Source organism: Pomacea canaliculata, linkage group LG4 (genome assembly GCF_003073045.1).
Source record: "Pomacea canaliculata isolate SZHN2017 linkage group LG4, ASM307304v1, whole genome shotgun sequence".
Classification (NCBI taxonomy): domain Eukaryota; kingdom Metazoa; phylum Mollusca; class Gastropoda; order Architaenioglossa; family Ampullariidae; genus Pomacea; species Pomacea canaliculata.
The window spans coordinates 8,003,238-8,075,326 of NC_037593.1; the positions used below are offsets into that span (position 1 = coordinate 8,003,238).

Sequence of the window (72,089 nt, forward strand, 5' to 3'; positions counted from 1 at the left end):
ACACAAGCGGCATAATCGCTGGTCGTTTGTTGTTCCTCCTATAGTTGCTCCCCTATCCAGCCCCTCTTTCATCTCACCCTTGACCTATCACCTATTTTCCCGGCCATGTTTAAAAGGACATGAAACTGTAACGAGGGTAGCGAAGGACATGAAAGCCTGCGTGTTCGTGACGGAACAACGATTTATGTCGGTTATCGTAATTACCAGACATAATGACCAGGTAAAAACCGTTTCCACTTAATTACCCTTGTCAGCAGGAATAAAACTTTTTTTCCCACATGGGCTTAGGCTATCTTGTGAAATGTTTGGAACAGAAGAGCGTCGTTAAGCAACGAACAACAAAAATGCGAACAACAATAAAAAGAAATAAACAACCGTCGTTTGTCTACAATGGGGTTACAATTTCTATAGTTTTTGTTTACCGAGACCAAGTAGTATGCGGTAGCCGAGACATCATGTTGGTATTTGCTGTCCAGTTAATCAGCTAAACTTCTGTGATAAAAATCGTTTTCTCCCAGAACTCCTCACTTTTTTTCTAATTCAGGGAGAAGGAATTACGCACACTACCTGTTACATCCCTCAAATATCTCCAATCAGTTTGTTTGTTCATCACATGAGAGCTGGGCTACCAAGATGGCGTCTGAGATCATTTAGTGATCGTGACCTTTAAAAATGCCGAGACCACTTTATATCTCAATTATATAGTCCTGATATACAGTCCCGGAGGATGGGTGAGTTGTGAGCTGGGGGGAAGGAGGTGGCGGGCTATGAGCCAGACATGTCTTTTCTGCTGACTGAGCCAAAACTCACCTCCCTTGTCTCCGTGCAGACATTACTATCAAGTGAATCTACGAATAGGTCAGACGGCACTACATCCCACCCCAGCACTCATTTTGTATATAACCGGCGTTGCTACAATAGCAGAAGACAGAACAAGAGACAGAATAAACGTTTTGTCTGCTTCGTTAACATGTGTTTGGTGTCCCAGAAGACTTTGGCCGCGTCCTGTTTGTCATTTCAGCTCGCACACCACAGCACTTGTCGCCAGGTCGGCATGGAGATCACGTGGAACTAATCCAGTAATGCTCCTTCGCTGCATCGCTCACTGTCGAGGTGCAAGCGGCTCGGCGTTTAATAAAGTTAAAAGGTTTCCCCTCCAAGCCCCCTCGCTTGTATTATTTGCACGGGGAGCAAGGCGACGACAGCCTGAGACGGACCCTGCTAGTTCTGCCTGAAGCCCCGGGGTCAGAGGTCACAGAGTTAATGTAGCGCCGAGAGCGTGGTCTGTAATTCGAATACATCATAAATGCGACTGAAAAGGGCGGGAGGACGGAAAGGGAGATAGTGGGGGGACCATGGCTTTGACCCTCGTTAACTGGAAACGTTGAGAAACAATTGACAGCCGTTTAATGGATGTTAAAGGCAAACCGGAGCTCAGAATTGTTTAAAGGTTGTAACACTATGTGAATGATACTGACTCCCAAAGTATGAGCGAAAAAACTCTCGTCCATTCGAAAGTCTTTGGAAATGGCAGTTGTCTGGTAGGTTTTAGAACACATTACACGTGACATAGATAATACGCTCGCGATTGGTCAAAGGCTTATTTGCTTATGCTCCAAATTCTCGCACTGGCCGAGGCCATCAGCAGTTGGAATTAAGGTGAATCCAAGCGTGCTTTTTTAATGATCCACAATTCAACCTTTCAACAGTCAATGTAACTGATTTCTTTTTACATTTTCAAATAAAGTGACCTTAACCTCTTGTTTGAAGCTTTAGAAAGAAGTACAGCAAAATTGGAACACTCAATATTTGTTTTAAAGGACACTTGCGGACTTCGATGGTAGTCGCCTTGTTGGATGATGCCTTGTATCACGTGGTTAAAGAGACAGACAGACAGAGAGAGAAAGTAATACAACATGAAATGCTAACAACCTCACAATAAATGAAAAAACAAAACGAGAGCACCAAAGTTATCACAACAAATATTTTATTACAAAGCACGATGTACATAGGCCTACAGCTTCAAACTGCTGGTCAATCAAAACTGTTGATGAGTAAAGAATTGTGTTAGCAAGATGAAACTGGGGGAAGTAGGGAGAGGTGGAGACGAGGGGACAGAAATGAGTCTCTATCCAAATCGTGAACCACATGAGCTCAGAAGATTAGAGGCGGGAAAAAATCTGAAAATACTTTACTGCTACTGAGCCGCTTTGTCGGGGGAATGGACAGCTGCTGAGTTGAGCCTGGGAGGAAAAGGGAAGTGTGCCTGATTGACTGGTTCCTGTCATGCGCAGTACAGTAGAAACAGAAGCACCAGTAGAATCAGTGAGTGTATTCTCGACAGTACACTGTATTGCTTCATGAATGCCGAACATATGAAGACACAAATTTGAATGTTATTCATGAGACACAAAGTCAGCTTAATCACAGCGACCACAATTCCTTCCCCCAACCACCACCTTTATTTTTTCGACTGATTTAAAAATAAAGAAAATTTCAACAACTTTCAGTATATTACCACAAAAATACCTGAACAGTACATGCTGATTAGTTATCGTATTGTTTACTGCTAGTAAAATAAAACCGTTTTCTTTGGTTTGAAAATAAATAAAGTAATTAACCTAAAACAAAAAGATGAAAGCTGAAAAAAAAACCACAGATATGAAGTGATCCGGTTGTTCGTGTGTTGCCTTGTTGATTATTTTCTGTGATGAAAGTCCACTAAATGCATGCTAGAAGAAATAGTTGATGTGAGTGAATAACGGACATTTCATCAAAGCGGCAATAACATAAAACGACAAGAAACAACCACACAAGCTGCGAGATAAAAGAAAAAAAAAAGAAAAAAAAGAAGAGGAAGACGAGTACATCTCCCACCCATTCAAAATGGAAGAAAAAATGTCACTGACCCATATGATGCAAGAACACTGACCTATTTAAAAATAAAAATGAGTTTAGACAGAAACCAGCCATGTTCACATCTTCTAACATTTCCGAGCACTGGTATGTGTGAAGAAGACAAAAATATAGTGCAGTCCAATGAAAATACATACGGAGGGATGCTGTTCTGCTTAAAACTCACTTCAGCGACCAATCTTTTTCTCAAATAAAAACTTTCATGAAACTCATCTGAGTAAATCCATGAGGACAGCAGGAATCAAACGGGAATCAAACCTCTGGCTGGTAGAAGAAATTGTCAACGAAAGCTTCATAGTCAAGTCTTTCATCAATACATGACAAAAAATGACATTTGACTAAAAATGTTTCGAAAATACAAGTCATTATGGCTAACAGGCATTGATTCAGAACAAATACACTAATTAGCTACAGGCAGCTACAAGCACCAACTGTGACCAAGAGAAAAAAAAATTTGCACTATTTTACGATAAGCGATGTAAGCTAATAGTGCCGGCCTCTACTAGCAATACACAGGAGGCAGCAGACGCTTCTTGGACAAGAAAAATTAAACTTTTCTTGCGAAGATACGAACTTCTAATTACAAGCTATAAAGAATACACGGTTAAAAGCAAGGATAAAGTAAGCACATGAACTATAACAAGCGGAGAAAGAAATCTTCCTCCCCTCCCCCTCCCTCGCCACGGAGACACCACAAAAAATTCACTCATTCCATCTTTGTAGCTTTTAAAGTCCCGAGAGACTAAAACATACTCCAAAACAAAGTGCATCTGCCACTCACTCATATTTTCCTTTTTTTTGTTCCATTGAGTTTGTTTTTCCCGTTCTTTGAGGGGTAAAAACACATTTTTTCATCTACTGTTTCTCTTCTACCAAAAAAAAAGAATGCCTTGAAAATTCTTTGTATATTTCCATCAGAGGCAAGTTACATCAGCCCATTCTTAAAGGTCTAGTAAGGAGCAAACACTTTTTCTAATGACTGGATAAAGTTTAATGCAAGATACGATTTCTTAAACTCTGGATGAATAACTTGTTTTCGAGATGCACGCTAACATACACCACTTGGAACAGAAAGAGATAAAACTTTATCTTTGCACACAGATGCTTTTATTAGCATATGGTTCCACCTCTACCATCTTCTGAAGCCTGGACAATGATTATGAACCTATGTACATTCCTGACATAAGTGTTGTTGACTTCTTTACAGCGCTTGTACTTTTGAGAACGTAGAGGGTATTCAGCTAGACTGGGGGAAAGGGTATGCTGCACTAAAGCTTTACAGTCGTGACACGTTTACACCTACTAGACCTTTAAAATTCCACTTCCAGTAAAAAGACGATCGTATGGTGCAACTGAGGACCTGTATACCAAGCAACATTGTAGTGAAGCGTTTATGTTTCCATAACCAAGATTTTAATTATGAATTACTTATCTCCCTTTTTTTAAATCCTGCTTATTTCCCCAAACTCCCACCCCGCACAGTACTCGTTTTGCTTGGTTTGCTCAACTACTTGAGGCTTGTCAGTGGGAGACAAACTGTTGAGCGTTGAGCTGCTACACCACTTCAACATTGACAGGAAAAAAAAAATGTTACCTATACAAAAAAAAAAATCATTTCTTTGTCACAGAACTAAGAGTTTTATCTTAATATTAAGTTTTAGTTAAACTACTACAATTAATAAAGCTTGTAGTTAGTCCACTTCAAAAAGACAACCGCAGGCTTGCCAAGTCCAAGCATACCACAAACTGTTTCTTCTCTTTTTATTATTATTATTATTTTTTAATGTACACGAACGCATGAAGAACCGGTTGAGGAGGCTGCCACCAGGCTGGTGAGTGTGGCCTTTAGATGAAGATGAAGCTGGGCTCCACCTCCGCGTTGCACGTGCACGGCTCGTGCTGCTGCACCATCTCCCAGGTGCCGTGGCAATGCTTGACATCCACGGCCTTCCATGATGTGGTCTTGGCGAAGACTCCGTGGCCCATGCAGCGCATGCCGATGTCCGGTTCATGGCCACGGGCTGGCACTCCACGCACACCTTGGTGTCGGCCTTGAGAGCAGCCGCCCACTCCGTCTCCTCGCAGTGCTTGCTGGTGTGCTTGATGACGTACTTGCCGCAGTACCTGCAACCAGTGCACGGACACGCGCGCGCACACACACACAGACCATGATAATAGTCGCTATATCTTACTAAATACAACATTTTTGGGGAGTGAGGGGAGTAGCATTTATTTTGAAATCTTGTAAGGGTGCTAGTAATTGCTCGATCTGTTGGATCCGTTTTGCAGGTAATAGTGGATAAAAAAAAATAATAATAATACGGTCATATTGTTTTATCTGTTCAAATAAATTTCTAGACCTTCCCAACCAGTCTGACAATGTCTGACAATCAGAGTTATCTGCGCTCATGCTTCAAATGTCAGAAGTCACCTGTACCATAACTCACGTGTCTCAAAGTAATCTTATTGAAGCTGGACCTGTAGATGTTTGATTGGATAAATATCTGCCTCTCTCACTTTTTCTTATTTTCTTTCCCTCACTCACTCACTCCCCTAAAAAGAATATTTTGTAGTCCAAAAGGATTCTGCGGTTTTGGCAAATAACATTATTCAATTGATTCTACCAGTCTTCTCCATCGCCCTGCACTTGTATCCTCTCGTCGCCTGTTCCCGATCAAATACTGTATCTATCTTTTCGAAAGGTCATCTCCTAGAAAACCCCAGGGTACAATCAGTAACAGTGACATCAACAGCCGTGTCAAATTTTCTATTTTTCTCTTATTTCTCTCTCTTCCCTTTCTCTCTCTCTCTCACACACACATGCGCACAAGAATTCCTCCAAAGCTGGTTCATTGATGTACGTTTCGTGTTTCTATTTCTACCCTCATGGAAAGGAAAGTTTTAAAAATAATTGATTTTAAAAGTTTTGATAAGATCTGTGACTTCCCATAGCGGCGATCTCACAATTATTTATGAACAGGACTGTGAAGAGGGCGGATATTAGATAGACAGAACGCCTACTGACCATCCCCAGTATGACCCAGACAAGATCCGAACCAGGGACCACACAATCATCACTGTGTCAAGCTTTGTGGCTCTGGGTTCGGGAACCGCGCCTTTCTTCATTGCTTCTCTTTTCCTTTTTTCTCAACCACTTTTTGTTGTTTTCTTTTAACCACTTTAATTTACTGCTTTCTTCTTCTCAAATCTTTTTTTTCATGGCTTCCCTCTTCTCGACCAGTTTATTTGCTTCTTGCTTCATCTCAGATTGTTCTCTTTATCCCGATAAAGTAGTGTTGCAAAAAGCAGCTGTCCGATTACTCCCAGTGGCTCGAAATGCGAGCTTTATCCGCTTAACCCCTTCAATTTTGTTGAGGGCAAAGAGATTCAGTTTTAAAAACTAAAAGGACCAGGAGAAAATACAGTATAGAGTCTGAAGCTAGAAAATTTGGGAGTGAGAACTTGTCTCCCTTTTTCTCAGAACAAACCGATAAAAGCTGATATTAGACTTGTTCCCTTGGCAACAAAAAATCCTCTTGCCCTGCGCTAAACGCCTCTATAGACAACCTCTCACCAACATGTCGATCTACCTCTCTTTTATCGGGTACAGATTAACAAGGGCAAGGGGAGAGAACGTGCGTTGGACACCTGGATAGTGCTAATGTATAACGGGTGGAATGGCTCGCCTGTTATGTTCCACTCTACCATATGGTATGGTCCTTGTCTTTTGTCCAAATATGTCCTGCGTCTTTCCGGGACATCATTCCCTCACTCCCCACCCACCCACAAAAAAAGGTAAGGAATCAACTATTGATTTCAAATAAAATAAACTTTAAAGGAAGAAATGATAATGTATTAATTTTTACTCATACAAAAGGGTCTCTCGTCAATCGTCGGTTGTTTCTCTACTTACGTGGCTCTCGTGAAGATTTGGTTAAAGTATCGGTCGTAAAGATTCTTCAGGATCCCCTTCCAAGGATCGAACTTTTTCATGGAGCGGTAGAGACCAAATTCCATTGGCAAAATGCGTCCAACCTCTGAAACAAGCAAAAATACAATTGTTTCATAAATGTAAATGCCTCTTGGCGCTTCCTCCATCTACTTTTTCAAGTAATCTAATTTGCATTTCAGTCGCCATGTCTTTTAAAACCAATAACTGATTCTTTCCAGCTTGGCGGGTTTAGAACCGGTAATTTCTTTATACTTTCCGATGGAGATTAATTTTTTTCTGCTTTCTCAGCCACTTTCTTCCTTTCGCTCATCAAACTCGCTGTCGTCATCCCCGGATCTCGCGAAGTCTCGGGGAATGTCAGTGTTATCAGAATGGCGATCTCCTCGTAACACACGGTAATCCCCGGCCAGATGACTACTTTTATTTATTGCCCAACACGGGGCCGACAATGCCCAAAGGTCATCCATCCTTTCGCGGCAGCGTCACCTGTTTTTCACCGAGCGTAAATCACGCGAGGTTACCTTCATTTCCAGGGAGCTGGAGAGAGAGAAGAAGTGAGCGGCGCTAAAATGGATGGTTGGAGAGCGGGTGAGGGAAGTGAAGGTGAAGGATGATCGCCTCCCCTTATCTGGTGGCGGCAGGAAGCAGGGAGGAAAAATCAGCTGTCACGAGCTGTGATGGACGGAATCGATTTTGCCTGGCGAATAAAGCCACCACATTACCGTCAATGACGATCACTTTTATGTAAGACTGGCTCCGGCTTTCAGCCCCAGTCTTCCACGGAAGTCAGCGAAAAGTCAGCAAAAAAAAAGAAGCCAGATTATGTGCTAATCTCACAGGTTTAGAATTCCAAAATGCAAATGGGAAGAAGAGGTCGTCTATTTTCTTTTTTCAGCTTTGTTTTTTTGTTCTCCTCTTTTTATTCTTAGCTTTGTTTTATTTTTTGAAGAGCGAAATGTTGGGCGAGGGGAGTGTGAGAGTTGTCCTTGTTCATTGGGTTTTTTTTTTTCAATTTGCAGGACTCATAGTTGTTATTATATAATAGTCTGTGATACTGCAATATACCGCACTCTGATTGTGGGATTTATCAATTGACTTGACACCTGATAGTGTGCTCACGGTAGTGTCAGGGAGTCAGAGCACCAGCTTCTTAAGTCCATCAATTTGCCGCCATCTTCTCCTTGAAAATCTCCCTTGACCATGTCGGCAGTTGACCTACTGTTGTTATCAATTCCATTTACTGTTGTTGTACTCTTCTCATTGCTTTACAAAGCAGAATGCTTGTTAACGAGTGTCCCACTATGAAACTAATAAGCTTCTTCTTCGTTCCCATCATCCCTTTCTTCTTACATCTCCAATTCTACTTTCATTTCTCTCATCCCTCGGTTACATTCCCTCTGACGTCACACGAGCATCCATTTTAGCAACGAGGCTACAAAAAAATTAATTAAAAAAAAAAGCTACTTTAAACTTCTAACTTGTCCAGAACCAGCTTGAAGGAAGATCACTGCCTGCCACAGGGAGCAGATTCAAAGGACACGTGCCGTTCGTCAAGGGTCAGCAAAACTACAAAAAGGGTTGGACGGGAAAGGGGAGAGAAGTCTTAAAAAGTCGGATTTTGTAGACCGGACTCTCGGCGCCAATGGCGTGTTTGCCGAACTGAATTGAAATGCGTGCTGATGCTTTCAGAGTCAACAACCAATCAAACTGTTTAAATTTAATGTACGGCTTGGCACGCCTGACTAGAATCGCGAAACCCTTCTTGCTCGCCTGGGTGACTGCTGTCTTGCACGCGCTGCAGCATCCAAAACAATCAGTCCGTCTGACTGACGACAACGAGGCTCTTGCTGTTTGCTCGCCAGTCCTTCTCTTTGTTCGTCAGTCAGTCCCAGTCGACACGGGCGTTCCTCGCCTCGAAGCTCCAGTTTGTTCCAGGCCATTCTCACCTATTTTTGCTCACCTAGAATATTGTCATCGTTGCGAAGAATCACCGTGTAAATATTTTCAAGCTTCGTTTCCCCTTTTGGAGACTTTGAATAGCTGTAGTTATGAAGGGAGGGTGAGCTGTCGTCCTAGAGCAACATGGGGAAAGAGCAAGCCTCTCGTCTCCGTGGTGTTAAACGGTGTCCAGACCCCACGATTAGTTTAATTTAATTGGCTTACCTTGCAGTTCTTCCTCCTGATGCTCCACATTCAGCTGCTTGCAGAATTCCTCGTCGAAGCCCACGCAGGCCCGACGCTGCTTCAGGGTGGGACAGTGCTTGCCGCCGTTCTCCGGGTACGTGTCCACCTTGCGGGTTCGCCTGCGGGTACCGTACCCACACGGGTTGTCGCATTCCGTCCAGTCTGACCATTCGAACACAGTGCAGTCTTGAGCTGCAAAACAGGAAGAGAGAAAAGACCGAAAAATGATTTTGATGTCAATGTAATTATGGACTGAGCTAGCTGTTCATGACCCTCAAACATGAAGGGTCAACACCAGCGTGTGGACAGCACGCGCACCCGTTCTTTGATGTCTAACATGTCAGCTATCCCAGCTGAACGAAGCGTCTGTGGAAGATGACTTGTGGCTGCCCTATAGAGAACACGGAGACTGGAGACAGGATAAGGTTACTGACAGGATATATTTATTACGGAGACAGGATACGGTTGCTGTGGAAACACTGACAGGATACATACAGTTATTCTGCGGAGACAGGACGCAGGATGTGATTACTATGGACAGGCAGATGACAAGATTAGACTACTATGGAAAATGGTGATAGGATAAAGCTACTGTGAAGGCTGATAATAAACTACGGTTACCTGTAAAGGACTCACATGTTAGTTAACATCAGGACAGAAGGAAAGAGTTGATATGTTGATGTTGTCAATGTTTTGTCAAAACGGATTTTTACACGCACAGAAATCAAACGCACCACCCTATGCTGCCTGTTCCTTCAACCACCAATACCTTCCTAGTCACCTCAATTCTTCCAAAAAAATTTTCAAATATCAACCCTATCTGGCTGTCGCATTTGTTTGGACACACTCCTCATCCTATACAACGACACTACATTACGGATTTCCACCGCCACTACCCGAGATGTTTTCAGAAGCACGTTCCTTTCACACTCGTTTACAGAACAAAAAGGAATGAAAAGAAACTGCATGTATGCACTTCACAACTTCCAGTAAAATGAGCTCCAAAAGTTGGGGTACTTCGAAACTCGAGACGGGTTGTACTCCATTCAACTGTTCTTTCAATCGGTAGAGGGTAGGGAGGCGATGAGGGTCTGGTGTAGGAGGCGGGGAAAACATGAGAGATGAATGTGCGTTTTAGAGCGAGACGGGTGAGTCCTTGGCGGGTACGAGAAATTGGGAGGAGTACAATCCCACCTTTAAAAAGTCCAGACAACACATGTCTGTACCCGTATCTGGCGGATACAACTTATGAAACGGTCTGCTGCTTGTTATATGCCTTGAGAATGTTGTGCTCAGGGCCGGGGAGTTGAGGTGAGAGTTGAAAGGTGGAAGGTCGTGGGCTCGAGGGTGAAGTACGTATCAGAAAGCACATACGGTGGGTGTTCTTCGTGCTGCGGTCTCACCTAAAGAACTTATGGCCCAAACAGGTTTTTATGTTGCTTTTTTTCTACTCTGAGAGGGGATCGGGAGGAAGGGGGCCATGCCTCGTGAAGAAAAATACATCCCGGGACAGCAGGTACCTGGTTCGGACATCATCATATCGACTATAAATTAACAGTCATACATTGCGGCTTTTGGCAGACAATTTCTCCTTTATCGTCAATCAGTCCTGACGCTTTATATAGACACCTATATTGCTGATTCCCTTGTCCAAACTCCAAAAATCTTTCCTCGCTCCACCGTTGTGCTCAAGTTCATTTCTTTTTGTAACGAGACGTGAACCGAAAAAAGAACCAGACTCGGAGGTCAACTGGAGAAAAGCTTGGTTACTTTTTCTGCTCGGGCGCGCGTTTGTTGTTGCAGCTGGTGCAGCTGTTGTAGCTATGGTTTTTCCATCAGTTTGAGGCAACATGAGTGTCTTCTTTATTCTAGACGGGTAACAACAGCATGATCACCAATCTTACATTTAATTAAGGGTTCTTTGGCGGTTTGAAACTGGTATCCAAGACACACACACATACAGTAACGCACGTGCGCCCACACTCACACACTTTTGTATTTGCATTTACATAAATGTGTCAGCTGCGTATGATATTACCCCAGTCAAAGAAAAACACCCTTCTTTGGCTCTCGTTCACCAGGTACGCCACCACACCTGGCAAAGGTATGAAGTTGCAGCCGCCGGACCTGGCGTGAGGCGGTTCACTGGCTGTTGCTGCATGCATGCGCTGTCAGACACACAGCGGCTGGGTCTGCGCAGTTAAGCCCCCTAGGGTCTGGAATTTCAGCTTTGCTTACAGATTCTTCCCTTTTTTCCTCTCTTTCCCTCTCTTATAATAAACATTCCCTGGTCTGAGACCCTGTGTTTTCATAATTCCAACAAGCCTGCCGCTAGAACGATCTCAATTTCTTTCTAACCCATTTCCTCCATTCTTCGCCGACGCTGACGGAGATAATTAGGTCAGCAAAGGAAGTACCCGCTTCTACCCGCCATGTGGTGTCAACGAAACAACAAACGCATGCACACGTGACGAAGGCGTGTGAATGAAACTGTGACAGTTATAGCAACAGCCACACTCGTCCGCCCACTAATTTACATCTACATGTATGTGTTGACCGTCTCACTGTTGTCCCTTGCATGGTAGGTGCAGAATACTGAATGGTTTCCTTGCACGAGCTCCCATTGATTGCATGTTTGCCACACGCACTGTTGTCCTCACTAGTGCACCCTGTGTGAGTTGCTGATCCCTTACCACCCGAGTCGGTACCCCTGGTCTGCATGCGTTGCCCTGGTCTCACTGATACACATCAGACAAGCAGATGCTCCTTTTCAGACTCAGGCCCCAATGTTCGGAGTTCTCTTCCCCCTTCTCTTCAAACCGTCCATTACATTCGAAGCATTTAGGATGCACTTAGGCTCAGCCCCCCCTAGATTACCCAAAGCCTGTTCAAAACATGTTAGTCTCATAGTTTGGCAAACCACGGTTTCGATTTTGTTGGTCCTTTGCAAACCCTTTCAGCCCAGTAAAGGGGTTGTTGGCATCCATTTGATCTTTACCTGTGGACCTGAACGCGGACCAGGTGTTTTGAAGTCAAATTTCATACATACTTTAAAGAGTCAATGTTAAAACACCCATAAATAATTTAAACCTTTAATAAAACAGAAGTCAACCTTTAATTGCTTAAGTGCGCTGAGAAACTGTTAACACAGTTAAGACAGAGTAAAACTGCCAATTACTAATTATATTTACTTGGTGTAAAATCTACACGAAAAGTTCAAAAGCTTTTGTGTGCTGAGGGTAGGTGCTTTCTTTATTTTATTACAAATGTTCATGAGCAAACAGCTAAAATTTCAAGCTAGAAAACCAGAAACAATTGTGAAAATCAAAAGCAGCTCAAAAATATCCTGAAAGGGAATGTTATATTTGCAGAAACACACCTATCTGGGGAAAAATCTTCCGCGGTCTTGTGTAAAACTCTTCTTGTCTTTCTTTTTTCGTATTCTTTAATCTTTCTTTCTTCTTGCATTTCTGTGTTCACTCTATTGTTTCTTCCTTTCAACGCTTTACTCAGAGGTTTTTTTGGATTTCAATGAAGACTCTGCTCTCATAAAGCAGTTCAGTCCAGACGGGAACGGTTAATGGGTTTAGCTGGGTTCTTAGGTTACTGGTGCGTGGCACGATATTCCTTGGAGAAATCATGTGGAAACCTTGTCACGCACCAAAGGACCGCGAGCCAGTGGTGATTGCGAGAGTCTGTACTATTTCTGTCTTTCAGGAGGCAGGTGCCAGGGTGTTACTAGGAGCATTGTGTGAATACCTGTCCAGTCACTAGCACCGTACTTTCTCATTAATCTCATTTACACCTGATGTTTAGACAGGGTCGGTTTTTATATGCAGGTGCCCCATGGTGCCTCCACAAATGTACTCCAGGTGATAAAGAAGAATGATTCTGGTTAAAGCTCATCCATCAGCTGGGATAAACAAAACTATTATATCATCTTCAGGGGGTGAGTATAACACAGCTCTGTAGGTACACGTGCACTGTTCTTTCCCAATACACTAAGACTAACGGACAGCAACATTAGTGTACTCGAGTGTCTAAATATCATCCATAGACGAGACTCGTGTAGTGAAAGCCGACGACAACACTGCACCACTGTGCACCCCTTTAAAACTGTTTAATTATTCTTTTTCTATGCCTGCATGCTTCTTGTACAAGTGCACGTGCAGCCTCGTTCTCACACAGCACCGCAGCATTTCCATTCAGGGTCAAGGCTGCGAATGTGAGAACACAAGAGACATTTGTTGAGAACTGTTGTTTATTTAACGGAGGGATGGCGATAATCGTCCACACTCATAATGAGTTTCAGCGATCGTTAAAGGCGAACACGCGAGACAGAGACCTTGAACAGGCGCCGCAGTGTTACCTGAAAAACGCTTTTTTAACCGTGACCGATTAAGTTGTCAGAGTACAAAGTACGCTCTACAAAGAGCTTGCCGATCCTTTTTAGCATCCCGGAATGATATATTTCCATTTTCTAAGGCACAGATTTATCCATGGATAATGCACCTGTAATCTAGGCCCCTCCGGGAATCACAGGAACAGAGAGCAGTCGACATAAATTGTGCCCATGGGCTCCACGAAGACGATCCGTTATGAAAAGTTTAGCTCTGTTCCACTCTTCGTCGTCTTCCAGTTCAAGCAAAAATATTTACAATAATAATAATAAACAACTTGCGATGTGCCTCGGCACACATCTCTGTTTAACAAAGATATTTCTGTCGAGCATCGTTTACGCTTCAGTGCACTGCCATCATTCTTCCTCTGTGAAAAAGAATTTAAAGGTCTCTAATCGTCGTATCTCGGTGGTTTGTCTGTTGGCAGGAGAACTGTAGGTGTGCACACGAGCACACGGACGAGCACAGACACACGCACAAATACACGTCAACTCTCGTCGACTGTCCAGAATATTTCTCACAATCACTCGAATGCTTATATTCTTGGTCTCGTGTCGCTAGCTGACATGACATCTATATTATTATTACCTACTGCCCTTATAGCTCATTTCAGAAAATGATATATTGCTATAGGCACTTTTTTCTCTTTGGGCTGTTTCTTACGAAGGTTACAGGCTCACTATACTAACAGGGAGCAGGTGAGTGCAAGGAAAATGAACGGAGAAAGATATATAAAAATAACAACATGCGTCGAACTGTTGTGAAAGAGATTGAACATTTGAATACAATCTGGGCTGGCTTAAATAAGATGGCCACATACAGAATTAGGAAACCTTTGTTGAACACTTACACGACAACGGGTAAATGAAACACATGCAGCACCGGTCACGAGAAATCTTTAAAGACTCTGTGTGTGTGTGTGAGCGCGCGCTCACGCGAGTATTTTGTGGAAAGAAAAGGAAACCGGGATTCGTAAGATAAAAGATTATGGAAAAGAAAGAGGGAAACTGTCTCAACGCTCTGCTGGCCAGTAAATGGGCCAGTCGCCCAAATGAGAGGACTTCTAACGGAACACTATAAAGATTCTTAAAATAAAAAAAAACAGGTTTACAAACAGCCAGCTCGTGTGTTCCCTCAGTTCACCTCGTCTTATGTTTGTATACATTATGTACAATCGCTTATGTCATATTTTTATTTATAGGGGAAGAAATCGGAATGGTTCAAACAATTGTTACTTAACATCGTTACTTACCTAATAATAGTCTAGACACCTTATCTATATGATATCTTGCTAAGAAGTATGGCATGCGAGTGGGTGTTACACTGTGACACTGCTACCTGGTGTGTACCTGCTGCTGTTGTGTCTCTCTTACCCAGCAGTTCGTGTAGATGTGCAAATGTCCTAGGATATGTGCGGTTATGAACTGAATCGGTTCATTTTGCTGTTGGCCTTTTCCACTGATGTGTGGTAATTAGCCGCCACTGCAACTTCTGCTAATGCCACATCCGTGATAAGCATTTGCTGTAATTATCAGTGTACTTATTTATAGCAATTATTATTAGTGGTGCAAAGAGTAACTTCACCGGCCTTGCGTGTTCCGAACTGTACTTGAGATGCTAACTGCAGATATGGATGTGTGTAGACAGTTTGTTTTATAATATATTTACATTAAGTCATCCCCAGCTCCGTTTTTCGAGGTTTACCAGAAGGTCCAACCCACAACTCTCAAAACAAACAAAGCGGAGAGTTAGAAGGAAGCGGCACGAACACGATAGCAGGGTCTGAGGTGGCTCCTGATTTTGTCTCCATCTGCAAGCTTAGTTATCTCAATGTCTATCGCTGACATCACTTTGCCTCGTATCACCCTACTTATGTCCCTTTGCTTGCCAAGAAATCTTACAGGGTAGCTCTGTCTGTGAGCGAGACAGAGACAGGGAAAGAAAATATGTTTCCAAATGACAAGTGAAACGTGAATGAGATAGTGTTGAGAAAATAAAAGTCAAAGTTCAAACGAATAGTATTAGATTCTTCAAGCGAACCGATCAGAAAGATTATATCTATAACCAGAACTCCTTCGGGGGACGCTAATACACAACAGTCTTAAAGGACAACTCGAGTGAAACTCTTTTTTCTTTATGATCGGATTAAGCTATTTTAAAATAAAATTCACGGGCGTTCGCAGCTATTATCTTTAGAATTTTCTAAATAAGTACATCTAGTGTCGAAGAGAACGTTCAGCAACAGTACAGTGTGTCCTGGCTTGTTCGATTTTACCGAGGATTGCATCTTTTTTCTTCAATCTCAGCTCATGCAGATGATGCTATTTTTGTAAATACTACCCTTTCGTCACTTCCTGTTTTCTCGACAAGTCCAATGAGATTAAGGGAAAAACATTAATGTAATATTTCTCGTGCTTCTTCATAATAAAATACCATTGAAATATGTTTTTGTGATACTTTCCAGCGATGTTGTTGAGCGTTCGTGTTTTCCTTTAAAAGCACTTCGTTCCAATGCAGCAACTTCAAAGGGTTCACTATTTAGAAACAGCACCATCATATGACTAGCAATTTCTAAGCTCTGTGAAAGAAAAACAAAACCAGATAGATTAGAAATAAACAGTATAGCTCTGAGAAGTCTTCCAACAAGATTTCCGGATCCCAAAACAATAGTTTCAAACTCTCGAATCTTTCAATCACATTTTGCATGGTGCTAACGCGGAAATCTGTGAAACTAAAGTGCAAAGAACAAAATTTCCTTAATCGATCCAACTACAGTTTCACAGTCTTTGATTCTTATACATGCTCTTCAAAGCATGTGAATAGTGATAACCTTTAAACACGCGCTTCGAGTTGTCTCCCATGGCTAGTTGGTAGTCACGACGTTTAACAGTCATTCGGTATGATTGAATATAAACTAAAACAACAGCCATACATGAAAATGCAATGGACAGCTTTTTAAAAATAGTTTTTGAGAGTTTCGCTTGTTTTTCAAGTACATTTCAACATGTTAACAACACGTCTAGTCGAAATCGGACGCAAAAGTATAGGTCACGCTCTAGGCATTTAAAGGTCAGGAGAGTTCAATAGGATTTTATTCCGAGTAACATGACCTTTAAATTTCCATCAGGCGTACTTTTCCCTGTCAACGTAGGTTGTACTATGAGCACCCGCAAGGAGGATTCAACTTTAAAAAACCTTGATATTATATTATGTAATGGAGGCATTATTATGTAATCTCTGCCTCTCTCTAGTTCTCCTTCTCTTCTCTCTCACAAAGACGCACAACTTGTGGTTCGCTCCAGCCCTGAGTATTCGGATCCCCGGCTCCACATTCCAGACAACTGACACGGCCCATCGCCATCAGCAGCTTGCGAGAAGATTTGCCTTCTGCACGTCCTGAGGAAAAGCAGATATACTTCGTAGGAATCCTCCCAGCCAGCCTCGAGCAGACCTGCTGCCATCCTGAATGCACACATATGTACCCCGATACCCTTTGCAAGCCATCGCCATCCCGAGATCAGACTTTGCCGGCCTGCCTGTCGCGCCTGAAACTACCGTTATTAGGAAGATTGCAGGCGACATAGGAGAAGAAGGAAGATGGCACGTGCACACGCGTGCGTGAATGCAGGTACAGACACGCACCTACACTCGCACGTGCACGCACGAAAATAATAGTTTCTTGTAGCGTTATTGACAGGATCAACGCTCTGGTCTAGAATGTTCTGCAGGCTACATGATATGGTAATTTACACAACAACTACAATCGCACTCTTTTTGCCAGCTCAGAGCAAAAGGGATGAAACTCCATCTCTCTCTCAACTCTACCCCCATCCCCTTCTTCTGAGTTATCGTACCTGCGTGATTAAGTCCTTTTCTCGCGAGATGACGTCATGGCTCGCGCTAGATGGTTGACGTTGCAGCACTGCACCGTACTTGCCGGTCATTAACGTCTTGCTGTGAGTGCCACACAATCAGCCTGCAGTGCAGCGACTACTGGCCCCTACAGAGGTCATATGTCGAAGGTTTCCATTTTAGCAGTGCTCCTGCTTCTTCGGTGACCTTTTGATCGAGTGCGAACTCTCGGTAACTACGTTAAAGCGGTAGCAGTCAGGGACAACGGTCAAAACCTTGTAAAATAAAGCAGTGACAGAGAAAAGAGAGAGAGGTGGGAGAGCGAGAAACACTACCGCAATTATCTTCCCTCTCATTCGACACGTCATGCACAGTTGCCGAACCCTGTTGCCCAGCTACACGGTACATCAAACGAACACGCGTTTGATCATTTCGCAACATTGACCCAACCGCATCGATACGCTTGGCTCGAGCAAGCGACCGTTCGAATGTTGACAAAATTTCAAATAGAGGCAGAAATTAACTCGGCGACGACGGGTACCCTGACTAATCACACAATAAAAACCTAGGAGCCATCAACTTTTTTATTTAAAAAAACTTACTTTAACCCCTTGTAGAAAATGATTTTTGTATTAAGAACACGTTTTTTTCATTCGTTTTCGTGATATCCATCTTGCTTCGACGACCCTCTATTTTTGTCTCTCTATCTTTCACAATCCCAAGATACCCAGTTATCTTATAAACAATTACCTTCAAAGACACACTAAAAAAGTCTTCTATTTATAATTTCCAGCGCTGAATCACTGATCCTTACACAGCTATGTTTCTCAGTACTGAAGCTCTGAAAGCTGGAAGCTTGTATCAGCCATGAAGTTATTTTAAACACTGACCGCCTCTAGGACAATCAAGACATTGACAGACGACATGGTTGTTTTTATTTGCGTGTCTAGACGGCATGCAAGTGACTTGTTTAATGCCCGGAAACTAAATCTTTCAGCAACATCACGTAAACTCCTTCGCAACATCACGTTAACAAAGTCTTCTTGCAACATCACGTAAAGTGAGTCATTCTGCAAAAGTCACGTAAGCTCTTTTAGCAACTAGCCTAAACGGTATCTTTTTTTTTCTTCATTCTCTTTTTCCTTTTTTCTTTCTTTTCTTTCCTTCCCAGTCACACGCTCCACCGTTGCTTACAAATTTGCAGTCAGCTACCACATACTGTGTGCTGGAATGAAGGGCCAAACTGTATCATCTACAAAAGAAAAAAAAAATTACGAACCGGAGAGGATTTAGCATTTGCTCATGAGAGCTGTTGGCTACAACCTGTACTTATGAAATAGAAGTATTCCCAGGTCTGCTTCAACTCCACTCAATAATTTCAGCTGTGGCAAGACCTTTGTAGCTGGAGTTCTGCTCTATAGGCGAGACGGAGGCTTCTAGAATATCAGCTGACCTCTGGGACTTCACCAGTTACAGCAACACTTCTCGGTTGATGGCTAAGCCTGAAGTAACCCTTACTCCGGCATCCTGCCTCCGGCCCCAGACCTGCGGCAGTAACCTGAAGGCCGGGAATACACTCGGGTCCGCTCGTAGCCTTCGGGTAGAGGCCTGCACCGTGCTACATACCTGTATCGTATCTTTACCAAATATAAAAGATGCAAAGGAGCACTTTCACCCTCCGAAAGTCAAGGACACTTTTATGTAGGAAATATCGACAGATGAACAGACTCATGGACGTCGCATGCAGTCACGTCGGTATGAAACTTTCCACGTTAGCTGAGCTGTTGACAGCTGTTGTTCAGAAGCAGCAATATTGTCAAATAATATTACAATAAAAGTGACAGAAGCTACTCATGGCTTGTTTTTTACCTGCCAAGCAGCCACGTACCCTTGACGTGCGTGCGTCGTGTGTGCGTGCGTGACAAAACGGAAACGCACATGATAGTCCACACAGCAAAAACTATCCACTGTCGACAGCTAAAACTCTAGAGACTGTTCCACTGAGTGTCTTTTAACAGACACGTACAGCCGTTAATATTCGTGCTCACTGACCTCTCAACCAGCGCAGGCTTTAACTGTCACGCGCGACAGAAGCCAGCTTCCAACGTTTCGCAAGTTGTGAAAGAGGAAGAAAAACGGAGTGGGCATAAACCGAACGAACTTTGACCGTTTAGACAATGGAAAGGCGCCGACATTTGTTTTGGTTTCCCATAGTTTCCAGTAGCCGCTGTTGAAGCTGTCACAGCCATCATGGAACTTATAAAAAAATGTATTAAAGGCCAACATGAGCTCACAGTTGCTGACGGCTTTATAAGACACAGCACTGCCGTTCTTTGCATATATATATATTTTTGTTTTTGGTAGTTGTGTACATTATTTTTAATTTTGAGATCCAAACTGACTGATCCAAACTGATTTTACTGAAGACAGAAGCCCATGCAAAAGCATACAACAGAAACCTACTTTCATTAAGTTACTAAAAATGAGGTCCTGCCTCTTTGCTATACTCAGACAATAACTGCGTGTCCAACGACTTAAATCTTGTGTAGGTGTGAGGGATATTTTTGTATTTCGTGATGAATTAAACTCAAACATATAAACAATGTTTTCAGTTTTATTCAAGTAGGCCTTTAAGGAAGACAAGATGGAGCAACTGCATATGTTCGACATATGTCCATGCCTTATCAGCTGTGCAGCTTTTGGTCGTTGAATTACTTTTGTACTGGGAAAAAAACTGTCTTCCCTACCCAGCCCACCACCCCAGCCCACTACATCCGACCTGCAGACAAGAAACTGTACTGACGTGACTGTTACAGTTTGAATGCTAACGCCAACTTCGACCGTAGATGTCGATCTCCACGGTTCCACGGTCAAGAGCCCATTGACTTGACCTTTAATAACAGACTTAAAGATAAGAGAACGGGCATTGCCATGGAAAAAAAACAGTAAGGCAAACCACACTTCGTGGCAGAGACAATGGCTGCTAGATGTGTATGGCTCTTCCTGCTTGGCCACTCATGTTACATTCTATATTTGTGGAAGACAGGGTGGGGGAAGGAAGAAGCGGGGAATGGGAGCGACAGAACACTCGTCATCCGACAAGCACCTCAAAGCCAAAAATAATTTTTAAAAATTTAGCTTACAAAAATTGAATCTCTTGGTCCTTTAAGTTTTGTTTGAAATATAAGACTTTTCTAAGTTTCAGACAAGCGAGAAAAGCAATCCATTTTGTCTTTTTTATTTTTTTTCTTTATTCCTCTTTCTCTTATATACATACATGTACATATGCTCATTCACGCATTTACAGTGTGCTGTGGGAAGGCAGAATCCGTCTGTGTGCGTTTTTTTTCCTTCTTTTTCCTTTGACAAAAACTTGTTTCCAGCATACATCGTGTGTCCATGTGATCTCCCCGGTTGTCACGTGCATCCTAGAACCTGCCTATTGACACAGCACCGTGTACAACACTAGGAAGTCTGCACGTCGACAACTTCAGACAGAAAATCAACCGTTGCCAATGAGGCTGACAGCGGAGGAGGGGGAGGGAGAGGAAACAAGGCCGCTGCGCGCGCAGGTGTCGGGCAAACACCGTGGGTGGGTGGAATCGGGCGGGAGTCCTCCAGGACTGGAGATGAAGAATTAGTGCAATCTTTTCACCGGAATACACACGCACGCACAGATTGATGAAGGCGTAGCGAGCTAATCATGATTTGCTGCCATTTACAGAAATGTTTAGTTGACGGTCGCCTACGTGGCACTGCATTTTCCGATTTGGGTAGTTATCTCAGGGTACTTAAAGAAGATAACATCGCTGCCATCTCTCTTGTAATATCTCTGGCACCCAGGGGCGTGGGACTTTTTTTACTTCCATTCTGCGCATTTATATTCCTTCCGTCTCGCAAAGGTCACAGGTCCTCGTTGTCCAATCGAATCAACAAAATGTATGTGATTAATGTGATCCAAATATTTCAACAATATTGTTTTATGATATTACATCTCAAATTGGTTTGTTACTTATAAATCGTTGTCTTTAAAACGTATAACGATAGATATAAACTATATAGACTACACAGCTTGTCATACGAATACTTTCGTCAACAATTACTTTACACTTCTCACTCATAATGCTCGTTAAAACCTGTTTCCTCCACTTTTAGCTCCCGTTCCCTATCCCCCCTCTCTCTCCGCCTTCTATAAACTGCTATTTGTTAATGTTATATTCATGTAAGTCACATTTCCACTTGGCGAGGTTTTGACACTGAAGTCTCTCTAAGTGACCCGAGACACAAAAGGCTCGGTCCCACGGTTGCTTCAAAAAGCCATTGTGAGCAGACGACATTAGTTCGAGACAATCAGCGGGGTTTTCTGTAGGAGGTAGGGGGAATTTTTTTTTTTTTTTTTTTTTGCTTCCTTTAAAGATACCGCTGACCCTGCAACGACACTTTATCGAAGACCAAACTATAAGAATTCTGAAGACGGGGTGGTGGGGATGGGTGGAAGCTAGCAGGTTCCAGATCAAAGACTGAGTATTTGCTGTCGGCCTCGTTGGACGTGTCCATAGAGAGGAGCCAGCAGTAATTGCTACAGTTGTATGAATACTAAGCCATCTAGTGAAGATCGGTAAAGACCCTTCACGGCATTTCGCGTTTCTTACAGAAATTGATAGATTTTGGCAAAATAAATATAATCTGTGTCACCATCTTACCGATGGTTATTTATGAACTTCCCGGCTGTAAAGTTTACCATTTGCGCCAGTACCTACGCGAGGACAGAATCCCGTCCTCAAAATTTCGACTGCTTTTGTTGGTAAAGTTTTTTAAATATTTATTTTCCTTACACCATGCAGCTGATATTCGATAAGCATTATTTAATTCCAGAAACTGACATCACTGTCAATAACGGTTGAATGATAATGTGTTGTACTGGAAGAATCTGGAACTGCATTGTGGTTTTTTTCCCCCTCAGAGACTGCCGTATCCCTACTTCACTACAATGCAGAGTGCGATCGAGTTTTGGATATGTTAACACAGGTGCGTTACAACTGCTGTATTCCATTAAACAAATGCATTAACTAAGAGACAATTAAAGTCTACATTTAGTAACAGCATAGCAGTGTTCTTACACCCTTTTACGGGTTGTTATTTTTTTTTCCAGTTGACATTTTCTGTATCTCGTTTGTCAGACACGTCTTGCGTGGTGTTAAAATACAGGCGGTTAATAACTGAAACCCCAAAATAGCGTCAGCGGCAGCTGCATCTGAACAGATGAGTAACTGCGGGGTTTTATTCCAAAACTTCTTTTTCCCTTTTGGCAATGTTTAGTTCAAGGCGTTAATTAGTGCTATGAAGGAAGGGTGGGAAGGGGTACAGTCAGCACTAAGTGGCACTTTAACCGGGGACGGGAAAAATCGGTCACCGATTTTTTAAACATTTCCTAAAGTATGTTTGTGGGATTAAATATGCTAATGTTGCAGGTACTATTCCAAGGCCCGAACTGGTGGTAGAAGAGAGCTGCGGGGGAAATGAGTGTGTCAGACATATATATATAGGAACCTAAAATCGGTGTCAGTGACCGCGTTGCTGACCCAGTTCCCAAGTGCGAAGATTGCGTGGGGAAGCTGGGAGGTGGTAGGGAGGGAATTGATGCTTTACGTCGAGCCAAGCCAGCCAGCCTTCTAAACAGATGCCGCCTGCAGAGAAAGAACAGCGGGCCCAAGACGAGAGCTGAACCCAGCCAATCAACCTTCGTTGTATTGGTGACAGACACTAACCGTTGCGCCACCGGGCCGCCTAAGTGGAGGTCGTTACGCAGAACACGTGACGTAAAATGAAAATGACGTGCAATCGAGTACGTAATAAATTAGAAGTGATGTCTGCTGTACGTGGGAGAGAAGGCGTGGCCTCTAAAAATAGTACAATGAATGTCGTCTGCGTCTGGTGTGTGGATTTTTTGTGGAATTAATCTTCAGGGAGCAGTTTTTGTGCCTGTAAAACCAGTTCAAGACTGGTATTTCTAATGGAGACATATTTCTAAAAGTAGGTTTTTGCGACATTTGCAGATGCACGCTTGATGACAGTCACGAAAACATAAAGAATGTCAGACAAGGTATGTTAGCTGGACGACTACAAGACTGTTTTATTTCACTGTCAAGATTTGGCTAATTGCATAAAAGCCAGCCTCTTTTCAATAGTCGAAGATTTCTAACTTATCTTTTCGGATAACTTTGTTGATAAGTTATCTTCTGACATTTAAAGTTTATTACCTTTTGATACTTCTCCAGAATTGACCAAACCTGTTGCGTCTTACGTGAAGATGGCTGTCACGAGTAGCCTGTTGGCAGAGGAAGATGGGGTTTGGATGTGACATAAGGTGAGTCTCGTGTTCTATTCAAAAACCATTTTCTGATCCTCGTGCACCCTTTGCTCCGCTATTCTATAGTGTAACAACCAGGCAGTTGTCTACACCTGACCACTGTACACAAGCCAGTTCCGGTGTTTTTATTACAGCTCTCGAAACCCGTCCTACGAAGGGAGTGTTTACATCGTGATATGTTTCTGCTCTCTGCTTTGTGTGTGTGTTCCCTTACCTGCATTTTGTTTACTCTATACGCCTTGCTCCACCAGCCACCAAAATTCTCACGAACTATTTTGAGACAAAAATAAGGAAATCTTCAGGTCAAAGGGCGTACGCACAAAATTGCTCCATCACTGTCCTAATTTCCATAGCTCTCCTCCAAGCTTCAGTTTTGTATTTTCTATGAGCCTTGAAGAAAAAGGTCACTTACTGTGCGAGATGTGAGATGCGCAAAGTAGACTTGGATGAGATGGTTAACAACTGGAAAATAACCCACTCTTACAACAGTCAACCTCTACGCTATTCCTAAAACACTCCTGTCATAATTCTAAAAAAAAAAAAAAAAGAAAACAACAACAACAACAAACAAAAAAAAAACAGTAGGCTCATAATTTCTTTAAACAATCAATTTCTATTTTCACAGCTATCGAGTTCTAACCTTGTTCGAACAGCAGTAAAACCACGAACTTGTATTAGTGGACTACTAGCAGACGATTTATTATTAATAATAATTACTAGAACGAGTATTTAAAGGCTTATTTCTTGAAAATTAATCATATGTACTCATATTTGGGGAATTATTTATTTTAAAAAAGAACTTAAACCGATCATAAAGAAAGAAAATGTTGTACTCGTATTGCCCTTTAAAGTGACCAGTTCTTAAAAGAATCGAGCTCAATCCTATTTTTTAATAACAGTCTTCTGAAGCCAGTTCTTACAGCAGCAAAACCTGTCATCGTTACTGCAAGTTCTACAAGTTACAGCCAGGAGGCATGTGTGTGTGCGTGCTTGCGGGGGTCGTGCATCCTATTACACAGGCGTCTAGCTCTTTCAAGTTTTCCCTCTGTTGCCGGTTTAATCAACCTGTCACACAATCTGTCGACACAAATCCAATCAGAATGCCAGGAAACCACATGACCCCGCAACGGCTTGGGTTAACAACAATCACCTTTATCGCAAAAAAAAAAAAATCTTACGACGAAACCCGATAGAGAAAGGGATAGGGGAAACCACATCCTTTTCCGACTTCCTTATCACCAATCCAATGAGTAGAGATGTTAAAGATGGTTAATTGTCTGGTGACATACATTTCTCTCTGTGCGCGTGCATATATCTTCATTAGATTTATGTATCATCATCGCTTATATCATTATTGTCGTCATCAGCACCATTCACATATATCAATTTGCTATAATACAATTACATTATTTTAAACTGTACTTTATATCTCCTTGGTGACACAGCGGCGCTGTGGAGCTAAAAATATATTTGTGGTCTGCACTAACATTTCGACAATTATGCGCGAATCTCGTTCGTCAACTGAAAACTCCGCTAGCAAACGATGTTAAATGTCAAATGATGCAGACCATTCAACGCTTGTCGTTTCTTCAATGTAAGTAGCAACGTTCATAGGGTACGTAGAGTAATAGAAGTTCTTACAGATTTGCTCCCCTCCCGTCTCCACACAAACAGAAGAAAGAAAAATCTCACAGCAATAAAAACAAAAAACACACACAAAAAACAATTCTAAGATAGCGTTGCAAAAGTAGCCACATTGCAACAATATTAGTCTCAGAGTGAGGAGAGCATGAAGTGGCACTTCAACGAACGACAGTTAGCTTGTCGGAAACTGAACTTTGTGACCTTGATAACTGCCACTGCGGCGGGAAGTGTTGCCAGAGAGGGTAGATATCTACCCTCTGGTGTTGCGACCTAATGTTGCGTCCCATTGTGCGACCCAGCAGTTCTAAAGCTGAATTATGTAGCGACCGAAACAAATGATTACTATAGCTTGTTTTGTTTTTTTTATATATTTACAATTTGAGAGAGAACCGTGATTGTACGTTTAAAACAGCTACGCGCAATTCCCAAACCTAAAGAAAAAGAACTGTCGAGAATTCACAACATAATGCAAGTTTAAAATATATAAATATCTTGGGGTTTTTTCTTCCCATGACATTAGCATCGTGTATCTTGGCTACCTTATGACTGAGTATTAATTAGCCTTTGGTAATCCAAATTGAATAGCGCAGCCAATGTAATAGCATAAAAACACACGAGGTAACATAATAGGCTACATAGGTGACGTCATAGTAAATAATAGTTTGACCTTTGATCCAAAATGCAGGTGAGCATTACGATGCCCAAATGATCGTAACTTGCACAGACAGCGGATCTGTGTGCTCATATTTGGAGGAAACCAGCATCATGAAACGAGCTAAAGCCCTGCTTTTCAAAAGAAGCTGGTTGTCGGGTTATCCCTTAAGGACATCCGTGAATTATTGATCTCCAAGTAACGGGTGGCTGTTACCTAATAATGCTTTTAGCAATTACTGTGTGCAGCTTTAAGCTGTTTAGACAGTGATGTTAGATTGCGAGTGACACCGAACGAATTCCCTCCCAATTACTGTCAAAACGAATTCATTTTGAAAAGGCTCTAGATCCCGTTAAGGCAGCACTTCCTATCTGTTTTCACAATATTAATATAAATGACTGCGTCTATTTTTTTTTTCTCTCTCTCTGTCTTGTAATGGACAAGTCTATAGCTATATCGATTTTCATGCGGTTTGAAGGTTGACAGAAACCAGAAAAATGAATGAGCTTTTATTTGTAAAAAAGCGCGTGAACTTTGGTGACTGTCTACAGGTGAGAGGCCATGCGCATATATGCGCTCATTAAATATGCATGTCTTTGTGGAAGTTCGATAGTGTGCTACTGAATGCCCTCCCTGTCAAACAAGGGATTAAGCGGAAGAAGAGAGAGCAACAAAGAAGTGTAGTTGAAATAAACATAGAATTGTTATCGTTACACTGTGCAACCAAACAAAGCCACGTCATCTTAAAATTATTAGCATTGTTGGAATGAGTGTTGTACCGGCTGGCATCTTGGAGCAGCACTTCGCTTTTCATTAAATATTGCAGAGCGCCATCTGCAGTTGTACCACGTGTGGCGTTCACTGTCGCTAAGCCTTCGCACAATAGGCAATACCACAGTTGCCATAAAAAATCTTTACACAGCTGCCTTCATAACATCAGCACAGCATTCCCACAAAAGCCAAAGCAAACGACAAACTGTCCCCTTCACGAAGTTATGTCCAGGTACTTGAGGCGACAGTGAAAGCTCTGCTGTGACAAGAGGTCATCAACTCCTTGACCTTCCGCCCCTCTCTGACCTTCTGGCAACTTGATGCCATTCGGGGGTTTGAGGCAGGAATGTAAACGCAGGCCAATGACCACAAGCGACCTGAGCCATCACACCATCATCTAAATGTCGTTACAGACCTCGGATCTGAAGCCATGAAACAATCTCTGTTAATATAATACCAAGGGCCGTAAACTCAGTTAGAAAAGGATGGATTACTCTTGGCTTTCAAAAGAGCTAAACCCTTTACAGGAAATTGCCAACGCCAGGGGTATCGTTTTCTCTGCGACATAAAGACAGAAAACGATGCCGTGCAAAGTGAGAAACAAAAGAGGAAAAAATAAGCCAAATAAAGGAGCGAAAAACTATTAGAAACATTATCATTTTTTCTTTATAAATAGTTGGATAAGAAATTATTTTATCTACCAAAAGGAAGCTAATAAAACTGCATTCAGCATCCTCACTAAAGAATAGAACCCATCTTACACCTTCGCTTGCTGTGGCCTCAAAGACAGTGTTGACCAAAAGTTAATATTACAAAATAAATGAGGGGAGACGTCTAGAAGGAAACCCTTTACAAAGCTCGGCCAACAGTCATTTCTCATCAGCCATCGGCGTGTACTTGGCGCGTGCGAAGGAACAGACCGTGCACAGCGTGAGCGTCTACTGTACGAGGTGCTGGAGCACACGAGTGTAGAGCCCTCGAGAGAAACAACAGCTGGGGACACATTCAGGGCAGTAACAGCAAATTACCAACCAGCTGCGGCAGTCACTTTCCAAACTCGGAATTCACAACCATCATGGCCGCTGCTGGCTCAAGCAGCTGTAATTAGCACTAACTAGTTTTCTACTCTATTGACTGGAATCTCTGCGAACTCGGACAGGAAGTAAATACATTATCACAAACTTCACGCATGCGTAGTTCTGTCACGACTTTGGAGTGACCTTTCTTATATCCTTTTTACTATTTTTTTTATATTATAAAAATAAAACATTAACAAAATAATGTGATGCAATAATGGTAAATAAAAAATCAATCTTGATTAACTATCCTGGAACCTATTTGTGTGCGGAGCGCGTTTTTCGGTCTTCTATCGCCAACGAAGCCAGAGTTCCCGAAGGTAAAAGGTTGAAAATAAAGTAATAAAAAGAGCGGCTTCTTTTGATCTCCCAGCAGAACATAAGAAAAAAGAAAAAGAAACAAAGTCTTACTCTAGGGGAAAGTCATCGCAATCTTTGATGCGTTCATTTGAAAAATTAGGGTTATAGTGGTAATAAACATTATGTGAAGCCTGTGAAGAAGCCATTTGTGCAGACGCATTCTTCTTGCATTTAGGTTTATAAGGTTTGAGTGGTTTTGTTGTAAAGAGTTCTAAATTATCAGCTACGGTGAAGTCGATAGCCTTATCAGATCCAAACTATTTTGGTTTTCTTTGCACGTGAACCCTTGCGTGCAAGCATTCCGTTTTTCCCCTCCTCCACTCTCTCTCTCACAATCATTCTCATCTCGCCATCATCAACACACCCTAAACTCTTCCGATTCTTCCTGTTTAAATTAACTTGCTGGAGTAGCCTCCTTAATGAGTATGGACCAGCAAATGACGCCGAGCTTCGAAGAACTATGGACGATCTATAAAATATAAAATTTCAGAACGGCGTGAACTCAAGTGGAAAATTAAGCCCTCCCCTCGACTCCAGGAAATGACCATAAAGCGAAAACATGTTAAGTGCAAATATCTTCCGCCACTAAATTCTCCACTTCTAAACATCCAGTCACATCAGTTTTCAGTCCAACAGACTCATCGCCATCCATAGATGCACTTATCTCTACTTAATAAAATATTGTACGCAACAGCTTTTTCAAGTGTTACAAGCCTTGTAATACAGTTGTTTTACATTATTCGACATAATATATGTCACTATGGACAGCTGCTGATTTAAAGTGTCACGTGCGGTACAGACTAAATGAGCGACAGCTTTTATACATTGTGCCCTTGACACGGACAACTATTTGCAGCACCGACACCGCCTTGTAAAAACCTTACAGTACATTTTTTATATATACATAGTGTGTGTCTTACTCCTATTTGAGGTTAAATGATAAAATATTACTTGGCATACAGACTTCAGTAACGAACAACCAAAAGTGTTACGAAGCAAAGATCTCAAATGGCATCCTCTCTCTTTTCTACCCCTCCCTCCTAAAAGAACCAACAGACGAACACTGTTTGTCAGGTGAAATGCTTGCACGCGGATCTCCAAACGGTTTATATGCATACCTGGCTCCCTGTACACACTAGCCTACCATCTTAATCCATGGTCTCGCCACATGACACTTCCAATGGCTATATCTCAGTCTGAGCTTTATCCCAGTTTAAATGTCGCCATGACAATGACCCCTTACGCTACCCAACCTCTAACCTCCCTCTCCCTCCTCCCTTTCTAGTCAGCAACCATCGAGCACCAGTTTCCAAGCGTTTTATCTTTAAATCTCCGGCACATTTCTACTAAATAATAACACTCTAATGGAACTGTCTCGTTTTAAAACAACATAAAACTCGATTTTATAGTTTTCCTCTCTTTATTAAAACAGAACAATTCCACAAAGATAGCATTGGCGCGCTTTAACTTATTTATTGTACAGAATGATAGTGGTTTGGCTGCGTGGTGGTGGCGGTGGTGGTGGTGGTGGTGGTGGTGGTGGTGGTGGTACTCAAGTAACTCCTTTATCTGTTTCTCATTACAATCCCTTTCGTCTCCTTAGTCCTTTGTAGTTTTGGAGAAATGAGTACTTCATTGTTTTGTTGCGAGTGTGCTGTACACCGACTCCTACCTTCGGCAAGATTAATGTCAACGTTAAAGGCACAAGAAGCGAGAAAATCAATGGTCCAGCCCGGGCGGCAAGCTGCCCTGAGTAGGTCTCGACTTGACACTGCTCTCGACAAGTCGGTCGCCATCGCTCGGTCTTATCCCTCTAGTTCACAGTCTGACACCAGCTCTGTCAAAAGCCATTGTAGGACCAACAACAACGACGACGACGAAAACAGACTTGAGATCTGGTTTTCGTCCACCACTTTATCTGTCCCCGGCTCTGCACTTCAGGAGGCTGGAGACAATATTTTTAGTCGACCCGGTGACTTTGGCAAGGGCAATAAAGAGCAGACAAGAGGCAGAGCGAGCTCTAATGTCAGGGTGCTATCATCTAAGACGATAAAAATAATATAAAAAAAAAAGGAAAATTCTAAACGACCCTACTTTTGTTGTGCACGGAGAACACTCAGGACCCCCTCCCCGTTTTTACTATTACTGGTTAGTGTACCAGAGTGAAAAAGAAAGTCTGTGACAGAAGACGAAAAGGACGGCAAGAACATTTTTTTATTCTCAAGAACAGATAACTCTTGTTTGCCTGCTTGCAACATTACCAAAGGTCAGTATGGATGTTAACAAGGAAGATATAATCATATTTTTTTCAGCACTGTGTTACTTCTTTGAAAATCTGTCAAGCGGTACATGCCCAGACGATAGACAGCGGGGTACCTCTTTACCTCCCGAACATAAGAAAGAGCTGCACTTAAGATCCGCCATCCCTTTGAGTAAGCCAGAAAAAGACTTTTTTCAGTGGACCCTCTTGGCAACATGGCTATAATTTTCCCTTCAAATATTAGACAAACGGCTGTGTATACTGCTACTAGGCCATGTTGGTGACAGGTGGAGGAACAAAAGAATTTTCTTGGCCTTTTCTCGTCTTGTTATCGTTCAGAAATCAGCAGCTGTCTCTTTTTTCTCCTACACAGCCAGCATGTCTGCCTGAATTTCCTACAGCGCAGACGAAGTGGAAGCCTGCATGGATGGCGGCAGCTGAATAGAATAGCACGTGACATGGATCCTGTAGGCACTAGTCTGTTTCGATAGAATCTCTAAGGGAAGACATTACTTTTCACACTGAGACGGGTGAAGCCTCCACATACCGCACTTTATGTCTTCATTACTTGCTTCAAACCAAAACCCTAACTACAATCACTGACCCAACCTCTAACCCTTTTCTTAATAGCTAATTAGCTAATCTTAGCTAAACCGTAACCCAAATCCGAATCCTATTAAATTATGAAGTATCATACTCTCCTCTCAGTGCTACAGAGAAAGGGGAGAGGGAGGCGCAGGTTAAAAAACCTGCCAAACCAGGCCTAATTGGTATTTTAGAATTGCAAGTGTTGTTGACAACACAAAGTCCGGTCGTTGAGATTGTTTCGCGTACATATAGTTCACGAACAGACACTCATGGCTGCTAAATATCTTTCACAGACTAGACTGTCCCCTACAAAGACACCATGCCTGATGAACGACCTTCCTGCACGGAGTCGCGACCATCAGTGGAGCTGGCTAGAGCTGGTGACCTCCCCTTCCATGTTGTTACAGGCGCTGGCCACGTGCTGTCAACTGTAGGGTGTGCTGTAGCTGCGGCTTATTTTCGAGCAGTCTTACCTACTAGTACAGTTCACGATGTTGGCCGAGAGGTCAGGGTGCAAAGCTGCACAATTTTTAATATTTTTTATATTATTAACATAACACGTACAAACAAATGCACACACACACACGCAACCTTTCGTCATCGGATAACACCGTTTTATGAGCGAGAGTGATTGATAGAAAAGGGTGAAAAATAAAATTACAGCATCTCTTATGTCTCACGGTTAAATATCCTCCAAACCGTTTCACGTGATCTGTAGGTTACTGTTTGAGGTGACAACACATTATGCTGTGACGACTGTGAATACAGAGTGTTTCCTCTCTCCTTGTCTAGTGTAGCGAGCTGTAAACTATCTACCAGATTCCACAGACATCGGGAAAAGTAAATAACTTAGTCCACGCAGTGTGAAAGCGGTTCACGACACGCCTCAGAGCTCGAGCTGTGGTTCAAATCTGACCCGCCGAACATGAACGCTTATTAACGACTGATTATCATGCTAGTCGCATCAGGGTTCTCCATGACTCATGCATTTTTTTTTTTAACTTTGGAGGAAGAGGAAATATGAAGGCTGTACGGGATACAACAGATGCGCTGTGTGCAGCCTGGAAAAGAGGAAAAGGGCAGGCGCCATTTATTGCTAGGGGAGATAACTATTCTGGGACTTTTCCTCCTAAATGCCTTCGCGTGCACTTGACTGTCGGTTCTTTCAGTACATCCGCCTCCATCGAAATGTCTTTTGGTACAATCTTAGATAGGTGCGCTCCTCGTGCACTTACATATAAACATACAAACATATAAATAACATATAAATAACATACTCTCATTCACGAGTGTGTGTGTGCGCGCGCACACACACAAAGAGCAAACTTGATGTCTCGTATCCATGGCAAAGAATCCATAAATAACAGAGATCAAGGTCACCTTTGTGTAAGAACATCCGACGTCACTTCCACCCCCAGAATCTCTCTCACCCCGACCCCCGTCACGTGATGAATGCCACGCGCACGCTGAGAGCGGAAGAAGTCTAGGACAAGACAGACAGGCCGCCTGGCGAGTTCCTCCGCCTGCACTCGAACCAAATCCCTGTACCTGGTGACAGCAACCGTCACAAAGTCTCCGCTCGCACCTGCATGTCGCCTGGTTACCATGGCGCGGGCGCGGATCCAAACCACAATAGTTCTTCCCGAGGAAGGATGTGAGATTGCTTGGGTTAATGCTGTCATCATGAGGGGTATGGGAGGAATTGGGCGGGTGGAAGATATATTTCTGTTAATCGTCAGTTGTCGAACTTGTGAACCACAAGTATGTATTAGGCCGTGCGTTATCGGAGTGGAGTGAACAGTTATCGGAGTGGAGTGAACAGGAAGTTCACTGGGGGACCTCATACGGGTGGAAGACCGGCCCTGCTGGCGTGTTCGCCTGCCATGTACTCCATCAGATCTCCCCTTGAAATAGCGACGAGGATTGAATGAAAGAAAACGCAAGAGATAGGAAGAGCTCTCGATAAATAGAGCCAATGTACTCACCCACTCACTCATGAATACACACACGCACACCCAGCGCACACATGCAAACAGACACAAAGGAAGAGCACTAGATTATTTAAAGGACACAGATGCAGCCTTCTAAGTCTTCTTTAAATTAATGCAACGGAAAACGTAAACGATACACTTGAATGCACTCAAAGTCAAACTAGAGAAAGAGTTTTGAAAAAGTCAACGCACACCGAGGAGTTGTTACACGCGCCTGTGTCAAGCTCTCGACAAGAGCAGGTCACACCAACACTCCTACCCCTCATAACAGATTTTATCAACTTCTGACAATCCGGCCTGCTCGTGTTGCCACCCCAGGTATCTGCCTACCCATGAAAAGCCCCACTCACGACAACTTTGTATCAATGGAATAGAAGGCCTTGGCCTCAATGCTCACCATCCCGGGGCCCAGCAATAACCATGCCTCGCCTCAAGAAACCCAAACATGATGTGTAAGATAGGAAGTGACAGTCACTCTTTTGATAAACACTAGTGGGTGGGATGGAATGTCACACAACACCGTTTCTTGTGCTTCGCAAGCTTCAGACTATTAATTATTGCATCTGTGCAGATCCTCAAAAGTTTATTTCGTGTATCGCATGGACCATCTTGAGTCCCATCCTGAGGCAGTGTTTAACAAGATGATAGGGTACTTACGCATGAGTGCTCACCGCCGTCTGTCGCAACAGACCATGACCAGGTTTAACAATAAATATCGATACGTTTAAGGTATTAAACAACTGAAACAAAATTTAACATTAAAAGTACAACCAATTTCGATTCTTATAATGCATTACTACTGCGTCATGTAATGATGTTCCTGAAGTAACACCATTGATGACTCCAGTTGTACCTACATCAACATTTCATCTCTTATTTTAACTCCTATGCTACTATGCAGTATTAGATATATTGTAAACTGTATCTGTAGTCAAACAGCTCTCTTTGTCAGAATATGTCAACCACGATCACACCAGGTTGTCTCCCGTGAAGTCTGAGACATCAGACAACCGAGATAAACAGTTTAACAACCCTGACAGTCTCAATCTCCGACTCGAATCTTCCTCGAGGTGTCTAAACATCTGTCACACACAACAAGACAGGCTACTTCTGAAAGATAAGTATTCGAAAACAAATCAAACTGATTTAGCATTTCTCCTTGGTAAGTATCAGACTGCTCAGTGAGTCTACGACATGGTCACGGTTGAATGCACATCGCGCAACATCAACTAAAGGGTTAGCTCAACAACTGAGTGCGGAAAGACCAAAAGTGATGCGACAGCATAATCATTTAATCATACCATTTTCTTAAGTGTACATAGTACATCACAAAAGTAGCTAAGTTTCTTTTAAAGTGGTCATGTGATCTTTCGGTCACTAGGAAATGAGATGTTCAGAGTCCGCGCTGTTGTCTGTGGGTTAAGAAATTACCAAAGGTATACAGAACAAAGAAATCGCTTTACATTTATTGGAGCTACGAGCTTTTTTCTGGGGATAAAAATTGCGTCTGTGGTAAAAACCAGATACATGTATGTTTTATTTGAAAAATGCGACAACAAACTAGTAGTGAATACAGCAATCTGCAGCAGCCAGTTTTTCTATTAAAACACTGCTCTGGTATTGGGAGATTACCGTTAGGTTTTGACACCCAGGAACAGTGATGTCGGTGTCACATGACCTGGACGTCTAGGGACTGTGGTGTGGCTAAACAGGGGGCAAAAGGACAGCCCTAGGGTCCACTGGTCAGATCAATCACTGTCAACTGTTCGCCCTCGGTCACCGCACAAGCTCCTGTGATGGCGTAATCAGTGGAGGGTGGGTGAAACGAGTCATTCTTTGTAGCCTCCAGCCCCCCTGTTGTCATGACCACCTCACCACCTGACCGTCAATGATAGAGGACGTGGCGGTTTATAGAAAGGCTGGGGATTTCTGAGATAAAAGGAGCTGGTCTCTCCGTGGATAGACACCTGTGACAGGTGTCGCCTAAAGTAACCACGACAGCGGGCGTCTGTTGGTGAGTGGGGGTGGAACCCCCTTCAGACCAACGCGTGTGGTAGTATAAACCCCATCGTTAACTGGCTAAAACACTCACTTGTCACCACTGCAGTGAGAAACTCAGGGTTCCGATCTCGTCTCGGGATATTCTCTGTGTGTGACACCTGTCAGCAGGTCTGGGTATCGGGGATTTTCTACTCCGGTTTCCTCCCCACCTCCCTCTTCCCCATAGTACGAAATCAGTTGGTGGACGTTGGATGCACTTTCCTACTAAACAGACCAAGCAACCAGTCAGAACGGATTGGGAATCCATACCCCGTGTATCTGCCCTGTTCCCCAACAAACTTCGCTTTTCCCACATCTCTGCGTGTGTCCATCACTATAAACACGAAAAAGTAAACAAAATAATAACAACAAAAGGTAGTTGTTCCAGACAGCTTATTTCGTAATTGCTTGAGCTCTCAAGAAAAGCATAACTTCCTCTGCAAAATGTTGGCCAGTGATCCGGGTCTGGAGCTGCACACGATAAATGTCTGGAAGTTAGGCGCACAAAGACCCCCTGCTGACAGGTGCCACTCTTTCTAGAAATATCACATGCAAGTAGCTATATGCCAGTCGATCGTATGATCAATGTCTAGCATGTGCAGGCTGCATGCAACCTTCTCATTAGTATCGTGAACACTACCTCCTCCCCTCCCTTTCTTTCCGCCACCCACCCCCCTACCTTTTACATGGCCAATTGCCTGCGCGTGCGTGTGTGTGTAAGCGCGTGAGGGAACAAAGTGAGGGAGTTTGTGAATTAATCTCTGTGTGTACACGCACATATCTTTTTTCAACTAACATCCTTTTTAACTACCATCCCTCCACACACACAAGCACACAGATGACTCATCGTATAACTATTTCATTGATCAGCTCATTAGGCGCTGCCTCTGGAATATCAGATCCAAGAGTTGTCTCCGCTGGAAACGCCCCGGCAAGTTCGACAACTCGCAAACAATGGATGCACATTATCCAATCGGCTGGCTTTCCGCGGCCCATGGGACGACGGAGAACCACTTTTACTCAAGCGAAATCAATGTTTTCCTGACTATTGATCTTGCAAACTATCGCATCGAACTGCAGGTGTGACTCAAACTGCGCGTGAGGGATTGGCAGTGTGGGGGTGAAGATGAACGCCATTACCACGAAGCTGACCGTTTATTCCTGACACTTTCATCATGGTGCACTTACAAACATTATCCACTTTCATATGAAATGTTGCCTTTCTAGATTCCATTTACCAAACTGGAACAACATGAAGTGAGTCAAGCAGGTCGAATCTCTCTCTCGGTCTCTCTCTCTTATCCCAGTACCTGCCCTACCCTCAGGCGAGCTTCATGTCCCAATCCCATGCCGAGTGCTTCTCTGCTTCATTAAACATTTCTGATGGCGAGGGACCCTAGCGATGGAACTGCTGATGAAAGGAAGTTGGAGTACAGCCTCTGAGAGCAGATTGGTAAAGTGACCCGGTGCTTATCCCCCATCCCTCCTACTTCTGAATACACAGACGACACTCGTGCTGCCTCAGGAAAAAAAAATGGACGACCAGGAATCAACAGAGTTTTTATTTAAATATTATGAGTGTTCAGGTTTGCCAAAAGAATTCTGGGGGGTGGAGGTGGGGGAGGTTTACACCGAGCCAGCAACCAAGGGTACATCACAGCAAGGCAGCCAGCCCTGTACATGAATGGCAACATGCAGAGAAAAGAACAGCGTGCCTGAGACGAGAACTGAACCCACAACAAAAGAATTCTGGGCTCAGCTGCACAACACATTTCTTTTAATCTTCGAATCACCAAGCTGTGATAATTTTATTTGCTAGCACACTGGCTGCCCATCACTTAGTTCAAGTCTAAGTTTCGAGGCAACCACGCATAGAGACACATTCAGACACCATGGACAATAATAATGCAAAGCAAAATAATTACTTTGTTAAACAGAAGTAAGAGTAGAGTGTCCTGGACACAGTGGACCACTTATGCCTCTAAAGCCATGGAATTCTTCTACCTTCAACTTTTGTGGCCGCTTTGTACCAAAGTTCGTAGACAGCCCATAAAGAGAAAATGGACGCCTTGCTGCCGCATCTTATCAAGAAGGAGTGGACAATGAGTTCATTTCCGGACTCCCTCTCCCTTTCTCATTCCCCCTTCCCCTTCTCACTTGCCCGCGCGAGAGCTCATACACTTAACTTATTCGCTGCATTCTCTCCTTCCCCTTGACTTCCAGTCTGACACGTGTCTAAGCTTCCAGACGAAGGTTTGCCACTCTCATTCCCCCCCCACCCAACGCCCATTGCCTTTACTTATCAAACATCATCCTCCACTCCGACAACAGCTGGTCCATCTATCTTACAGCCACTCCACCCCACCCCGACCCCCTGCTTTATTTCCCTTCCATGGACGGCACCAGCAGGCAAGCCTTTTCCCTTAGACCCAGGGTGCCTGCACGTGCTGTTTGGGAGCAAACCGTGACCTAGGAGCGTAGTTAGGCGTTGACCTAATTTCTGGGCCTATAACTTGAGGCGCCCTGAAAAAGCTATCAGAGAGAAAGAGATAGGAGCCAGCGGTTGGGGGGAATGAAAGAAAGAAACCCAGAATGTGATATGAAGCAAAACAGCTGGCGAGAGAAGTTCGGCTGTCGGGTCAGGAAGCATCTGCGGTGCATGTGAAACAACTGCACTCCTCTTTCAAGACTCAACATCTACATCGCTGCAAAATCGATTTAAAAAAAATTGCACGTGTGGAAAGGAGAGATTGAAAAAAAATGCAGATGAATGGGGGTGGGTGGGGTTGAGAAAAAATAAAGGAGTGCCAAGTGAGTCGGGTCTTATCCTGACGCTATGTAAGAAATTAATTTTAAGTTAGGTAACTCTCAATAAAATATATTCAGCTTCTGAATGCACCAAATTTTTTTTAAATAGAAGAGTAGATACATGTACTCCTAGCAGAAAATATCCTAAATAAATGCAGCTACACCTGTCGGTCTGCGGCAAAGGCTGTGTCCCTGCAATAACCGAGGTTTCAACGTGTCAGACTTGAATTCTGTAAACGTTTGATTGCGGTTACCTTAAAGATACTCTGATGTTGATAATGCGGCAGGTAAGTTATCTGCCACTCCCTCACACAAGAAGTCAGGCATTCTGGCCCAACACACCTGTGCAGGTGCAAGCCCACCTCAAGTGGCTGTCCACCGCGTCGCTACCTGGACAGTTTCCATGTTTACTCAGGAGATGGGGAGGTCCTAGTCGGCGGCCAGTGTCCAGCTGCGAATTGCTGATAGCAGCACACTATGAAGCGAGTCCAGAACAAACACAAAGAGTCAGCCCTACAATGGCAAATCCGCCTCGGGCTGAGGTTTGATCGCGCCCGCCGTGTTGACTACCGAGGTCTGGCTGGACCACCCCAAGAGGAGTCTAAAAGTAAGACAGGAGGGAGGACTTGGGCAAAACGGGAAGGGTAGCTTTTACACTCGTAGTGCCCACCGACAAACTACATATTGTGCTAACCTTCACTTTTTTGTTAAATAGATGGTTCAAACCCTCGTCTCTCCCCATCGTTACAAAGATGACAATGGAGAGAGGTGGAGAGGAACGCCCTGTGAAAACTGTCCCATGAAGCACGCGCTCTCTTCTCCTAAGATGAACCATTTTGCTTCATTTATTTTCCTCTCTTTCTATCTGATAAAAGAGCATCCTTTCGTGTTTACGCAGTACTTGAGCAGTGCTTTTATCTCAGCGAGATGTTTTCATACAGCTAGCCTTATCATTCTTTCCTGTTGGCCGCATTGATAGTCTTCTTTATCCTCGGCACAGCTGGCCTTAACTCTTCCCGAAGTTAGATCGACCTTTTTTTTTTTTTGTTATTAGTGTTGTGTTCCTCCTTTAAACCCCCGTGTGTTCCTGCTACTCCCACCTCCAAGTGTTTCAGTTACTATTTCTCTTACCTACTAGTGGAGTACGGTGGTGTGGGGGAGGCGTCTGTCAATGGGACGATATGTTGAAGCTGTTAACATTCCACTTTCTCGAGCCTCTTATCTTCTGCTTTTAAACTCTGAAGGGAATGGGTTTCTGGAGTTGTCAGGCCTGACTACCTGTCCCTCTGCAGCTCTCCCAGCCTACCCCACCCACTCCTGCAGGAGAAGTGTTAGTATGGTAAACACACTTAACCTAGATAATAATCGTGAACTGACGTGACTGACACCTGGTCATCACACGTGACACATCGTTGGCCTGCATTAAAAAGGCTGATCAAACAAAAGATAGACGAGAAGGCAGAAAAACGAGGGCAGAGAAAACACGTACACAACATCCAATCACGCGCGTGCACACACACACAACCATAGTCCCACACGCGCACGCACATATCCCTAACATGTACACACACATGAAAAGACAAATAGTCTCTCTAACACACACAGCTACTCGTTTATCGTCTCGATCATCATCACGATTATCGTCGTCGAGGGAGTCAGAGGTTGGCGGTAATTGCATGATCTCATCATTCACGCGCGGTCTGTTCTACACGCGCTGCCGCCGGCCAGTCACAGACCGTCATGGCCACACGAGCGACTCCTGACAACAATCGACAGTCGCTCGTTCTGTAAGCTGCTTATGTGCAGCAAATACTGCCTTTCTAGAATGTTACTGTCCGAGTCAGCACACTCACAATCCTTCGATCCAAATCCAGTAGCAATGCTTTGAAACTTTTGTATTTAACTTCTGAAGAAACCTCCAGTTAGGGGAATAATGTTATGACATGTTATTTTGAGACAATTGTGAGAAACTTCTTTAAAATTCTGTTTAACAAACTCGAAGGAAAATGGCCAGAATCTTTAACATCAAGTCAAAGACTGTGGTAACAATTTCAAACTAAAAATTAAAGAAACTATTAATAATGCTTGCAACAACTTACAATGTTACTTCCACACTAAATAATTTTTCTTCTTCTCTATTCTCTTTAGAGATTATACAAATACGCACTCAGAAATCAACATAAACAACTGTACCCTTACATATTGCAATCACACTGCACACATAGGTAGACACAAGCATGCCAACACACGCACATACACACCCCTTACAGGTCTTAAAAGTCTAACATAATCAGTCGGATGGAGAAATGGAAAGGGTGCGCTGGGGTTAGGCTAGGTTGTGGGTCTGCCTCATGGCACTTGGTTTTCGGGTCATTGAGACCTGCACCAGACTCCTCCAGTCCACAGAAGAGCCGTTCTCCTTTCCGTTAGCAGCACGCCAGCCGCACAGCCCAATATAACCAAATATCCAACAACTAACTTTCCAGGAGAAAGAAAACCTAGTTTGACAGGAAGTAGGGGAAAAGGGGGCAAAGGAACTAGAACAGCTCTCATGCCCTGAAATGCTTCAAAATCAGGAAAACCTAGCATAACGGGAAGTGGGTGGAGGGGTGGAAAATAGAACAGCTCTCGTGCCCTGAAATGCTTCAAGCAAGAGCACATGAGCAGGTAAAGAAAGAAATTGAAGGAGATTATCACAATTGTTAATACTTCGACAAAGTGGAATTTCAATTTTTTTAATATTTATTTTCGCTATCCGTTCAACAAAAATCATCAGGTAATAACAAAGAAAACAGAAACTAATGTTTTAACTAGCATATTTTAATGTAGCTTCCCACAAATGTCATAACGTAGCCATTTCTTGTTTTCTCATCTCCCATTATTCACATTTATGTGTGCCAAGTAAATGTCTGTGAAATTTTATAGGACCATTGCTTTCACAGCTCTGTTGCCCATTTCAAGACAAGGGCAACGGATAAACCCTTTATTTTTGGACAGGAAATGACGTCACTGTTATCATGAAATGATCTTTATCTGGTTGGACACGTTAAATTCCAACTGGCAGAACTTTTTCCACAAACATTTTTACCCGATGTAGGGGACTGCCTGTAATTACTAGTTTATTTTTTTTAATGGCGAGAGTGGAAAGAAATTGATGATCTATTGCTTGGGACAATATTTCCATCGCTCAAGCACTGTAAGGGAGGATAGCGTGGTGATGGTGGAAAAGCTACATCATGTCATTTTGACCTCCCACACACAGAGATAAATAAATGAAATGAATGAAATAATGTTACCTTTGCATACATGAGCATAATCCATACAGCAATCACCCCGATGTATGATTCGTGCAGCTTCGCATCGCTTTAGAAATGTACATACTCCTGAATTCCGCTGCTTGCCTGTGGTAGCGATCCCACAGCCGATGTCCGAAGACGGACAAAGCTATCTGTGTTGGTTTTGTCCACTTACTAACACATCTCCGCCTCGCCACAGCTTCTTGGATTCCTAAAATCCCTCGGCGTGTATTCTTTTCCTCCTCGGACCCGAACTCCTCCAGACATGTTCACATCTACTCAACACTAGACAGCAGACCTCATATGGCCGAGCATACGGCGTCACAGTATTTCGCTAGCAACCACCACCGATGGTACGCTCCCCTTTTCTTCTCAACCCCTCCACGCCCTTTCACAGAACAAGCTTCAAGCGCCACTAACGCCGCTGCAACGTTTTTTTCTTTCTCCTCCTCTTCTCCACAAAAAAGCATCACTTTCTCAACTGATTTGTACATCACACCTTCGTTGGGGCCGCCGTATTTCTTTCCTACGTGGGTTTAGAACAAGGGTTTAACCCCAAGCTGCACACAGAAACCTGGCGTCTGATGCCAATCCAAAGTTCATGAAACTCGGGAGTTCTCGCACAATGCAGGCAGCGCACCGAACGGGTCATGGAGTGTCAAATAGTCAACTGTGATAAGCGTTAATCTTTTCCCGACTCTGCTTGGTGTAAACTTCTATATTCCGTTTTTTTTTTTTTTTTTTTAAACTTCCCTGGTTTTCAGACCGACTCACCTTCTTCCCGCCAGCCCTCCTTCTGCGACGCAGGAAGTAAAAGGAAGCGAGAGGGAGAGACAGACAGGGAGAGAAGGTGTGATGACCGTGCCTGCTGCCCGCTGCGCTCGTAAGCAGCTCTGCTTGTATCCGAACGTCTTGTTTTTGTCCGTCTGTTCTGCCCGTACCAATACACCGCCTTTCCACTCAGCCTTCCCGTGAGCAGCTCGCCGAGCTGCGCTTCCCTTCGACGCGCCGGTCTTCTGGGCTGGGTTCTAGTGAGCACTGAGCTGCTCGGAAAGCTGCTGACTGACTGCCACTTTCACCTCGCTATGTCCGCCGTGCTTCGGGCTAAATCTGCGCGATTGCGCTTACATGGGATCTTGTCTTACGGTTGGCTGCACACATGCCGAAGGCTTAGAACAAAAGAGCATAGGCGTCCCTGCTTTCTAATTCAGGCCACTTTGCGGCGTGCTCCGTGTAAGTTTGAGTGGGTCGCTTTGTCACTTATGCAAAGTTTGAAAAAGATCTGATGGGGGCTGCGCTAGTTCTCTTCTTGAGTGGATTCACAAAATCTCTTGTCAGGGATTCGGATCTTCGTCTTCGGACTGTCTCTGTTATTGACACTCACGCTGGCGTTTTATGGGGCCCCCAGTGTGGGTTGCTTGGGGTTCACGGGTTCAGGGGGAATGATGTTTTTCTCCTTGAATTACACTTGGATTTCCCTCCTCCCACTCCCTTCTCCACCCCCATTATGCAAAATCACCAACAAGAATGGAAAGCACTTTCTACTCAAGACAAACTTGGCTGACTTTCTATACTCCCTTTTAGTCTTTAGCATTATCTATCAGATAGCAATCCAGTCACCATCCTCCAGCATTAATATAATAATAAATAACCAAACACTATGTCTTTGTGTTTTTTTTATTTGTTTCGCGTGTCTGCTTGAGACGACTTTTGTGTACAAAAGAAGTGACGCTAACTGTCTGTGTGTCGGCGACCGCTACCTTTGTCCCAGTTGGTCCGCCCCGTGTTAATGTCATGAATGGCCGAGACACACAGCGTGTTGGCTCAGTTTGACAGTCGGCGGAATCTTTGACCCCTTGCTGGTAAGTGTCCCATGATTTCGGATAGTTGAAAAAATCTAAACCCAATATTGGAGAAAGATAGTAGGGATGGGTCATGCTAAACCAAATAAAAAACCAAAAAAAAAATTGAGAAAGGAAAAGAGCACGAGACAAGGTAACAAAAATATATAAGATCATCCCTAGTACGAACAAAAAAGCACTCCTCGATGTGGATCGTAATGGTGCCTGATGTTGTAGGAAGAAGTTATCACACAAAGCAAACAGCTGTAAACCAGTCACAGAATGTCCGTCCAGAAAAAACTAGAGATCTGCCTCTGGAACAGAAGAGAAGCTGCCATTCTTGATGAATGTTAAGTGGCAAGCACCCTCTCCCGCAGGCTTCCAGTCTTTTATTAAATATTTCCGATGGAAACTGAATTAGGGGCTAGTGGCTTCAGTAAATAAATCTTAACGCGCGCTCGATGCGCGCTATCCCTCGAGTAGACTTACTAGGTGTGTCACTCGTTCTGTCCATGATCGTTGAGGTGTCCTGTAGGATCGTTGTCTCGAACTCATGTGCGGAAGTGTTTTAGTGCGACAATCTTTCTTCTAAGTGGCTAGCACTCCATATGTTAGTGGTGCTGTCCAAAACCAGGAGATATGTGCATTATCAATACCAATCCTAAATCTTCTTTCTTACGCAACTTTACAGCACTTTTGTCTAGCACGTTATCATCAACAGACAGCAGCTAGACATCAAACCTGCATCTTGCTGTGGTGTGAAAAGATTTTTTTTCGATGGCAATTTTCTTTTGTACCCAAAAAAAAGTGCCATTCTACGCTTGGTCGTTGGCTTATCTCCTAACCATCTTCACTGTTGAATGCCTAGGATATAAAGTATACCTTATCTTTCTCACGATAGTTTAACATATGCACATTCTTTAATCCGATTCTCTGCAGAACTAACCCTGTCATCTCTATCCTCCTCTCCTGACTCATAAAGTCAGTTATTCATGAATGTCTAATATAGTCTATCCGATCTCTATGAGGTTGCTGCAGTCATCTGTGGTATTGTACTCGTATACGCTCGACTATTCTCCCGTCCTCAATTCATCATAGCATGGTCCCAGTTCCCTGTTTGCATCGTATTCAACCAGCGCTCACACTGGAGTGGGTCTGCCTCGGATGCTGTCGCCTGTATCAGCTCTACTTCACTTCAGTCTGCTCTTCGGAAGAGTGGCGCAGCTGCGTCTACTGGGCGTTCGGTCTACCGCTTCTTTCCTACCGTCCCGACCATTCGCCTACTATGTCATTTCTCTCTAATCTGCCTGATGCAATTGCGCCCCTCGGTGAGTCTCCTCGACGCATCGGTGCCTCGTCATCTCTCGTCTGACTTATTTTGACATGTATCACTGTAGCTCAATATGTTCATGTCTTAAGTACACCGGTATCGATGTCTCTTATATCCCTCTTATCTCTCTCTAGCTCACATATTTATCCTGTACTTGCGTTTGGGTGCTTGGACTTGCCGCCTCCTCTACTATCTCTGTAGTGTTTCCTGTTCCGTCTTATTCATTGTTATGTCTCATTTACTTTCGGGTCTCCTCTGTGGCGTCTGTCCGCGTGGTGGTGGGCAACATTATCGGTGGCTGTGCCTCCTATCGTTCCTGTTACATATTGAATAACCGGAGATGTGACAGCTAGGATTTCCTACGCTATTTCTCATTCATCTTTCCATTCTTCCTCCTTTAGTGTTCCTCCTGCTCCATATTCTTCTCTGTCTCCTCCACATCTCCATCAAACCATTGTATCTCACACCACTTTCTCTACCTTCCTTTGTCCTTCTCCACACCTTTCCCGGTTCTTTCACTCCAGGATGCACACACCAGCCCCGGTTTCCCTGTTTCTAAATGGCGGAAGCTGTGTAACTCTACATATCCCCCCCCCACCTCTCTCTCCTATCTCGTTTATTGTGCTTTTCCTCCCTGAAAAACATCTCCACCTCTGTTCCCATCATCATTCAGTTCAGTGGGCACGTTACTACTCTTCTTTTCTACTTTCTCTCGCCTGCCATTTTCCCGGCCCTAAACGACACTCGATCGGTCAGGTGCCGTCCCCTGGGGGCAGTCTGAGGTTCCGCCTTTAATTAGATCGTCTGTAATGTCGAACTTGTTACAGAACACTCCTTTCTGATGGCATTTCTTTGTTGCAAGAGCAAGCATGCGTGTTCTCTCTCCTTCTCTCTCCTTCTCTCTCTCTCACATCACATATTCACACACACACGCACGGTGTTGTCAAGGCGATGACCGTTGAAGTCTGTTGACAATGCTATTACTTTACCGACTCCCCTCCCCCCAACCTACTCCTTCAGCTAATAACGAAGTTCCTGTCCGGATATTCTGCTGCCACTCTGAAATTTCTAAATTTTATTTTCTCCGCGGATTTGGCCTTCAAAACCGATCTGTCAGTCACTGGAAATAAAGCAACCGCCATTGTTGTTTTGTCTGCTGTGAAATCGCACTTTTCCTCTGTCTATCCATGGCTAGAATTCTGTTTTGTTTCCTTCTCTTCCTTTACATGGAATAAGCTTTTTCTGGATTTAGAATGAATGATTTATTAAAGGACTAGTAGGGAGCAAATGTTTTTGTAATAATCGGGTAAAATTCAGTCAAAGATATACTATTTTCCCAAATATAGATGAATAAACTCTAACAGCAGTTATTTACAAAAGTGAAGAGTGTAAACAAGCTACAGATAGTGTAGGTAATTTGCTCAAAGATAAAAGAAAAATATCAACACCTCAGAGAAAATGTTTTCATGGCAGAGACAAGATATCTGCAGCCAGTGACAGAAGGACTTGTTGTTGGCAGGACCGACTGAAGTGAAGGTGGAGTGCGGAATCACTGTAATGAAAGATGCGATAATGAAGTTGAGGAAAGAGGTTTCTTAGCTCGCTACATTCTCTATTGCATTCGCTGGCTTTTAAACAAGATGCTCCTTGTGTTGCATCGATTCCTGTGAACAGCAAACCTAACCCTCCATCCTCACCCCTCCCTGCTCCCCTCCCACATGTTCTCTCTTTTCCTTTTCACTCCGTTATTTCACTTTGCCTTCTTCTTATCCATGCCTGTCTTTTCTTTATCTTTCCTCTTCTTCTACTCTTTATTTCTCTTTGTATCTTTCTCCATTTACCGACTTCTTGTCTTTGTCACTGTCTCGGGTTATCTCTCTCTCACACCCACAAGATGAAGAGAGAGAGCTAGAACATATATTTGTCCAACATTCGTCACCGTTCTTTTGTATCAGTTATGTCACATGACAGGGAGAAGAAAATCCTCATTTTCTTTGTTTGTTAATTTTTTGTTCTTTTAATTATCATGTCTCGTTTATATATTACAAACAAAATCAATACCAAAGCACTCAATTAAGCATACTAATTTTTTTAAATTTTTAGAAATTCGAATTTCCGGCTCAAACAATATTTACTAGATTTTTATGTGATCGTTTATTTGTAGGTCTTTTATGGTTATTGTCCAACCTCCACAATGATTGCAACAGTCTATAGCCACAAGCAGTTTCTCACTCTCTTGCTCTAACAGACACACTCACCCTCACCTCATCTCAAGAATTTCTTCGAATTGGCAAGCGTCCCAGAAAGGAAACTCTTTATACAATCGTATTATCTCCCCATTCTCCTCCTGTCCTTCTTCAGTCTGATAAATTCGTCCATTGCGCATTGTCGCCACGTCTCTTAGCGCCAGACTTTTTTCTCACAAACACCGCCCAGCAGTCAGGTTCATTTCTCCCCATCCCCATCCCCATCCTTCTCTCCCTCCCTCGCAGAAATGCTCCACTAGGAGGTGGAAGTGGATGTTTTAGCAAACGTTAAGGTAACCGAGGGAGAAGGAGAGGATACTTTCTAGGAGAGCTCTGGTCGAGATTGAGCTGCAGCCGAGCGAGGCAGTTGCCACTGGACATTAATTCGCGAAGGTATTTTGAGCACTTGTTTATTTTGAAACCGCACATGCGTAGCACGTGTGTTCTGTCTAAACTACCAAAGCTGATATTCTTTAGCGAGGGTAAGTTCCAGGGTGGAAACTGGAACTTGTATGACTGGACTCCTGGTAGACGATTTTTTCCAGTTAACTACTAAAACGAGACATGAGACTACAAAGTTTCCGGTTTATTCACATTCTTTGTTTAGGCTCGCCGAGACTAACAGCGGAGAACTTCGGAAAAGGCTAAACGTTGGTCTCGGCAGACAGCAATCCACCTATATGCATCCATGATAGTACTCTTTCACTCACGCGCGCACGCACATATATCTCTCTCTCTCACACACACACACACCGTTCAACACAATGCTCATATTATCTCAGCTACATAGATTTTAATTAACATTCAGACTGTGGTGGCAGCGGACGGGAGAGCATTCAGGAATAAAGTTTAAAATAAAAACTTTTATCAGACATCGTGTATGTTGGGAGCCTCGTGCAGCATGCACATGCGAGCAGCAGACGTGTGCAGGACCCGTCAGGTGTGTGTGTGCACACGTCACCGCACACAGCTCCCCCGCGGGTTGCCTGCACACAACAGTCTCAAGTGTTTACAGCTCAGCACTACACGCTGATTCACCCTGTTTCTTCTCTTCTTTCCTTTTTTAAAGGAGACGCCGTGCACAGAGTCACTCGATCACTCCCGAACAAGTTCTTGTAAGTGGCTGCAGAGAGCTCGACACCATCTTTTGTGACGTCATCAGGGTCTTGGGCCTGCCATTGTCTACCCGCATGATGCCCCTTCCTTCTCCAACCCCCCGCCCAGCCCCTTTTTTCGCCCCTTTGATCGAATACGTGTCACGTCATCCTTCACGCCTTCGTCGCCATCTTTCAGTCCCGGAACTTCCTCCCCCCACCCCCTACTCCCAGCCCCTCCACCCGCCCTCCATCATCCGTTTTGTTTCGGCCGCAAGTTCCATAACCGTGTTTGTCCGTCCCACCTCTCCTTCTCCCTCTCCGCTTGTCACCTCACGTGCTTCCTTTATTTTTCAGACCTTGTCCGCGCCTCGCGCGCACGTGTTAGGTATGATGCTTATTGATGAATATTGATGATTATCGAAGGAATGGTTCTCGTCGGAGTCTCGTAACACGATCTTCTTTCTCGTCTAGCACTTGTGGCTGGAAGTTCTTCCACGCCTTGGTGCGGAGATCCAGCTCTCAGTGATGTTTTCTGCTCCGGCTGCCTCTTGTTCCTCCCCAGACCAAGATATTTGATCTACTTGCTGAATTGTCAACTTTTTTGTGGCTGCTGCTCCGTTACACTTCTACCGGCTTTTACACAGCCAGTGTCACATCTGAGGGAATGTGAAATGTGTGATCTGCGTGTTCACCAGTTCGTGAGAGGAAGAGAGAAACTGTGTGTCAAAGAGAAAATAAAATTTTTATAATAATATTATGATTTGTTTAGGTTTGTTTGGGGCTGGGAGGAGGCCAGTATCCACAGTTATAGAAGTTACCTTCTCTTCTCGCTGTATGTTCCATCAAAGCTTTCCGCTTCCTCCATTCTGTCTTTCCTACACACAACAACTTCCATCATTGGGAGAAGCTTGTCGTTTGAAAAAAAAAAAGCAGCAACAAAAAATGGGAATAATGGGAGGAGATGATTCATTAGGAAGTCGGCAAACACTCGGTTCTTGACAAAGCTGACGTGTGTCGCGGGACCGAGATCGAGGCTTGACTGTCAAGGCGGGTATGGCTGACTCCACATCCCGGTTAGAAAATGATGGGAGACAGCAGACTATTGTCACTGTATGAATGGGTAGAAGTGGACAACAAAGCAAAACAACAACAACCACTTTAAAACTGGTAAAACTGGTAAAAATCGCACACAGGCGCGAGGGACGAACATAATCTAGCTTAGTACGAAAGAGAGATGGAAAGAAAGAGAGAGAAAGAGAGGGAGGGTGTCGGTGTGTAAAGACAGTTGCAATGACTATCCTCTTGGATCCGAGTAATCATGAAGAAATTTTGAGAGAATAGACAAAGAGAAGCGGGGCAGAGATCGTTGATGATGTCATGCGGCGAACTAGTTCATCAAAAAGTTCTTGCTGTTGAGTTCCTTTTTTTTTTTTTAAGTCTTAGTCTTAGATACTCGGATGATTCACGAGGATGGTGGTAGTGTTCCTACAGAACAGCAAGCCACCATTACTTGATGCTGGCTTTTCCTCCCTTAAGATTTCTTTGTTTGCTGTGACCGCCGTGCATCTGGTGAAAAAAACTACAAGCCCTTGTTCTGATTAAAACTTCTGACTGCTTCTTTATTCGCGAAATGTAATAACTGTGTCGTCGATGTTATCACAGAAATCGTTACCAAGAAAAAGCAGTAAAAGGCAGACACATGACAATGGTGGTGTTACGTGGTGGTCACGTGGTGTGTGCGTGTTTGTGCAGAGCGCGTGGAGGTAGTGGACCGAGTGGGACCTGTCGTGACCACTTCTCTAATGGACCATGGATTTGAAGTGGAGGACTTGGCCGGCCAGACACGAGGCTTTGAGCTGCACGGAATTCCCCGTCCACAGCGACTGTCACGCCTTCCTTACTCGGAGTCTTACCCGCCAAACCTGGCCAAGGGGGAGCTATTACCATGGCGTGCTGAAAGTGGCCTCCTCCTTTTGTGGTTATCTCCTCCACGCATGCGCAGACGTATTTTTCTGTCTAGTAATCATAACATTCTCTTACTCTCTCTCTTTTTCCTGTCTTCTTCTTCCTTCCTCACAGAAGGGAAGATGTTGGCTGTCAGTATAACAGATGTTAACGATAACATCCAATCTGACAGATGTGATTGAGTTGTCCTCTCATTAAAGTTCGGGCATCTTCAGAAGTGATTTCTTAGCCTGATGGCAGGTGATGTAGTAGTCCACACCATTACATATCATCCATGTTTCGGTACTCGGGGCTGCACATAAAGCACACACTTGCACGCGCGGGTGCAGAGAGAGAGAACCGGAGAAGAAAAGAATTCATTGACAGACATTGTGAAGGCATCTCTTCTTGCAAAGGACTGAGACCTACATGGCTTCTTGATATATTTCAATCTCACTGCCATTCCTTTGGGCTCTGGTAAGAAGCAAGAGGAAGGCGCATGCAATGTACTCAGCCTTCCGACTGCTCATCACTCACGCTGAGCATCTAAGCTCCTTTGTTTGTAATAAAACCTCGTGACCTGAACGTGACTGTCACGAGGTGTTCGTCTACAAGTCACATGCACTCAACAACGCAGTCCGCCCCGGAAGTCGGCAAAAGGTCTCTGGTGTGCGACATGCTCACATTTCCTTACGTAAACACTGGGCAGCACTTTATTTATTTTTTGTCCAATCATTGGCAGACATTCTCTCCAAGCTGCCGTTGGCATATTTACATCAAGAAACGGTTTCCAAGCATATGTGTCCTTCTGATAAAAGGAACACCGCAAACAGTTTATTAGCTGAATCCCTGAAAAATTTATGTGTTTTGCCTCTGGTATAATATTTTCTTCTTCTGTACCTCTCGGATGCGCAATGGTTAGCGCCTGTCACCAATGCTGAGGGTTTTGTGTCTTGGGTTCAGATCTCGTCTCTGGCATGCTGTTATTCTCTGCGTGTGATTTCTGTTTAGAGGTCTTGTTGTTTTGTCGTGATATACGTTGATTACTCGGCAAATCCATTTCCTTCTAATTAATATTGATGATAATAACAACATAGCCTAGTCGTTGTGATGCAAAGAACTGCGAGAAAGAAGTTAACGTTGCAGGCGCAAGGAACGACAATCAAGTGTAGTAACTCTTGGGTACCCATGATGTCCCCAGTCACCTTGCTTTCAATTATTCCCTTGAAAAATAAAGATATAGATTTTACATGCTGTTTAGTACAGCAAGGCCTTGGTCAGCCCAAGTATCGAGGTCGCTGACATCATGCTTTCGAAGACTTCCAAGTTAGTCCATTCACTGGAGACAAAAAAAAAAAAAATTAGATGTCATCGGACAGAGGAGTGAGGGGCGAGAGACGGCCTATGTGGGTGGCCGGCCCTGTCCCAGACGGTCTGCCCGGGTGTCTGTCCGGACAGCTAACTCGTATGCTTACTCACGGACCTCAGTCGGGCTCCCTCTTAATTATGGGATCGAGACTCGCTAAGCCTCGGCTTTGTTGCACGTCTGGCCAGCGCTGCTCTCTGACAGGAGACACGGCATTGAGCCCACCTGACAGGTGTGTCTGGAGATATCGGGTGCCGAGAGGAGGATTTTGATAAATTTCTTTCCTCTACCTATATAATTCATTGTATATTTATATAAGAATGCTGTTTCCTGTCTTTGTTGAACTTTGTTTTTCTATTCCATTTTTTTCGCACAGTGGAGGATTCGAACTATAAAAAAGAGAATGTTCTGTGTACCAGTGACCTTAGAAGAAATAGAAATATTCTTCGACCTACTGATAAGGTTATGTCCCGACAAACCCAATGGAAGTAAATTTCGTAAGTCGAAAACACGTGAGCGACCGAACATCCTAGCATAGCCAAGCTAGACCACGTGATCAGAACCGTTACACGAGCCAACAGCTGACCAAAAGTTTCTATGACAAAAGTATGTTTTCTATTTACCGGGAAAAACAGTTTCCATGACTGTTTCTGTTGAGAGCAAATTGCTTTCTCAAAATCGCAATTCGTAAGTCGGAGACTGTGGAGCATCACGCATTGTCATTGTTATTTTTATTGTCATCGTCATTGTCACACCAACGCGTCAGACGCAGAAGGAACGTCAAATTAACCTGTCGATACATCGCGCAGGCGCACTGAGAGATAATGACACAGTAATCTCCCCGTTTTCTTACACCCTTGTCTAAGTACATAATAGCTTTTGAAGATATATATGTAGATGTACTTTGAAAGATCAACTTATAGATTGTTTGACAGCGAGTCCAATTGCCTGACGGAGTTCTGTTTTTTTCTCCATTTTTCTTTTTATTGCCATCTCGAGCGGCTTCACAGAACTAATGTTGGGTCGTTTCCCTTGTTTGTCATGGCGTCCTGCGTTGCCTGGAGTGTGTGGGGGAGGAAGAAAAACTTCGACCTGGCCGTTCGGGCGGAGATGACATTGATTTGACTTTGGCGGTGACGTCGTCACGCGCTCACGTGAGTGTCATTGACGAAATGGAAACACGAGAGACAGAGGCACTTGAGACAGGGCGTAGACACTGGCAAGGCTTTTGTTCCGCTGGTGACGAGTAACCAATAAACGACCAACACTTTGCAGTTCGAAGGCGTCAGGGTGGATAAAACTCAAGTTTTGTTTTTCATTTTATTTTTGTATTTTGCAAATATCAAGAAACAGGCAAAATACAGATCACACATAATGCACACAAAGATGAAGAATGAATAAGAAATATAAAATGAATGCCTTTTTATTCTTATGGCCAGCCCTCGTTAAGATCACTGATGTTTGCTGTGATGACCAGCGTACCTGATGTTCATTCTGATGAGTGCTGTTCACTTTGATGATAATGCGCTGGTGGGCTAGCGAATGATAAAATACAAAATAAGAAATTGTTTAGGGTCACACTGTAAGCAATCGACACACACCCATTCTCATCCTCTTATCAATCACTTACTTTCGTTCAACCGTCCAAATGTAAGAGCTTTATTTGACACTTAGAAGCTTTGTGGTCATTACAAGCGGAAATATGGTGCAACGGTTCTGTCTGCCAGTGTCTGCTTTCCCCGCTCAGTTGTGTACATGTATACAACATATATACAACATTTATATAACATAAATACAACATTTACATAACATATGAGCCAATATCACGAGCAGTGGGTCAAAACAGCTCACAGAGTAACCTCGATCTCACAGTTTTCTAGCAGAGTTAAAATGACGGGTGGAATCTCACCCAGAAGTTGTTCAAATCCAAACTTTTCCATTCTAGGATTATTGTAAACAATCATAATCAATTACTATAACTTTCCGTCAACAGTTTAAGCATAAAATTTTTAATAGTCACAAGTCAAATCTGGGTAGGAAGTCGATTTTCTCGTCAAATCTCTCAAATATTTACATTATAAAGCACTTCGTTTTCTTCATTTTTTAGTGTAGTGGGGGTTGGTATGGCAGGGGTGGGCAGAAGGTACACCATTTCCGGAAGCTCGCATGCGGTGTAAAGATGTCCGTCAGATATGTCCCGGCTGTTGAACCTGGAGAGAACTTATCTCAGTCAGGACTCAAGAGAAGAAAGCGGGAAAATGCGAGAAATCACGTACACGCCAGTGCACCGGAAGCCGTACTAAAAGCTTGCATAATTGATTGGTTTGTCTCACCTGCTTCAGCGCATGCGTGATGCCTGTGGGGCTCTGCGTTGCTAAGGCACGCCGGCCAGACGACATGCCAGGAGACGGAGGGAGACAGGGAGGTGTGGAAAATGGTGGATGAGTGGAGTGTGGTGTATCGTAGAGAGCTAGTGTGTTTGTGGGCGTGTGTGTAGGTGTGTGTAGGTGTGTGTGTGTAGGTGTGTGTGTGTGTAGGTGTGTGTAGGTGTGTGTGTGTAGGTGTGTGTGTGTAGGTGTGTGTGTGTGTAGGTGTGTGTAGGTGTGTAGATGTGTGGGGGCGTGCTAGCAGCCAGACTCAATGACTGACAGTGTGAGACATAAAAGAGATCATTGTCTTATTTCCTAAGTCCGGTCGCCTGCTGTGGATTTAGCGATGGAGATAAGGCAAAGCCTAAAGGGCCGCGAGATACTCCCCAAGTTCATAGTTCATAGTTCACAACCCAGTTCAGAATCCCATCGCTACAGCCCCAGGAATCTCCAGATTATTCTGTCGATACCGACCCCCAACCATATCGTAACACGTGTTGTTCTTTGCTATTAGAAGAAATCGCTAACAACAACAACAACAACAACAACAACAACAACAACAACAACAACTCTTGCGAAAGTGACTCGCTGTCTCGTAAAGACAGAACAAGAGGATAAACCCTCCTGAGCCGGGTTGCACCCCTACTTCCACCCGGTCCTGACACTGACTACACTCTGGCATACATTACAAACACGCGCTCACGAGGTGTACGTATGTACACGATATGTACACAAGAATGCGGCCACGGAAAGCAGCTGTGGATAGTTTCCATTCTGGCATGCCAGCCCCGCCACTAGCAGACTTTAATGACATATTTGACTTCCTGCTGAGACGCATTTCTTATTCCCTCCCCGGCTACAGGGGTTCGTCCTTTCTTCCTAAACCTCTTGGGAAAACAAAACATTTTTCAGCTTCGTCCTTCACCTTCTGCACGAACGAGGAAAGGAAAGCTTCCAAACAGAAAGGAAGGAAGAAAAGTTTAAGAGAGAGGAAGTGAGAGAATGAGAGCTGGATACATACAAATATATATATATGCACCCTACAATCTCCGCAATCTAAATGTCGAGGTCACCCAGATAGCACGGTGATGTGGTGTTCTTACGATTGTGATACCAGGACTGGAGCCAGCAAGCTTATCTTGTTATCACCTTCTCGGGTTTCCCAGGTTCCTACCCCACTACCACTACCACTACCACCAGTGAACCACGTGTTCCTGTGTCTGACATCAGCCGCATGCGAATTGCCAACCTCTCTCCTCCTACATCTCCTTCCCTCTTCTGCTTGAGGGTTACAATTTAAATCACACTTCTCTATTTCTCTCTTCTATTTCTCTCTTCTATTTCTGCCCCCCCTTCTCTCTCTCTCTCTCACACACACACTTACTTTCTCTGTCATCTTGTCTTGCGCGTGCGATTCATTCCAAAGACGAATAGACATGTGCGCAAACCCGACAGAGCGAAGAAATTCCAGAGGTTTCCATCTGCAGCATCCGAATGCTTAAGTCCTCCCCCTATCCGACATGATAGGATATAAAAATATCTGACGACCGACTCAATATCTTTACACCTTCGTTTACAAGAAAAAAATCCACATGCCGAGGGATGCAAGGTATAGGACCCAGCATCCTCCCGCAAGCCGCAGAAGTCGCACCTGCAGCTCCGTCTCTCGACAGGATTCCTTGCCATCAACACACGTTTAAACCTTTATTTCTTTAAGAGATTATACTCCTTTGTGTCTTTACTTACTCAAACAACCACCTCATCATCCCCCACACCAAAAAAAAAAAAAGCGAAAATGAAAAAAAAAAACAAAAAGCTGCTGACTTGGTGGAGCATTCATCCTTTCTTCACTACTGATGACGACACAAACACCGAGCCACACACACGTTTCTGTCTCAATTCCAAGTATAGAACTGAACATAAATGTTAGACTGAGCGGCTGATGTGAACACTTTAATGTACGAACAAAATAGCAACCATTCATGCTGCTCGGCCCTGTGAATGCTGTCAAAGTGAGGCTATGAACAAAACAGATGTAGGGGGCGCTGTTAGCCAGGAACGTAACCCCCACGTAGCTTCAGTTTTCACACTCTTCACACGTCATTCAACTGATGCCATAATTACCGCGAGCCCCCATCACTCCACTTCCTCCTCCCACATCAACACCCTCTCCCACCCTCGCCAGAGAAATGAAGAGCTTACATAATCGCTTAAAGCGTCAAACGGATGCGCATGCGCGTCAAACGATCGCAGGTCGATGACGTGAATAACACGTCAGGTTCGATAACTCTTCGATCCTGTCCAGCGGCCATCCTGTTTCGTGCGCCCAGACTCCACGTGTGCAATATTTCTCCCACAGTTCATCTCTCCTGTCGATCCGAGGATCGTGGGGTGGGCGGAAGGGTTTGCCGGGTAGGAAAGGGCAACAACTGTCACGGTCTAATCGGAGCGCGGAGGGCAAGGAAGGTGAATGAGCGAGGGGTGGGTGGATGGAAGCACCTCGTCCTGAGGCAGGAGGAGCACGTCCTCCTCCGAAGTCGGAGCAAAGCAAATGCATGCTCTCCCCTTTCCGCCCAATGTCAAACGGCATTTTGAGCGGCCGTCAATAAACACATGTTTATCGCACAAAAGCTCGCCGGCACTTGGCAACGGTCCCGCTAGTGAAGCGTGCACCACGTGACTACAACTTGCCAGTCCTTCGCTTCTGTCCAGCCAGACACGGTCTTAGCAGGTTCTTTACTGTGAAGGGGGACAAGGGGTGGGATGGAGGTGGGGGAATTGGCAAACATGTCGTTGATCAATCACCGCAGCATTCTGCACCCTCCCTAGGGTCTACAAGGAAAGAAAGAAAAAACAAGAAAGACAGATGAAGTATGGCTGGGTAATGCATACGCACGCTTTCGGCTCCGCAGTTCAGACAGATCCCTGCTTCAGTCATCTTTCTTTGTGTTTCCTCTCAATTCCTCCCTTCGCTCTATCTCTGTGGCTCTACAATCTCATCTCCACTCCCCCCGCTTCTCCCTCATTCCCCCTCCTATTTTCCTCCTCTAGTTCTAAGTTTCATTTCTCCACTCTGCTGTTTCTTCTTCTTTTGTTTATTTGCTTCTCATTTTAGGATTTTGTTGTTATTTCTATTATGGATGTTCTCCTTTGGTAAACTGCTTTGCCCAGTTCGCTCTTTCTCGGAGGTTTATGCGATTTTTTAGCTGATGCATGTTGAAACTCACATATCTCGGTAAATTATGTTTATGTTCGTTCATATATATATACACACACGGTTTCTCACGTCAGTTAGTCGATGTTTTTAACTTTGCTTGTAATGGAAACCTATTTTGAGAAAGTTCCATCATTCAAGAAGGACAGGGAGGAAAAGTGAGTGAAAGTTGAAATGGAAGTAAAAGAAAATAAAAATCGACAAAGAAAAACGAAAGATTAATAAAGAAACAGACAAAAAAAAAAAAAAAAAAAAAAAAAAAAAAGAAGAAGAAGAAAAAGAAGAAGGAGGGAGCCAGTTCTGTCTCGCCACATTGATTTACAACTCTGCTGTCTGACGAAAGACGCAGGAGATCATTAAAGTTTGTTTATACGAGGTCTGTAAATGATAAATTATGCACTCTGAACATTTCATCCTTCTCTCCAACTGTAGCTGCTACCCAGTATCACGTGACTGCACGGCGGGTGGACAGCGGCAGCACGGTCCTGACGAGCTCAACCATCTTCTCCTTGATTAGAAAAATCTGTGACAAAGTGTTCCACCGAGGCAACGAGGGGAAAATAGAAGTTTGTGGAAGTCAGGGTAACGGTACTTGGAAGATAACCGATGGCCGCGTGCCAGGGTCAAGTTGTGTGGGAGGTCATACATCTCTCACTATACCATAAAACTGCTCGGAAAGGTTTGCAGGGCGTGTCGGCACTTTATGTATGAACAGGAGATAGGACAACTGATGCGACTGGGCACAGATACACTGATATGATGGATGGTTGGTTGAGGTTGGTTGGTTCCAAACACGATCATGCACGCAAATATCCCAGCATGCTTTGCATAGACAGAGACAGGAATTTTCGCTCCCCTTCCTAGTGTATGCATGCACACACACACACGCACACACACACACACGCGCGCACACACACACACACGCACACACTCTCTCTCTCTCTTTGTCTCATCCTCTCTTCCGCTTTTCACTCTTCTCCCAACGGTTTCTTAGAAAACCATTTTCTTGAACAGCCATGCTCTTTATCTCATCTTACTCTTGTCCACATCAACCTCTGGCCATTGTCAGCACCTCCGGGGTCAATCCCCTTGAACCGGCGTGTGATGGGCCAAGCAGGAAGTGGTTTAATAGCCGCTGTGCCGCAGCCAACCTTCAAGAAACGCCAAAGACTCTTTTCCGGCGTTGAAAACCGCTTTTCATGGCATTTTACGAAATAAAAGCTTCAGTCTTAATCTAGCTGACGGAAGTGCATTAGTGGACACGGTGTGGAACGCAGCTTTAGAAAAGAAAAAGAAAAGAAAACAGGAAAATCGTCAGTCGAGTTCTGGACAGGAACAGCAGCACCCAGGGTACACCTTATCTTCATTATGCACCCGGGTAAAGGTCATGAACTTTGTGAGTTTTGGTTTGATCATGTTACCATAGTCTCACCAGCACTGTTGTGAAAGTATACAACTTACCTCAGTTTCACCAACACTGTGGTTTCAGTAACATACCATCTTCTTCGGATTCTTCCTACTTTCTTTTATTTTCTGTTCCAACGGGTCTCTCGAGGAGTTACAGATACAGGCGACGATAGGTTAGACAGTAACGTCCAGTGTTGCCAGACAACGACCATTCCAGACTGGCCTCAGCATCATCAGGGAGGAGGGAGGCGGCTTTTAGTGAAGGGGAGCTCACCACGAGCGGTCGTTCGGAAAGCGAAGTAACGATAAAAGTAATGGGAACACGCCAAGTCTCCTCTCGCCATTCACGGGATCGTCACTGGACACGTCCTGTCTCTTTCATCCACCGCAAACCTCCATCCTCCCGCCACATCTAAACCACCCCGACCCCCAACCCTCCCACCCCCATCAACCTATTTCTTACCCTTTTCTACGATCTTCTCTCCTTTCATCTACTTTACTGACAGTGTGGCGATGCTGATAGGAGAGGACGGGAGGAGGGAGAGAGGAAACAGATTCAGACACCCATCGATTCAGCTTAATGGCCACTTTCCAGGGCAAACTTCAAGGTGGGACTATAAAAGAGGACAGGAGAGTGTTTCAGCTTACTTTTTTTTTTATTTCATCCTCCTGTGGACGCCGCCGTCACAAGGAACTGGAGTGGCGCTTCATCGACATGGCGAATGGCATCAGGGAGGAACCACGTGACGTGAAGTGACGAGATCACAGACTGACTGTTTTGTTCTCGTCGAGCCTGGCAAGGACCCTGTTCTGCATGGCAGCTCTTCATGTTCTACAGAACACCGCAGCTGACTCTACATCATAGAAACTGACCATCTTACAGAAAGTCTGATGTTCTTCACACAAATTCCTGATGGTCTTCACAGTAAGTCTGAGGTTCTTCATACAAACTGCTGATGGTCTTCATAGAAAGTCTGATGTTCTTCATGCAAACTGCTGATGGTCTTCACAGTACAGGATGACTGGAACCTGCCGTCTGATGTCCTTCACAGTCTTGACTGACGCTCTTTGCAGTAATGCTGACGTTCTTTATAGAAAATAAGTGCTCATACTAAACAAATGATCACAGAAATTAGCCATGTATATGTGTGCGTGATAGTAAGGTGCTGAAAGTGTGATCATCATGTACCTTCCTGGTGTATATATGATTGGTAAACTTCAAGTATTTATTTATATTTATTATTTGCTTTGACAAGAAAGACCATTACCACGATTACAATCATGACACAAGGATGTTCTGCTTTCTCAGTAGAGAAAAGCCGAGGTCGAAGGTGACACTTTTACAGACATTGCCCTTTGGTCTGATGTCGCCCCACTCAGTTGTCAACGGTTGTCACGCCTGCTGTTTGAGTGTCTGAATGTTTGCATGACTGACATTTTCAGTGCTGCTGAGGACCTGAGCGTAGGCCGATGATGTTTGTGATGATGGTTGATGATCGATAAAGATGCCAGCATGACTTGGCAGTCAGACGACTTGTGGGGGGAAAGGGCAGATGATGGAAGTAGAGTGGAATCCGCGACCTCCACCAATGTCGGGATGGGCAAATCAACACAGATCGACAGCCATCAAGCTAATTAATACGCGGGATTTTTTTCTTCCGAGGCAATATTTTGAATGTTGTGTGAGTTGTGGTGGTCTGGGAGCGTTAGGAACGCAACCGTTAGACCTTTGGCGGTTTCAGACAGCTGCCAACATGTCATTCTTAACTGAACAAAGTGTCGAAGCATTAAACTTTCAAATGCCTCAATATCCTTTTGTATAAAGATTGAAATTAGATCGGCATGTTGACCAAAGTTTCAATTTCCCGAACAGTGTTTTCAAAAACAATGGTTTGCTGTGATCTTCACATACAACTTTGTCAAAGGTAATCAAACGTTCGACATCTGGGTAAGGTTAAGGGTCATACTTTCGATCGCTGTTTCTCTCTGACAATGTTGCCGCTCGTAAAGGCCTTTGATACCCTGAAAAAAATATGGACAAACATTTGAGGGAAGTCTGGCAAAGTGTTGACATCACTGTTGTACATCAACTTTGCCAGACTTGGTCAAGCGTCCGCTACAAAGGGTCTTCGATGCAAAGAATGTTCTGTCTGCTTGCAATTCTCATAGAATTGACCTGTGGTTCAGAAGCGGGTAGATTTTGTTTATGAGCATGAGTGACGGGTAGATTTACTTGACGGGTATTCTTTCTTCTGCGGCGATGTCAAGACGTCACGTGACACGATTTCCTCCCTCTCCAGGCTTCTCTCTAGGTGGTCAGGGATTACTGTGGGTAAATATATTTCTCCCTCTCTCTCTCTCATATACACACATATTTCTCTTATGTATATATATAAATCGCATATTTTTTCTACATGTACCACGCACACGCGTGCATACCTCATTGCTTACTTGTATGCAAGCACACATACAGACACATGGACACAAACACACACACACTCACATCGTCATGCCTTTGCAGTGGCTCAGACCAATGGTGATTAGAGTTTTACATTTTTTTATTAATTCTAGCTGTTGCTACTCCACCATACACACACTGCATCGTTCCCCGCCTTCTTTTTTTTAAGGTCACGTGGTTTTCAAAACTCGGAAATTCCAAGACAGCATGACCTGGTCATTCTAACCGCTTTACAACATGACGTCACATTTAATTTCCAGTGCACGTGAACACTGTATCTACCTGCTCACGCATTTTTTTTTTTTACGAGCATTTACAGCTCCGACAATCAAACACGAAAAATATTTACATAATTACCTGTCTTATGGGAAAGCTTTTTGTGGATGAAAACGGAAAAGGATTGCAGCAGCTAAAAGTAATGAAGCATTGTATACCTGTGTGACATTTTAATAGTGGGAGGGAGGGGTAGGGTGCAGGAAAAGGAGGAAACGCGAGTGGGTTCCGAACCAAGGAATCTGCTGCAGGATGTTCCTTTGTTTTCGGCGCTCCGTGCTTCCATCAAAGAGAATCTTCGATCAGTTGTCGTGCTACAGGGTATTCAGAGCGACTGATGAACAGACAGGTTTTCAAAGTTTTTTAATAAAAAAAATTTTCGCCTCTGTAAAACATTCATTGTGTAAATAGAACCTGGGTTTTATCATCGACCTGTCGTGTAAATAAGAAAAACAAGAGGATGTCACAATAAAAACAACTTTCCTTTGAGGTGTAGAGCAGGACATTGAGGGGGAGAGAGGGGAACTGAAGATGTAACATCGAGGTGTGGACACAAATACACACGCATTGCCTACTTACACACAGACGAACGCACATACGCTACCAGGAGCTTGCAGGTACTCCCCTGACCCCTAACCCTAACACTCATGACCTCCCACACATCACCACCCCTCACTACCCTCATCTAGAAGGTAGGTCAAGGAACTTAACTCATCTTTGCTGACTTGAATTCTTGGCTAAGTTGAGAGAGAGAAGGAAGACAGGACACAGAACTTTTGGTGTCAAACAAAAAGTCGACAACGTTGACGTCTTCTCTGCTGATGTTAACGGTTAATTCAGGTCCAGCCCCCTGAAGTGATGCGAGCCACAACCTCCCTCGCCCCCAGGTTGTTACTCGGATAACCCCTCACCCGTGACGTCATGTCAAACGATATTAATATCAAGAACTGTTATCGATAACAATGACAAAGAGATCATTAGTGAATTAATCATCTGCTTTAGATAACAAATGGTGGAGAAGGGGGTTGGACTGACAGATGCCATGCGTCTTGTGGGAGGATCAACGGTCGTGACATAAACTGTTTTTTGATTGGCACAAAGAAACACGTGGCAGTGTTCTCGACATTGATGCTGAGTCATCAGGCAAATAGCTTAGGTGCAACCTCTGTGACCTTTTCGTCAGCCAGACATCTTGATGTGGCGTCTACCCTGCGTCTAGCCCCAGTCACTGGAGGGTCTGCAGGGAAATAGAATAGATATGATAGAATATAATTTTTCTGACTTCTCACCTTAACATCAGCTAAACAAACGCATGGATGATTATGAATCGCCAGATGAGTTAACAGTTGGTAGTCATTGATGAGTTGGGTGGTTGACATGACAATGAGAATCACACTACAGGTATGAGACAAGCAACCTACTCCCCACCCCACCCCACCCCCACCCCCGCCATTTGTCACTCCCCAACGCAAGAACCGTTAACCATGAATTGTTTATTAGAATATCGTAAATATTCGCTTTAACGGGGGCCACAACGCAATTTCCTTCTGTTGGTGTATCGCATGAATAATTGAGCAGCCTGACCAGAAAGCAAACCACGGTTACACTCAAACAGACAAAGCTGGCGAGGAGGAGGCTGACTGGCAGAAAACTTACTCTCTGGGGGGCAAAAAAGCACAGACAAAGAAGCAAAGTTGGGAGGCAAGACATTGAAGGATGGTGGAAGGAGGGGAGAAAGTTGCTGGAAGTGAGGAGAGTGCGGGGGGGGGGGGGAGGAAGGAGGGGTAGCATGTGCGACCGCGTGTTTCCTGCAGTGTTACGTCACCTACCTAACGGAACCGCAGCGCGAGATAAACGTTTCCGCTGAGCCAGCGCGGACGCCGGGTTGAGTGCGACATGATGGAGGTTGAGTTTGTGACAAACAGGATTCTGTCGATACAGACTTTTATGGCCAGGTGCTGGTAATCAACATTCCTTTAGTGGACAAGGGGGGTAAACGGCAAGGACACAGGCTGGTGGGAGGGGGATGAGGTGAAGGGGAGACAGAAACATGGAACTGGCCTCCCTTGTTGTTGGACCTTGTTGCTCTGACCTTATGACCCCTGCTTCATGTGAACATGAGATGCGTCTGCAGACGATACGAGGTGTGTAAGAATGATTAGAGGCAGAACTTTCTGCGGCGCGTGCCATTGCCACCGAGGCTTCCCAAGCATCACCGCGGCTCGTCTGCTGTGGCACCAGGTCGACCCCGAGACAGCTTTGGTTCCAACAGCAACTCCGCGCTTGTGTGTGTAGGAGGAGGAACAGTATTGTTTCTTATATATATATAGGGGAGTTGGCAAGCATATCACGGCGAAATTTAAAGGCAATAAGCTTGACAGCTTTGTGTATATTTATTAATGTATATCTTGCAATGTCGCTAATCTTCAGGGTCCATCCGCCAGTTGTTGTATCGGAATCAACGTCTGGCAAAGGAGTTGGAGCGGACACTGGAGGCAGTTGTTTTTTTTAGTCGCGATGAGGCCTGTGTGTCTCACTTTTATACCCACGATGTAATGGTGAGGTCTAACTGATTACACACGGGTCATTTGTCTGAAAATTTGAATACGAAATGTCGACTTCATACTGTTGAGCTACGTGTCAGAACGGAAGTTCTCTCTTGGTATCGCTTACAATATGACCACAATATTTTGTTTCTCGAGTTTTTAGGCATTAATCATTCTTAAAACAGGTAATACTAGTTTTTCTCCTTTTTTAATTTACTTGTGCAGCAATTAATAACACAACAGTGACCTTTTTCATCCATCTCTTTACGTTCACATGTTTCGGTAACAGCAACTGAATGGCTGACAGACTGACCCCCACATCCGCTGACCACCGACCAGCGCGTGTGTATGTTTGTATATGTGTGTGTATGTGTGGGGGTAGTGACTAAAAAGAAGATGACGAGCAGCAGGATATTCACAGGGTGGGACACTGGGTGCCCAGGTTCCCCGCTCCCCGCCAAATGCACCCTGTAACCGTTATTAAAGACATGTCTGTATATAACCTCGCGACGGCGTGCAGAAAAAAAAAAGAAGACATTCTACGCCAGAGGAGCATGTGGCTGGCTTTGAAGTCCTCGTCAGACACCGGCCATGGCGAAGAGGAGAGATAATTGTAGTTGCCATCCCACGCGAGTAAAATATCTTTGATGTGTAACCTTACAAAGAGGTTACGTCGCTCCTGGAGGCGCAGGCGGGTGGAGTTAGGGGTGTCGACAAAGAGAGAGAGAAAGACAGAGAGAGAAAGAGAAGGAGAAAGCTGGATTCTCTCCTAGAAGCGAAGACAGCAGAGCAGCCAGCTTGGGGACACCAGCATCTCCATGTTGATGTTGATGTTGATGATGGTGCTAGTTTGACAGATGTCACGTGTTCACTCCTCCCTCTGACTGCAGCGCTTCCAGCGGCGGACATCTTCAAGCCTTATCAGCCTCGTTTTATTGCAAAGCCATTGTCGCCAAGCGATGTTTACGGCAGCCATGAAACGCAAACAAAAACTGTTTCTACAATAATGCATGCGTACACTTTACTGCTGGAGGCTGGGGTAAGTCTGGCGCATGCGCTGTCGCAGCTTCCGGTCGTTCTTGAAAGAAAGCGCAGTGTTTATGTTTCGGACGTTTGCATGCGTAAGTGTTTATCTTCAGACAGACAGAAAGGAAGAAAAACAAAAAACAAAAAACAGCTGGACTCTGAGCGAAGTATTGTAGTCTACAACTAAGAATAGTTTATGTTTGTGTTTATGTTTGTCCGAGCGTGAGTTCGTGTTTATGACAGTGTGTGTGTGAGAGAGAGAGAGACAGAAAGGTAGGCAAAAAGTGAAACAAAGAAAGTGAAGAAAAGTTTAAGGAAAGAAAGAAGGAAGAATGTTGTGTACCGAGGTATGTTTCCGTGGGCGTAGTGAAAGTGTAGTGTATTCACGCAGCTGTGCATGTACACGTGTGGGCTGCGTGCATCGATTGTTGCTGGCGAGAGGACGACTTCTATTATTATAAAATCCATTCACTTTGTGTTCCATCCCAACCACTCCAACCACCACCACCACCACCACCACCACCACTCCCTGCACGCCGGCGTCATCGATTAATCACTGCGAGCTGACTTTTCTCGCCCGTCGTCATCACCTTTACCGTTACCACCTTCACCGGCCATGTCGACCACGTGACCTGTGCGGAACCAGCGCCTTTACACGGCCACGATAGTAGGCTAGTGTTTTATAAACATGTTAGCTGACTGCTAGCAGGCCTCGACATTTAGCTGAGTGGTTACAGCACTAGGGTCAGACCCCGGAGGTCCTTTGACCGTGTGCGCGAGAGAACTTATCCCAAGTCGACCCTGGTGTCGGGGTGCCTCTCTAGGGTATGTGTGTGGGGGGGTAGGGGGTAAGGCAGGGAGGGAGAGGAGATGGGCACCGCCCTCACAAACTTCGGTTTCTAACACCTCACTTCCCAACAGTCGAAAGGTCAGAGAACTACATTGACCTTTTACCTAGCTGATCAGGGATAATGCAACGTGCTCACTGAAAGCTAGAAATCAATGGGGGATATGTTTAAATCTTACCAGGTATATGCTGCTGATTATTCTGTTCTATGGATGATTAGAAGAAACAGGCGACAGACTTGTAAACACAGTGCTTTAAAATATTCAGCCGCCGAAAGAAAGAAATCGTGAGCGATGTGAAGTGGAGGTGAAGTGGAATGGGAAGAGATGCGAAAAGAAAGAAAATTGACTGTTTTGTCTCTCTATGTGTATATACGTGGGTGTCTGTGTGAGATGAGATAGGAAGGTAGAAGGAGAAGATAAGAAAGAGACAAATTTTCAAATATCTTCGTACAGCCTTTCTGTCTCCTCCTCTCTCATCATCACATAATTTTTTTTCACTTTTTACTGATGGTTAAGATTCAAGTTAATTTCAGTTAGAACTATTTTTTCCATTCCACTCCACTACCTCAGTGGATCTCACTGCGAAGTTCAACGCCACAGAAAATGTCGAGGGGATGAGAAGTAGCCTCGGACACTAGACTCACTCTCTATCAGGTAGCGACAACTCTTGAGAGACGAAGGTCAGTAACCACCTTTTGTTTCTCCCCCATCTGTCCCTCCCAACCCCCCTCCACTCTCCTCTCCAGACGTGACGACGTGCCGTTGGTGGCGGCCTCTTCAAAGGCCTGTCCAAGGACCGGTAACGACACGTAACCTGAGCAGCTGCAGGTGAGAAGCCAGGTACGACCACCTTTCCCTACGACTGAGTAGAGGTGGTGGTTGCTCGTGGTGGTTGGTGGACTCCGTCGTTCTGCGTGACGAACGTGATCTTTGATGCAGAGGGAAGTCTTAGTGAGCTGTTCCTTCAACAATCCCTCCTTCCCTGCCTCCACACCCTCCCCAACCCCACAAGTCGTTCTCTCGCAAACAGAATTCAGACACTGTGGGTTTCGACACTCGATGGTCGAGGGTTTGTGTCTGGGTTAAACCCTAATGAGATATCAGCTTCCACACATTTCTAAATAATTTATTTCTTCTCCTCTGTTAATCTTTTACGATAAACTTTTTTAGTACTCACAGTTTGGCAGCACAACAAAGAGTGCGTGTTTGTATACGTTTGAGGAGAAAAAATGTAGTTTGGGTGGATGACAAAGACTAAGACATGACAGTCATCCATCACGCACTTCGCCGATTATTTCACCGGCGCCAGTCACACAATTTCTTGTCATGACATCTCCTCCTGGGAAAGGGGCGGATGCTTACAAGAAATAAAAACAAAATAAAATAATTCCTTGTCGAAGTTTTGACATGACCATTAAGAATTCGTTATCAATACACCTCCTGCATTTAGCTGGAGAAGATAAACTAAGTTCACTTTGATGTCGTCCTTACCTGAAAAGAAACGGAGTTAACAAAAGAGAAGAAGACAAGATGGCGAGAAAGACCCATTACATTCTTTGAATATTTCATAAATATTGCGGCTATAAAAAGTGTGTTTCGTGACAAATGCAAGATGGTTTCTCTGGATTAAAAAAAAACAATTATGGATGTGCTTCCTGTCATTTTGCTAGAGGGAGGTTCGCTACAGAAATAAATGCGGCAGCCATGTTTTGAAGGAGAGAAATTCAGCGGTGAAGGACAAAAACATTTTAAAAAAGAATTCCCGTGAATATACAAAAGGTTCTTTTGTATCTATCTGTTTAACTAAAAATGTGTTTACACACGCTTGTACAAACCTCCATAGTGTCACTACGGCCATCTTCTCTTTCAAACGCTATGTGCTCCGTCTCTGACTTTTTTCTCAAAGAGTTAGGAAAGGGAAGTAATGCAGAGATGTTCAGGACGAACAGTGTCTATCATTTGTGAAATAAGAAAAAAAAAAATAGCTTGGAAGACAGAAAGGAAATGGGACAAACAGGCAGAGTGAGAGATCATTTTTTTTATTTTTTAATGATGATAATAATAATTGAAAAATGTGTAAAGCGCACACACACTCCCAAGGAGCATGCTCACCGCCTAAGAACAAGAACTAAATATGGACAGCACCAAAGGACAGGAAAACAAACAAATAACATATGAACTGAAAGGCAAACAAAAGTGTTTCCACATTAATGTATTCGAGCTCTGTAGTTGTGGTGCAGCCAGTTCCCAACATCTGCTTCATAAAATGTCGAGATGGCCGATTTAAAAAAAAAAAAAAACCAGCAGTAAAGCAAGTGAGAGAAACTGGCCTCAGATCACATCACTTCTTGCCAACACCTTCTCACCATCATTGTATTTTAAAGTGCTGTGGCCCCCACTTCTTCTTCACAGAATAAGGTTTCCTGTGCCTTTCTTCCCTTTAATGTTTTGGTTAGTTTTATTAACGTGATTAATTTATTTTATTTCTAACATTTCTTTTTCATTATTTAAGAATTGTAATTTAGTGTTGGAATTTTCTCAGGCTTTGCTACAGAACTGCAATCACATTCTCAGAACTTCATGAGACCAGTGAAAAATGGTAGAATGTAGTCAGAGAACTGTCATTGGATGTTGGAATAGTCATCACATGAGGACTGATAACAGTGACATTAGATCGTCCCATAGTGTTACTTATGAAATAACTGTAGTATGATAATATGCAACATAACTTTCCAAGGCATTACTTTAGAACTTAAAAATAAAAATTAAGTTCAAAATTGTTTATTTTAAATTAGAGTTCATTGACAGCAGTACTTTTTTTGAAAGCCTCCCAACTTACTGTAAGATGAAGTTAAAATATTTTTCATGAACAAACTGGCAAAACTCTCTATTCATGTTGAGATATGACTAAGTCTCTATACATGACTACTTGAGATTTGATGAGTGAAATTCTTTTTCCATTAATACTTGAGTTTTGAGAGGCGAGAACTTTCTTTACATACTCGAAAATTGACGAACATTGAAAACACTCATATGTCTTGTCCTTCCAGACGACAACCGACTTACAGATAATAATAATTTTCAAGAAAAGGAGACGTGGATGTGTGATGGCAGTTTATTCCGTTGGTTGCAGCCTACTCGGGATACCAAGAAATCCTGGCGCTGCACAGGCCCTCCCCTACAGACATGGGATCGTCCACCCTGCTGTTCATCCCGAGGTAGAGGACATACTCCGGGTACAGCAAGGAGGGTGATGAGATGTTAAACAGTTTCTCCGACTTCAGTAACAGTAATTTCGTGCCGTTCTCTGCCATAAACTCCTTGTCCCTGATGCTGAGGCTCATGTCGTACCCGAGGTACTCAGGTTCAAAGTGCAGGAGCATCTGTTTGCTCTCGTTGTAGGATTTCTCGAACTTTGTCTCGTTGCTGGACTTGTCTTCGGAGTAGATGGACATGTTCTTTTCGTAGAGCAGTACCTCGGACATTTTCAGTGACGTGTTAGCTGGTGAAAGAAGAAAATAAAAAAAAACCAATAGTAATCAGTCAGAAAATTAATATCGTAAAAGTTCTTCGATTAACATGTGTAAAAAAGCATAGCCATAGCCTTGGCATGTTTCATTGATGATATACTATTAGTAAAGATGACTATGTCAGAGCTGATTAAAGATTGATTTCAATAGACGAGAAAATATTTACTTAGTAATAGTTGTTTATTTATGAATTGATTTACAAGCCGTTAATGCTTAAGATTATATCTAGGAAACATTAGTGATAGCTATTTCACAGACAAGGTTTGGAGGCTAAAAGAAAGAATGATTTAATGTAACATAACCATATTGCTACTATCATTATACAATTCATTAATCAATAATTAAAATTTAAAAATTTAATATGAATGGCAAAATAAAGATTTAGAAGAGAATATATAAGACAGGATGATGTTACATCACCGGTGGGTGATAGCTCGATAGCTAAGTCACTCATAACAGCTAAGCACACTCACTCACACACACGCACACACGCATGCGTTGACAAACAGCCAGACACAGATATAAACAGTAGTGTCATCGTGAAACATCACATAGCATCTCTCACCACACGAGCGCAGCATGTCCATGAGCGAGATGTCCAAGCTGCTGTTTAGGGGCATCTTTGAGGACAAATTGGCAACTGAAACAAAAATGTGTTTGTCTGTGGGCTGCGCTTTACAGAAAATGACAAACCTACAATGTCATACACAGTAAATAACAAACATAACACAGCATACACGTGGAGCACACTGTAGCAGCAGGTAGAGGCATGATGACCATTTCTGTCAGACCGTTTGTCCGTCTGTCTGCCCTCCGTCTGAGGCTCCACCTCGCCATCTTTATGTATGAAGGACTAAGCCTTATAGTCAACAATCACAACCACTACCTACAGGCATTGAACAACCCCCACAGACTGCAAGCCAATAACCAGTTGGGAATCCCACCAAAGTAACACACCGATCGTAGGCGACAAGCCCAGTTGCAGGATGGCAAGACTTTAAAGCATGTCCTCCTGTTGTCCTGACAACAGGTAAAGGTGGGTAGTGAGTAGAGCACGTGTAGTACAGTGACTCTAAAGAACTGAGACTGCTAATTTGTAGGGGGAGGGGCTCAAAACATCTCGAAAACAAACAGCCCAATCGCCTCCTAACCAACCTTATCAAAGACTCTCTTCTGGAAAACGAACAAGACCAAGAAGAAGACCGAGAATTATAAGACAACAAAAAAGTGGATTCCATCTTACCACAGCTCTCATTCTTGTCGAGCTCCACGATGTGGAAGGGGACGCCCCGGATGATGCTGGAGAAGGTGAGGTGGATCTTCAGGTGCTTGCGCGTGGAGTTGAAGGTGAGCTTGAGGACACCCTGCAGGTCGCAGCTTCTGTGGCAGGTGGACGATGGCGGTTGGTACTCCCACTCAAAGCCGTTGGCGGGCGTCACTGGAGATCCAGAGGTCAGTCCGGTCTGCAAGTCAATGCTAATCTCTACGAGAGAAGAAAAAACAGCAGCCTTATTTGTTTGTCTTTCTTTCTTTCTCTATAAATCCATAACTCTTTACAGCTCATCCTTCGAACACAAAAAATCAGTTGGAACATTTGATTTTTTAAAAGGTCAAAACGTCATTATGTTGTTGTAGTAGTAGTAGTAGTTGTTGTTGTCATAGAAAAAGCGTTGGAAATTCTGTGGTTTTAATTTATAGGTAGTATTACAAATGAAACAGAAGATGTAAAAAAAAAATCATACAATCTACATCAAGGCCCACCCTATACACAAACCTATGTACTGCAATACAGAAAAGTAGAATAAAAATGTCCTGATGGACAAAAAAGAATAAGAAAGAAATTAGTGACACTAAACTGAATGTTTTATACAGCTCACTAACTGAATATCGACGCAAAGATCAACAATCAACCAACCAATCAATCAATCAATCAATCACCAGATTTTCTAGCTGGACAGTTTTCCTCTCTTGATAATTGCTATATAACCAAGAAACCAACTTATTAAAATATTAAAATCCAGAGTATCTAATCAACGGATTGCTGGCTTACCCTGGGCTGCTGTGACAGCAAGTCCACACACCACCACGGACAGCGTCAACAGCGACATCTCCGCTTTGTGCCACCACCACTCCAATGTGGACAAACAAGCAGTTGTGGAAAGAGGCATCAAGCATGCGCATGACCGAAATATTCGAAAATAAATAAATAAACAATTTTATAGATGATTTTCGGTAACATGCTAATTAACAGCAAACCTTAACTGTCGTGATGACATGTATTCAGACTTTCATGAAATCACAAGATTCACCACAGTCAAAGTATTACAAAATAAGAATTAATTATAAACAATCTTGTTCCAGCTTATTCGAAAAATCCGTTAGTTTGTCAGACTTTAGATAATTCAGGTTAAGGGGTTTTTTTTAAAAAAAAAAGGTTGAGGAGGGAGAGGATGGCAGATACAGAAAACAAATAATTGTCAATGAGTCAGTAAGTTGACATAAACATTATGAAGGTAAGTGTCCTACCTGTTTATACAAAGATGGCCGACTGGTATGAAACATTGGTGGAGAGAATCCTCGGACCTAATATAGGCTCAGTCCCAGGTACCCTCTCTGAAAACCAATGACTCATTGTCAACTGCGGGGGTTTTAATTTGCGATACAATTCGAGTCCAGTTCAGGTATTTTACTGTTTTGAACTCGACACGTGATGCAACTAATGACTTTGGTGCGACAGCAGGCTGGTGGGTTGTTCTAGACCAGGGGTGGGCAATTCATTTTGCCAAGGGGCCGCATGAGAAATTGGGATGGTTTTAGAGGGCCGGACTAATATAGTTAAATCAGTTTTACCCAATACTGTATATATAGTATATTTACTGGTGGGCGGGCCGGTCAGAGACAGGAGGCGGGCCGGCCTTTGCCCAGGTCTGGTCTAGAGCCACCTGTGAAAGATATAAACTGACTGGCAACGACAGTCCACCTGGACTAGTGCTCATGTGGTAGGAATCTGAGGGTCATATGACTCGGTAGCCATAGTAACAGAAGGTGAGCATCGGCTATCTTACGTCGCTTTCCGGTATTTTCGAATAGCTTAGGATGTCTGGTAAATATTCAAACGACTATACATACCACTCAAAATTTCAGACGTCGCCACGTATTCAATAACAAATGACAATCAAAGAATGTGGTTAACCCGAGTTTAAAATTATTTTCAAATCGCTGTTTTTCATTGGTTAAGAGATATTTATTCCCAAAATCTCGGTTTTGTTCTTGAAATCACTCCTTGGAATATTCTCATGTCCAGTGATGACATAAAAGCTTCAAAGAGGTTCTGATGCAGCCATGACGGAAAGGATTTCCGCTGGAAAGCGACTGACGGGGCATGGCCGGGTGCGTGGGTGGGAGTAGGGGAGGTAAGTCATGGAGGAAAGTG

The 72,089-nt window shown here is 43.7% G+C and overlaps 3 protein-coding genes across 3 annotated transcripts in view; 1 reads left to right on the top strand and 2 right to left on the bottom strand.

Moving 5' to 3' along the window:
* Positions 1 to 4,627: 4,627 nt before the first annotated feature.
* Positions 4,628 to 41,206, bottom strand: LOC112562321 (somatomedin-B and thrombospondin type-1 domain-containing protein-like). The gene is given in 5 exon segments (XM_025235512.1): positions 4,628 to 4,922; positions 4,925 to 5,040; positions 6,830 to 6,953; positions 9,032 to 9,244; positions 41,161 to 41,206. Coding segments are annotated over 5 exon segments (639 nt in total). The 5' UTR covers positions 41,186 to 41,206; the 3' UTR covers positions 4,628 to 4,761.
* A 26,115-nt stretch (positions 41,207 to 67,321) lies between these two features.
* On the bottom strand, positions 67,322 to 71,269 carry LOC112562845. Its single transcript, XM_025236397.1, has 5 exons — positions 71,183 to 71,269; positions 70,707 to 70,785; positions 69,900 to 70,139; positions 69,222 to 69,296; positions 67,322 to 68,628 (listed from the first exon to the last, which is right to left on the bottom strand). The coding sequence occupies exons 1-5, from the start codon at positions 71,216 to 71,218 to the stop codon at positions 68,261 to 68,263; spliced, it is 798 nt and encodes a 265-aa protein (XP_025092182.1). The 5' UTR covers positions 71,219 to 71,269; the 3' UTR covers positions 67,322 to 68,260.
* Positions 71,270 to 71,545: 276 nt separating this feature from the next.
* Positions 71,546 to 72,089, top strand: part of LOC112562846 — an 8,544-nt gene continuing 8,000 nt past the window's right edge. The window contains exons 1-2 of the mRNA XM_025236399.1: positions 71,546 to 71,701; positions 71,961 to 72,069. The gene's annotated coding sequence lies outside the window, so the exon portion shown is untranslated. The remainder of the gene's footprint in view (positions 71,702 to 71,960; positions 72,070 to 72,089) is intronic.

Coding starts and splice junctions, on each gene's coding strand:
- LOC112562845 (XM_025236397.1), bottom strand. CDS start 71,218: ATGTTTCATACCAGTCGGCCATCTTTGTATAAACAG. Junction 69,297..69,899: donor CGACAAGAATGAGAGCTGTG/GTAAGATGGAAT, acceptor TTTTTGTTTCAG/TTGCCAATTTGTCCTCAAAG. Junction 68,629..69,221: donor GGACATGCTGCGCTCGTGTG/GTGAGAGATGCT, acceptor TTCTTTCACCAG/CTAACACGTCACTGAAAATG.